Source organism: Ranitomeya variabilis, chromosome 6 (assembly GCF_051348905.1).
Source record: "Ranitomeya variabilis isolate aRanVar5 chromosome 6, aRanVar5.hap1, whole genome shotgun sequence".
NCBI lineage: Eukaryota > Metazoa > Chordata > Amphibia > Anura > Dendrobatidae > Ranitomeya > Ranitomeya variabilis.
Window position 1 is genome coordinate 255,999,790 of NC_135237.1, and position 72,089 is coordinate 256,071,878.

The 72,089-nt window shown below is 44.6% G+C and overlaps 1 protein-coding gene across 1 annotated transcript; it reads left to right on the plus strand.

Moving 5' to 3' along the window:
- The first annotated feature begins 784 nt into the window (after positions 1 to 784).
- NDUFS6 (NADH:ubiquinone oxidoreductase subunit S6) lies at positions 785 to 41,845 on the plus strand. The gene is made up of 4 exons (XM_077269601.1): positions 785 to 1,144; positions 3,011 to 3,064; positions 39,947 to 40,069; positions 41,706 to 41,845. Exons 1-4 carry the CDS (start codon positions 1,010 to 1,012, stop codon positions 41,772 to 41,774), a joined length of 381 nt encoding a protein of 126 aa, XP_077125716.1. The 5' UTR covers positions 785 to 1,009; the 3' UTR covers positions 41,775 to 41,845.
- The last annotated feature ends 30,244 nt before the right edge of the window (positions 41,846 to 72,089 follow it).

Sequence of the window (72,089 nt, forward strand, 5' to 3'; positions counted from 1 at the left end):
CCGCATTCATGCAGTAACTGATGGAAAAGGATCCCTGACCAAGTACTGAGTGCATTTACTGAACATACATTTCAGTAGGCCAACATTTCAGATTTTAAAATCATTTGTTCCAGCTGGTGTTATAAAGTATTCTAATTTACTGAGATAATGACTTTTGGATTTTCATTGGCTGTAAGCCATAATCCTCAACATTAACAGAAATAAACACTTGAAATAGATCACTCTGTAATGACTCTATATAATACATGAGTTTCACTTTTTGTATTGAAGTACTGAAATAAACGCACTTTTTGATGACATTCTAGTGTAGTGAGACGCACCTGTCTATCTAGATGGGGAGCACAAGCCTGGTGACAGATCCCCTTAGGCATCGTGCAGTCATCCGCAGTACTGCATTACCAGCCCCCCTGAGTGTCTGACCATGGGGGCTCCTGTCAGGGGTTACAGCCTCATGTGAGGTCACCTGTCAGCACACAAGGGGTTAGCACGAGGCATCACGGCCGGACACGTGCAGGAGCCTAATAATACTATATATAATACGGGGGAGCGGTGTCCGGCAGCTACAGACCCCACCGCTGCAGCCGGTCACACCACTACAGAGGACACACTAACACAGACTATGACTGTAGCTGAGCTCTCTAGTCAGAAAGCTTTATTGTTCTAGGGGGACACAACATTACATTATTTTCCCAAACAGCAGCGGGCCCACGTGATTAGACCTGGCTTAACCCTTCCGGCTCCGGTCAGTATAAACACTGGTCCCGGGCCGCGCTCAGAACAGCGGGTGGCGGCGTGAGAACGCGGAATACCGACCTCAGGCGTCCGGACCAGCACGGGCATGCGCACTGCAGATTCTCCGCTGCCAGTGACCTGAAGGGTGAATGATACACGTGACGGCCATTCTCTTCTCTCATTGGCTCACTAGAGATGGCGGCTCGGAGATACTTGTAGTTACTCATATTACTTCCGGAGGCGGAGACGACGAGGAAAGCCGGAGGTGACATTCAGCATGGCGGCCTCCTGGGTGGCTCTCGGACGTAGCTGTGTCCGCGGTGTGGTGGGGAAGGGCGTGTGTGGAGCCGTATGTCCCGGGAGACAGCTCGGCAGCGCAGTGTCTGGGGAGAAGGTCACCCACACTGGACAGGTCATTGCTTTTCTGTAGCCTCGCCCTGGTCTGTGAGAGCTGAGCGTGCCCGTCGGTCCCTGCCATGTACTGACCCCGGTACAGGCCGGAGGCCATTGTGCTGCTTCTCTTTCTTTGCTCTGTGCTATAGCTTCTTTTTTTAGCTTCATTGTTTACCTCGTTGCCAAGGCGACCAGCCACTTGCTGTAGTGGCTGAGCATGCGCAGTCATTACAGGACTCTTACACTGTGGTTGGCTGCCCCCTCTCTCTCACAATAATGGGGTTTTCCGCTAGCTGGGTATCCCCTTATTAAATGAAGCAGTCGTCCATGAATTACAAATCCCACGTGTGTCAGTCATGCTGGTGCTGGGTCTTATGGGTTAGAGCGACATTGTGCCATGTGTGCCCTGCAGCCAATCAGCAGATGCTACTGAGCCGCTGCGCTGGCACCTTTCCGCTTGTTTGCCAATAGCGGGCGCTGATGGGCATCACGACCCCCTGCAGACCAGACATGGAAGACGAGTGCTGGTTTAGTTTTACAAGGGGGAGTTACTTTCTTTATAAAGGGGGTGTCCAGGCAATCCACCGCCCCTATATTCACTGTAGACCAGGACCAGGTGTACACATGTAGTCTCTACCCTGCTGCCATTATCAGGGCTTGTACACTGTTCACTGCGCATCAAAGGGAGGATTGTAGCAGCCATGCTAGTATAGCACCCTGTCACGTTCCCAGCACTTCTGATGGGGCAGAGGTGGACAAGGGTGCCTCAGAGAGTGCCATATTCTGAAGATTGTGGCAGAATCCTTAGCTCATACATTGTCCATCCAGTATCTTACATCCATATTTATGAGCCAAAACCAGGCATGGAACAACACCGAAAAACTAAGGTGGAGCGATTTGTACCTCTCCTGTGAGATGGAGCCACTCCTGGTATTGTCTGACCAATACAGAAGAGTCCTTGTGCGACCGCTATCAAATATTACACTTAACCACTTCATTAGCATAGGTCTGTAATAAATGCTGCACATATGTAAGAAACAGCACAGACCTGTATACATGTCTAGTAATCACTATATAGGAATGAACGTCAAAGTGATATGCCTCTTGTAATGTGGTATGAAAAGGCGAGGGCCATATCCGCCCCGCCGTGTGGTGGCTGGTACATCAGTATAGCACAGAAGCAGGTGTGCAATAGTGTAGTAAGCGCTTTTCCATGCAGTGATGCCTAGTGGAAAGTCCTGGACTCTGTATTGCTATCTACGCTGGGACCCTGTGGGTGGGGGAACACTAATGCATTGGAAGCAGGCATCCATTTAATGCATGTCTCTGCAAATGCTCTAAAAGGAGGTTGAAATGTGATTTGAGCTAGGCTTAGAAGCTCGGATGTATTCTTCTTTTTCTTTTTTCTTTTTTAACAATATATCATAATATCCATTTGTTCCTGCAGCTTCGGGAATTTACCTTGTGGCATTTTACCATTTCTTGCTTTGCATAGCCACTATTGTACACTTACATGTCCACACAGAACCACATGAGAATTCATTTATGACAGAAACCGGTGTAATCGTTACTCTGTGCTTGCTCATAGCGGGTGTAGGGTTTAATTCCTATGACCTGGACAGGCAGAGATCACCAGGGCAAGCGCTCACCCCAGCGTTTTGGGGATAAAGACTGGTGTGCGACATGCCAGACTTGCTAAATTGACCAATTGGCATTTTCACTGGATATTTCTTCACTTTCTATTACAAAAACTAGACACAATGTATCAGAGATGTGGCCTTGGTGTATTCATAGTTACTCTGCTGTGACGTCTTTGTGGTTATGTATGTGTGTAAAGTGGGCTATTTATCCAGTACTCACAGTGACATTAGTCTTTATTGTTTAGGTGTTTGATGAAGGCGACTACAGAAGAGTAAGATTTGTCGGAAAGCAGAAAGAGGTAAAGCCTGAGCAAAATGTCTGTTTTTATATAACATCAATGCATGTAGAGTTGTGCGGCCTTCATTTAGAGGGGTTGTCCTGGACTGATCTATTGATGACCTATCTGCATGTGATGTGAAATAACCCTCACCAGTAACAGTTAATTAGAAGTGTTCAACGTGAAATACAAAATGTACGTCAGATACCCAACATATTGGATGAATGAGGGTCGCTTGACTACTGTACTGCAAGGTATTCAGTGACCGCTTATGTTCCGCCTCACAGAACAGAGCACCCCTTTTCTTCTCCCACTTGTGCTCCCAGAAACAGTATATTTGACATGGACCCAAAGCTTCATGGGTGTGTTCACACAAAGGAGCAGATTTGTTAATGGGAACCTATCCTGTCAGCAAACGTTATTAACTTGCATATGTGAAGCGAACCCGCAGATTGATAGAGTTCTAAAGCCATGATGCCGCCAAAACCGAAGGCCTTGCTGTCAGGAGGAAATTAACTGCCAGCAGACCCGGGCTTTCAGTCCTAGAGGTATGGCTGCAGTCACCGCTCAGTACAGTGAGAGGCTTCTTGTAACCTCCACACTCGCTGATGGCCGGCTCTGCAGGGTAAACTCGTATCTGCAGGCTGATAATTAAAATCCAAATAGACTGATCATTTGCAAAGTATGCACTTACCGTATTAATTATATAAAGAATGGTGCCAAGTTCATAGAACCTAGTACTGTATGAAGGTGTCTTGATTTTCTCCAAACACCTGCTGTGGGTGACATTAGCATATTCCGTGCACCGTACTCTTAGTATAATTGGAGTGGTCATTCCTAGCAGCCAATCAGGTCTAGTGCTTTACAAACGTGTCCGATGTAATGGAAATTTAGTTTAGGCTGCTTTTACATGACAGTGACATGAGTTAGTCCAAGTCAGAAGATACAGCGCTCCAGCCGGGTGTAGTAATCAAGTAGAAAAGGTCTTTATTCAGCCATGATAAAGCGACCTTTCGACCACATATTGGTCATTTTCAAGCATACAAAATGGTGTCCTAGGCTGTCTTAAATAGTGTGGATACCACGCAGGGCACCAATCACTATCAAGTCACAGCCCACATTAAAATACCATACAACAATATAGCAAATAACAGACATCAGACACTAGTATATAGGTAAATCTTATATGAACATACCATCACCACATAAATCAATATAGTAATCAAAATACAAATATAAATCAATGCTTTGTTTTATCCTATAATCCACAAATCCACTGGATGCATCTTCGTTCCCATAGAGATCTTCCACCAATAGATCACTTTCAGTTGCAGACTTCCTGTTTAGTTGGAACCAATAGAGACTATCGGCGCCAAAAGGACAGACAACCTATCCACTACCTTCATATAACATGGTGCTACTCTATTAACCAATCCAGCATATTAACTTATCATTAGCATGCTTACATCATCGCCCAGACGTGGCGCGCATCCGCGTCACACAACAACGGTCACATGTGACCGCCACTCAGACCGGTTACCCGGGGGACGCCAGTAAACGACATGGCGCTTCCCCGGTGATCAATCCGATACACCTACTTTCATTAAGCTTGCCCATATCAACATAATGCGTCCATAACCCGGCAGTAGCACTGAACTGCGGATTGCGATGAAGGCCACAGTACATATGAGCAAGCGCATCGCGCTACAGCAGTGCTCCACCTCATGTTACGATGGAAACACACCTAAACGCGACACTAGCCTGCATCACATAACAGTGGCCACCTACGATCCCCTTTCAGACCAGCTGCTCGGGAGGCGCAAATGAGTTACAAATAAAGAACCACAACATTAAAGGGAAGAACTTACAAGAGGGAACATAATAGCTTAAAAAGGAACAAAATCATACAAATCAACAATAGGACAACACAGTGGAAAAAATCACACGTTTAACAAACCTAATGGGACATTCAGAATATAGACAGGAGGCAGCAGATCTAGCATCTCCATGCTTTGTATATGATATATTCCCTGTGCAAATTATACACATGCAAATCTTGAATCCTCCGTCCACCGACTATCACATTCATTGTCCATATCTAATAAAACAAAAACATATATTAAAACACATATAGATACACCCGTGTCATAAAACCAACATAAAAACAATGACGACAACAACCTTAAGAGAGGAATCCTCATATATTAAGGGGTACACATATGTAAATTAAAATCTATATTCAAACCCCTAGGTTGTAATGAGCCCAGTGTATAGATCCATCTCATTTCCTTAGTCTTAAGCATCCGTAATGTATCCCCTCCCCTTCTTAAGGTTGGAACACTATCTATGACTCTAAATTTTAATTGATTTACCGATTGTTTGCTCTCCAGAAAATGTCTGGGGACCGGCAATTCAGTAAGCCCCGTCCTGATGGTACTTTTATGCTTACTGATGCGGGCCCTCACTTCCATAGTGGTCTCTCCAATATATGTAAGGCCACAGGGACAGGTAATCATATAGATGACATAACTTGATGTACAGGTATATCGCTCTTTTAAATAGATCTTCCTCCCAGTATGGGGATGACAAAGAAATCTCCTTTCAACATATTGTTGCAGCAAGCACAACCAAGACATGGGAAATTCCCATTTCTTGGCGCGCTTAAAGTCTGTTGACCTGACACCTTGGATGTACCAAAATCTGATCTAACCAATTTGTCACCCAAATTCCTTCCTCTCCTATAGGACATCATAGGAAATGATCTAAAGCCTGAGACCTGGGGTAAACCACGTTGTAAGAGGGCCCAATGTTTTTTTATGATCCCACTAAGGCTACGTTCACATTTGCGTTGTGCGCCGCAGCGTCGGCGCCGCAGCGCGCAACGCAAACAAAAACGCAGCAAAACGCATGCACAACGCTGCGTTTTGCGCCGCATGCGTCGTTTTTTTCATTGAATTTGGACGCAGCAAAAATGCAACTTGCTGCGTCCTCTGCGACCCGACGCGGGCGCCGCAGCGACGCATGCGGCGCAAAACGCAAGTGCGCCGCATGTCCATGCGCCCCCATGTTAAATATAGGGGCGCATGACGCATGCGGCGCCGCTGCGGCGCCCGACGCTGCGGCGCTGGCCGCAAATGTGAACGTAGCCTAATACGGTTACTGACCGAACTATATGTGGATACAAATGGGATACGTTCACACGAACGTTTCATGGAGGTTTTCTTTCGGACACTATCACGTGAAGAGTTTCGGGCCTTTGTTTTGAACTCATCCACTCCTTTTTTAGGATACCCTCTTACCACAAATTTAGAGCACATGTCTTTTAACCGTTGATCCACCATATTCTCATCAGACACTATCCTACGTACTTTTAATAGTTGACTCCAGGGGAGTGATTCCACCATCCTCCTTGGATGATTACTGTCAAGAAACAACAAACTGTTCCTATCCGTCTCTCTTTTACGAAAATATCGGTCCTCAATCTACCTCCATCCTTGTAAACCAAAGTGTCCAAGAATTGTATTTGGACTGTTGAGTGTGTTAACGTAAACTGTAATTCTGAGTATACTCCATTGAGGCTGTCATGAAAGTCTCCCAATTCTGTCAAGCTGCCATCCCATATCACCAACATATCGTCAATGTAACGCCACCAGGCTCTGACGTGGCGTCAGAGGTTGGATTGGTACACAAACCTGTCCTCAAATACCGCCATGTAGATGTTAGCATAGGTTGGGGCCACATTGGACCCCATGGCGGTACCTCTCAACTGAAGGTAATACTCATCCCCAAAGAGGAAATAATTCCTCCTGAGGATGAGCTCCAACAGTGTGAGGACAAGCTGTGCACACTCTGGGGCCACGTCAGAGCCCGATAGCGCACAACAAACAGCCTCAAGGCCTTTCTCATGTTCAATCGATGTGTACAATGATGTCACATCGAACGATGCCAAAATGGAAGTATCTGAAATTGTCACATCCTCAATTTTATCAAGGAAATAATTTGTGTCTCTAATAAAAGACCGCGCTGACACAGCAAAGGGGCGTAACACTCGATCCAGAAAGATGGCGGTTTTACTGAATAATGAACCCCTCCCCCGAAACGATCGGTCTACCCGGGGGTTGAATAAATCCTTGTGGATTTTAGGTAACACATATAGCACTGGTATAACCGGTGCATCCACAATCAAGAACTCAGACAGCTTGTGGTCAATGAGTCCCATGGCTAGGGAGTCACTGACCACAAGCTGTAATTCCCTTTGAAAACGCAAAGTAGGATTACAAGATAACTTCTCATATACAAGGTGGTCACCCAATTGTCTAAGTATTTCAGCGTTATATTTGGAACTATCGATAATAACCACTGCCCCGCCTTTATCGGCTCTTTTGATGGTTAACGCAGTGTTGTCTGCCAGATTGCTCATGGCTTTCTTTTCAGCCAATGTCATATTTTGATACACTGGAGGTTTATAGGTGTTTTTTAATTTTTCAACTTCACTCTGTATCAATTCAATATACGACTCAATAAAGTGATTTCTAGTAGGTGGCTGAAACATACTCCTATTATATAATCCTAATTCCTTTAAACAAAAACCTTGTGTAGAATTATTACATCCGTATTTATACTATTGGTTTTATCAGAAAAATAGGATGACAATCTCAGCCTCCTAAAAAAAAAAAAGCTTGTAAGTCAATCTCTATTCCAAACCAATCCGGGTTATTTGACGGACAAAAAGACAGTCCCTTAGATAAAATCTTAAGTTCAATCTCTGACAATATAGTAGATGAAATATTTACCACCAGTTCTTTGTTATCTGTCAATTGTTCTTCATATTCCTCGTTTTCATTGTGGCTGTTCTCCCTTGTCTCTGTTCTCTGGGATGTCCTTTGGTTCCTGTGCTTACGGCCGCCTCTCCGACCACGTTTCCTGGGGTAGTTTTGTCCATCCTTTCTGGCTCTAAAAAATGAGCTCCCTTCATTCCTCCCATATTGGAATCATCTATAGAGTCAGATTCAGCTGTGGTAAACCCAAAATTAGAATATTTCCTCTCCTGTGGTTTCCTACGTCTCCTGGACGTCATGGGTTTACCTCTTCTGGTATTATTGGAGAATTGGCCGGGCCCCATGTGCCAGGAGAAAACACGGCCCACCTTGTAATCCTCCATGTCTCTAAACCACTTAGTTCTTTTAGTGGTTTCAACGTCAGTTCTAAATTTAGCCAGATTCTCATCAGTTTTAAGGGAACCCCAATCCTGTGCTGTCAGCTGTGTCTTCAACTGATCTTCCCATTCAGCAATATTTATTTTTATTATGTCCAATTCTTTATTCAAAAACTCAATATTGAGTAACATAATATCAAATGAAAATTTATTTGAGATAGCCTCAAATTTTGTACAGAATTGTGTGTTGTCAGGAAGAAGGGTTGGCCTTAAATATGGCCGCAACCCACGTGGGATCCTTCTAACCTTGAAATATTCTGTCAAGGTCATGGCATGGAGTTCAAATGAAATGAACCTCCTCTTTTCATTCTCCCATTTCCTCCTCAACATATCAGTCGTTGGTTTACTTAAAAATGTAATATCCATTTTAGAGCCAGATAGTATTCGTGTTGCGTCGTCATCAGTATATGAAAAAGTCATGGCAATATCAGTCACCCATCTCTATATTAGTAGTAGCATCCACCATTATGGTTTGGGTGCACGTCAGTCTGGGTTTAGTCCAACATATGCAATAGAAAAGTGTCTGACCGCACTCACTTATTGGGGCTGCCTCCTGTCTATATTCCGACTCCCATTATGTTTGTCAAACGTGTTTTTTTTTTTCCACTTTGTTGTCCTATTGTTGATTTGTATGATTTTGTTCCTTTTTAAGCTATTATGTTCCCCCTTGTAAGTTCTTCCCTTTAATGTTGTGGTTCGTTATTTGTAACTCATTTGCGCCTCCCGAGCAGCTGGTCTGAATGGGGATCGTAGGTGGCCACTGTTATGTGATTGCAGGCTAGTGTCGCGTTTAGGTGTGTTTCCATCGTAACATGAGGTGGAGCACTGCTGTAGCGCGATGCGCCTGCTCATATGCACTGTGGCCTTCATCGCGATCCGCAGTTCAGTGCTACTGCCGGGTTATGGACGCATTATGTTGATATGGGCAAGCTTAATGAAAGTAGGTGTATCGAATTGATCCCCAGGGAAGCGCCATGTCGTTTACTGGCGTCCCCCGGGTAACCGGCAGATGCGCGTCACGTCTGGGCGTGGCTCCATTCCAATCATGTGATGGAGCACGGCGGGGACGTGGTGCTCCTGCGCTCACACACTATGGTCTGTATGATGATCGGCGACTCAGCGGTGATGCCGGTAAGAGAACGCTGGGCGATGATGTAAGCATGCTAATGATAAGTTAATATGCTGGATTGGTTAATAGAGTAGCGCCATGTTATATGAAGGTAGTGGATAGGTTGTCTGTCCTTTTGGCGCCGATAGTCTCTATTGGTTCCAACTAAACAGGAAGTCTGCAACTGAAAGGGATCTATTGGTGGAAGATCTCTATGGGAACGAAGATGCATCCAGTGGATTTGTGGATTATAGGATAAAACAAAGCATTGATTTATATTTGTATTTTGATTACTATATTGATTTATGTGGTGATGGTATGTTCATATAAGATTTACCTATATACTAGTGTCTGATGTCTGTTATTTGCTATATTGTTGTATGGTATTTTAATGTGGGCTGTGACTTGATAGTGATTGGTGCCCTGCGTGGTATCCACACTATTTAAGACAGTATTAATACTATTAGTCCATCAAGGAATAGATTGCCCAAAAGAACACTCAACCAAGAGTAAATCAACTATATCCATGTAGGTGCAATTGCCAAGGATAATGAGTGATATAGGCTAGAACATAGTCATTTTAAAAATTAATTTTTATTACAAGAAAATAATAAATAAAAACTAAATTGTAGAACAGGGCTAAAAATACCTCCTAAGGGAGGTATATACATCTACCACTTGTGTCTGGATCAGTTTCCCTCCCTTAGGAGGTATTTTTAGCCCTGTTCTACAATTTGGTTTTTATTTATTATTTTCTTGTAATAAAAATTAATTTTTAAAATGACTATGTTCTAGCCTATATCACTCATTATCCTTGGCAATTGCACCTACATGGATATAGTTGATTTACTATTTAAGACAGCCTTGGACACCATTTTGTATTCTTGAAAATGACCAATATGTGGTCGAAACGTCGCTTTATCATGGCTGAATAAAGACCTTTTCTACTTGATTACTACACCCGGCTGGAGCACTGTTTCTTCTGACTTGGAGTACCTTGATTGCCCAGGAGGGTTCCCTGGACATGGAACGGGCGCCCCAATAAGTGAGTGCTGTCAGCCACTTTTCTGTTGCATATAGTGACATGAGTTATGTCTAAATGAAACATCGCTGCACCTTTGTCAGTATGGGGAGATCCACTTTAATCTGGAGTCCACATTCTACAGCAAGACCATATTTCCTCTGCATGCTTCCTTTTTAGCCTCGAGATGGTAATTGGCGCCCACACCATGTATGTGAGAATGGGATGATGAAAATGGCTTACAATGTAATTCATGTGAAAACAATCCATGAATATATCTGTGATCAGGGAACTTAATCGCTTCTCCAGTTTCAAGTGCCAGGATTTTCAGCCCCGAGAAAATCCCAGAATATAATATTGACATGTTTGGTATGTCTAGCATGGTTATATGCTCAGAAACATTGCGGTCATATTACTCTATCAGGAGGTTCCTATAGGAAAATGTCTAACATTAATTAGAATTCTGTGCTCCAACCACCTTTCCATGCATACATTTAGCATCCTCCTGACCAGGCGGAGGTGTGAAGGGTCTGAGTGGGACCTTTTCAAAATCTCTACTAAAGAGACTCCAAGGGTCAGACCCAGGAGGTACAGTCAGGATTATATCTGATTATTGCAGTGGCTTCCTCTGCTTAGAAGTCTCACAAATCTAATAAGTAAGCGCCCTCTTTATTTTATCCCCTTTTTGTTTTGAACTGTTTTGCCTTTGTGTGTCCTTTTTATTTCATCATCTTATATTCTGTAAGTTCTGTACCTCTTTGTATAGTAAACCTAAAATTTAGTAAGTTTGTTACTCCTTGCTCTATATGTACCTATGACCTCGAAGAGGGAAAGTATAGGCTGGATGTGTTACCATGTGACCTTCCCAAATCTGAAAGTGTGCCTTTTTGATGCTGGAGATCTCACTATGTATGTGTACTGGCATGTACTGGTCTGTTGGCTAGTGCGGGCGCCTCGCTGCCATAACTAAATGGCCAGTGGTGGCAGCAAGACGTTTAGTGTGTGTCAACTGGTTTTGGGGTGTTCATAGCTAATTTTTAGTATTTTTCTGATTGGATGAGTGAGTGTGAGAATTAGGCCGGGCTCACACATACGCGAGATATGACCGAGTCTCGCAGGTGAAAACCCAGCTCTGGCGCCAGCACTCCGGAGCGGAGCGTGCAGCTCTATGTATTGCTATGCAGCTGCACGCTCCGCTCCAGAGTGCCGGCGCCAGAGCTGGGTTTTCACCTGCGAGACTCGGCCGTATCTCGCGTATGTGTGATCCCGGCCTTAGAGCAACCCTTTACAGTCACATCTGAATTGTGTGCAGTGAGTGGGCGAGACTCGTATCATCCACAACAGCTATAATTTTTACATAATTTTTCCAATGTACTTTAACCATATTTTACTTTAAAGGTTTAACTGTAAGGAGAGAAAAGAGAGCACTTTGCGTAGTTTAGGATAGACGTAGAGGCACAACACTTGGTGGCATAGTTTGGGGGGTAGATGCCAATTGCTCTATTCTGGCTAAGCTGGATAAAGGATCATTTGCCCACTGATGACGCTGAAGCTAGTAGTTTATACAAGATCTGTTTTATTGTGTCCAAAGAATGTGTTTTCAAATCCGGACTTGATTCTTCATCAATACAAAAACAGACAGGGATGTTTGAAATGCATGCACAAACTTATTTAACCCATTCGCTAGTTCATCATATGTTGGGATCTTTGTGCATAGAAAGGTTCAGGAGCTGAAATGAGCTGTGATCAGATAACAGCAGTGGCTGGAAAACACTGCTCTCCCAGCATTTTACTTACCGTAAATGCCACTGTCAATTTTATGCACTGGCATATAATTAGTGCGCTCTTGTGATCTAAGTGGTGGCCATTTTTGTATTCTTGAAAAGCCTAGCACGTGGGTGAACTTTATAGTATAAGAACATTTCTCTGATCGCCCATGACGGCACCACGGAAAGAGGGGATCCGCCCACCAAGGACAGGAAACCTACAGATAAAAAGGTGGTACCACTCTCCTGCATCAGTTGGTTTCCTGTCCTTGATGGGAGACCTACGGACTTACCAGATCGACGTTGGAAATCCGGGGCCAACCAGTCCGACTCAGGCAGCTGGGGTCCCTCTGCCTCGGCTGAGGTGGTGACCCGAAGCACCACCGCTGGGGGCTAGTGGGCCTCTAGGGTGTGCGGGGGAGGTGACAAGGAGTTCGCGGTCACCTCCCCAGGTAAGATGCAGCAGCGGCAACATCCAGGGGGGTCCCTCTGTGGTTGCGGGAGGCGCGGCGCGGGCCTCCCCAAAACAAGCATCAGTCTGCACACTGCACCTCCATCAGGCTTGCAGAGCCGCGCGGAAGGGACTGCATAGGACCGGGGGCGCCGGTCAGCAGCGCCATATCTGCACTCCGGGCGCCATCTTGGAAGTTCGGCGCATGCCCAGGATTATGCTGGTCTCGCGAGGCGCCGGCGGGGTTGCCGCTCGGGCGCTGAGATGATCTGCGCAGGCGCCGCAAAAGCTCGACTGCGCAGGCGCTCCTCGCTGTCGGCCGGGTGCTACTGCGCAGGCGCGGAGCACAGCAAAGCGGCGGGAAGCTTTAAATGGGAGAAGTCACTTCCTCCCAGTGGCTCTGCAATATCGGCAGGAGCCTCAAGAGCTACTAGTCACCGGAGCGCTATCAAGGCACGACCGCAGACCAGCAGCAGTATGAGCGACCTGGCATCTCCCTTGCCAGAATCACCTCCACCTATAGCATCGCCGCCGCAGCAGCAGCAGCAGAAAAGGCGACAACAGAAGGACCAGGACGCCAGCCAAGAACGCCAAAGGTCCCAACACAGTAAGGGGTCCAGTACGGCGTCGGGGAAAAAGCCAGGGACGGAGAATCCCCAACTGGTATTTATGGGTCCTGGAGGTGGTAAGTTGATCTTCGTGAAAGTCAGAGACAGTAAGATTATTATTTGTCTCTTTTAGGGGAGGAAAATCGTAGGTAAAGCAAAGCATAAAATCTGCGCCATCTGTAGAGAAGATCTTCCACCTGCCTGGGAGAAGAGGCTATGTAAAACCTGCATACAGCAGACAGTATCTGAAAGCCTGCCTGGGTTCGCAACCGATCTAAAAAATCTGATTAAGGAGCAAGTGGAAGACACCTTTAAAACCCTAAAAAGAGGAAAAAAACGGAGAAGGACCAGAGACAGGTCTCCGTCTCCGGTCTCAAAATCTGACAGCGATAGTGCGAGTTCAGTATCCTCCGACTCCTCCTCATCTGCATCATCCACTTCTTCCTCGGGGGGGCACAACTGTTTCTCTCTAGAGGACACCGATGGCCTCATAAAGGCAGTGAGAAGTACTATGGGGTTAGTAGACTCCCACCCCAAAAAAACGGTACAAGACATCATGTTTGGGGGCTTAGAACAAAAAAAGAGAAGAGCTTTTCCGCTTAATGACGCAATCGCAGCTTTAATTAAAAAGGAATGGAAAAAACCCATGAAAAAATCTCTTTTAACTCCAAAAAGGAAATACCCCTTCGAGGATGAATCCTATTCCTTTTGGGAGAAAGCCCCCAAATTAGATGTGGCAATTGCTAAAGCATCAAAAAAATTTGCTCTCCCGTTTGAAGACATGGGGGTCCTAAAAGACCCTATGGACAAGAAGGCGGACACCTTCCTCAAAGGCTCTTGGGAGGCAGCGGGAGGAGGCCTAAAACCCGCAGTAGCGGCGGCATGTACATCTCGCTCCCTAATGATTTGGCTGAATCAGCTAGAGGGTCAATTAAAGGGGAAGACTTCCCGAGACTCGATACTGAATACCTTACCAGTGATGAGGGGGGCTGCGGCTTTCCTGGCTGATGCCTCGGCCGACTCAATCAGATTAGCCGCTAGGTCAGCTGTGCTTTCTAACGCGGCCAGGCGCGCCCTCTGGCTTAAAAACTGGCCAGGCGACCTCCAAACAAAAACAAAACTGTGTACTATCCCCTGCGAAGGAGAATTTTTGTTCGGTTCTACCTTAGACGACATTTTGGAAAAAGCAGGGGACAAGAAAAAGTCCTTTCCTTCTCTGGGTCTTCCCTCTTACCGGAAGCCCTTTCGGAACAAGAGGTTTTTCCGCAAAACCCGGGGAGAGGCCAAGGGAAATGGGAGGATAAGAGGAACAAAAATAAGGGGTTTATCTTCAATAAAAACCCCAATGATAACAAGAAACCTCCACAATGAAGGTTTGCCCCAGGTGGGAGGGAGATTATCTCTTTCTCCCAGCCTGGGAAAGGATTACCTCCAGTCAATGGATACTGAACATCATAGAATCAGACTGAGGTTAACATTCAAAAGATACCCTCGTCCCTCTTTTACGATGACATCTACAAGATCTTCGTCAGAAGAGCAGCTGGCACTAGAAAGAGAGGTCATCGGGTTAGTAGAAAAGAGAGTACTCCTGGAGGTTCCCCCTCAAGAAAGAGGACAAGGATACTATTCCCCTCTATTTCTGAGGAGAAAACCAGACTGTTCTTTCAGGACCATTATAAATCTGAAAAACCTAAACGATTACCTAGAGGTTCAGGCATTCAAGATGGAAACGATAAAATCATCTATCAAAATGCTGTTTCCTCAATGCTTCATGGTGGTCCTAGACCTAAAGGACGCATATTATCACGTCCCAATACACAAAGATCACCAAAGATTCCTCAGGATGGCGGTTCACATCAGAGGAGTCCTAAGTCACTTCCAGTTCTCAGCTCTGCCTTTTGGTCTAGCCATAGCCCCGAGGATTTTCACAAAACTGATCGCGGAGGTAATGGCTCACCTCAGGGAAGAAAATACCTTGATTGTACCATATCTGGACGATTTCTTGGTGATAGGCTCCTCCCCGCAGCATTGCGAGAATCAACTGGCAACCCATGGGTAATTCAGATCTCAAAAGTCCTGACTACGGACGCAAGCCCCTCAGGGTGGGGGGCTCATCTGGGCGATCTGGTAGCCCAGGGCATCTGGTCTCCGTCTCTAGCAAACAAATCCTCCAACATGAAGGAACTTCTTGCGGTCAAATTTGCCCTTCAGGAATTCTTAGGGGTCCTTCACTCTCATCACGTAAGAGTGATGTCGGACAACCGGGTGGTAGTATCTTACCTAAATCACCAGGGGGGCACCCGTTCCAAAAATCTAATGGAAGTGACCAACTCAATCCTACGAATAGCCGAGAGCAACCTCCTATCCCTAACAAGCCTGCACATAAAAGGAGTAAACAATTACAAAGCGGACTTCCTCAGTCGGTCCAGCCTAAAACAGGGAGAATGGGAACTGAATCAGGCAATATTTACCCAGATCACGGAAAAATGGGGGGTTCCCAAAATAGATCTCTTTGCGAGCCATGTAAACAAAAAAGTAGCCTCCTTTTGCTCCCTATCTCCTCTGGGGAACCCAGTAGTTGTGGACGCTTTCCTGATGTCTTGGGGTCACCATCTGGTCTACGCCTTTCCTCCTCTTATTCTGATTCCAGCAGTGCTGAGGAAAATTCGGGAGGACGGGGCGCTGGTCATCTTGATTGCCCCGTTCTGGCCGAAGAGACCTTGGTTCTCATGGATAAGGAGGATGTCAATATCCGACCCTTGGGTATTGCCAGACCTCCAGGATCTATTGTCACAGGGCCCAGTCTGTCATCCGCAGGTCAGGAACTTGCACTTGACAGCTTGGTTCTTGAAAGGAAATTATTAGGAAACAGGGTTCTCCCCGGGGCTAATTTCAACTTTATTACAAAGTAGGAAGCCGGTTACAACGAAACAGTACAGCAAAATATGGAAAAAGTTTCTGTCTTCATCAGGTGCAAAAATAGGGAAAGAAATTCCCCTTAATTCCATATTAGAGTTCCTACAAAACGGGTTGGAGATGGGGTTGCCACTAGTACCCTGAAAGTCCACGTGGCAGCATTAGGAGCCCTATTCAATTTTGACTTGGCTTCAAACAGGTGGGTCTCTAGATTCATCAGAGCAGCAGGAAGATCAAGGCCTCTTCCGGTAAAAGTCGTTCCTCAATGGGACTTAAACTTGGTCCTTAAAGCCTTGACTAGCCCACCATTTGAACCGTTACACGAAACTTCAATAAAAAACCTATCTCTCAAAACCGCTCTGTTAGTAGCTCTCACTTCTGCCCGTAGGGTCAGCGACTTGCAGGCTCTCTCAGCTAACCCTCCTTACACACAATTTCTAGAGGATAGGGTCATTTTAAAAACAGACCCAGCATATCTCCCGAAAGTGGCTTCAAAATTTCACAGGTCTCAAGAGATATCTCTCCCCTCCTTCTGTCCCAACCCTATGAATAAGAAGGAACAAACATTACACACGCTAGATGTAAGAAGATGTCTCTTACGTTACCTAGAAGTCACTAGAGAGAGTAGGGAGGATCCCTCTCTGTGTGTTTCCAGGGTCCCCGAAAGGGGAAAAAAGCATCTAAAGCCACCATAGCAAGATGGATCATGGACGCCATCAGTCTTTCATACTCAACAAGTGGGATGTCCGTTCCTGGGAGGTTAAGGCTCACTCAACAAGGGCAGTGGCATCTTCCTGGGCGGAGAAGGCCGGAGTTTCCATCGACCAGATATGTAGAGCTGCTACCTGGTCCTCACCTTCCACATTCTATAGGCACTATAGATTGGACCTAATCTCCTCTTCAGACCTTACCTTCGGTAAAAGGGTTCTGGAAGCGGTGGTCCCTCCCTGAATGTACTATCTATGCAATTCTCTCCGTGGTGCCGTCATGGGCGATCAGAGAAAAATATAGTTCTTACCGATAACGGTATTTCTCTGAGCCCATGACGGCACCCGTACATTCCCTCCCTTCACTTGTGGGTGCTCACATCAAAATAGTGCCATAGTCTATTCATAGTTTTTAAGTCACGCGGTATCTCGTTATGCTAAACAGTTAAAATTAACAAATGTTTTAGTAGTCTCCCATCATTCTCTATGTAAAACAACTGATGCAGGAGAGTGGTACCGCCTTTTTATCTGTAGGTTTCCTGTCCTTGGTGGGCGGATCCCCTCTCTCCGTGGTGCCGTCATGGGCTCAGAGAAATACCGTTATCGGTAAGAACTATATTTTTTGGCCATATACTGCAATAATTATATTGCAGTATATGGAACTGATTATTACAGTTACAAGTCCCCCTAAGGCTTCTTTCACACTTGCGTCGGTATGGGTCCGTCGCTAAGCGTCGACGCGATGTACCGATGCATGTTGTGAAAATTTGGCACAACGTGGGCAGCGGATGCAGTTTTTCAACGCATCCGCTGCCCATTCTAAAGTCCGGGGAGGAGGGGGCGGAGTTCCGGCCGCGCATGCGCGGTAGGAAATGGCGGACCCGACGTATGAAAAAACATTCCCTTGAACATGCCAAAACACCGCATCCAGTGCACGACGGATGCGACTTATGGCCATACGTCGCGATCCGTCGGCAATACAAGTCTATGGGCAAAAAACGCATCCTGTGGGCACATTTGCAGGATCTGTTTTTTCCCCCAAAACAACGCATTGCGACGGATGTCAAACGACGCAAGTGTGAAAGAAGCCTTATAGGACTAAAACATGCAGTAAAAAGATAGTTTGGGAAAATATAAACAACTAAAAAAATTAAGCACATGGTAAAAGTATAATTAATTTACTTGATCGGTAAAGAGGAATAAAAATTGAACCATTAGAAGTGCAATCTTTCGATCGCTCAAAGAAACGAAATAATCAGCAATGAAAATGTAATGTATGGGATCATTCAAGGCTGCAACTCGTCCCACAGAAAACAAGCCCTTATGGGCCTGTATTGTTGGAAAATAAAAACAAGCACAGGAGTTAATCAAGGAGGAGTAGGTGGGTGAGGCTTGGGCGCACGGCTTCATAGTCCCTACCTGTGCTGTTCCATTCAAGTCTTTGTCCCTGATAAAGGACAAAAAGCTGGCCATACACATTAGGTAGTCAAACGATGGTTCAGCGGACTGCTGTCATCTCTTTACACAGAAAGGCTCAGCTCAGCTGGGGGTTTCTCCGTTCTGAGCCTCTTCCACACTCATTGGTTTATCTCCCAGAAAACAAAAGGATTGGCCATTGAAATTCAACAGGCCTCCTCCTTAACCCCATCGCGACCTTCACCGTACTAGTACTGCTCTGCAGGAGGTGCGATTGTGCCCAGAGCTGTACTAGTAGGGCGGCATGATTATGCGGCCTCAGGCTGAGCGTTGCGGCGATCGTATGCAGCTGTCACATACAGCTGACACCCCGCAGCAATGCCCACGATACGTGCTTTAACTGATCGTGGGCATTTAACCCCTCTGATGCCGCTGTCAGTAGTAACAGCGACATAAAGAAGCAGGGAGGGGGCTCCCTTCGCCCTTCCATCAGCACATCGCGATGCGATCGCGATGTCCTGATGGTCTCTATGGACACTGAAAGTACCAAAATGGTCGTGGGGTCCTGCAGGTAAGGTGCTTGTGAGCACCAGCTGAGAGCAGGCAGCGGCATGCCTCCTTCCCTGCCTGTCAGATCGCTGATCTGATATTCTGCAGTGCGGTGTCAGCTCAGCGATCTGACATTATATAGTGATGGTCCCGTACTAGGACAATGTGAAAAAAAATGTATAACGTGTTAAAATATTTTTTTAAATCCCTAAAGGAAAAAATATTTTTCCAATAAATACATTTATGTAAATAAAAAAAAATAAAAGTACACATTTGGTATTGCTGCATCCGTAACAACCTGCTCTATAAAACTGTCCCACTAGTTAATCCCTTCAGTGAGCACAGTAAAAAGAGGCAAAAAACAATGCTTTATCATCATACCGTCGAGCAAAAAGTGCAATAAAACACAATCAAAAAGACGGATGTGAATAAAAATGGTACCTCTGCAAACGTCATCTTGTCCCGCAAAAAACAAACTGCCAAACGGCTCCACCAGCAGAAAAATAAAAAAGTTATAGCTCTCAGAATAAAGCTATCCAAAAATAATGAATTTTTCTATATAACAGTTTTTATGTAAAAGCGCCAAAACATAAAAAAAAAAAAACATATCAATGAGGTATCGCTGTAATCGTACTGACCCAGAAAATAAAGCTGCCTTACCAATTACACCACACACGGAACGGTATAAAAAAAAAAAAAAAAAAAACAAGAAGCAATTCCTGAATTCCTGGTTTTCGTTCATTATGTCTCTCAAAAATCGGAATAGAAAGAGATCAAAAAATGTCATGTGCCAGAAAATGGTACCAATAAAAACATCAGCTCGTCCTGCAAACAAGCCCTATCGGCCGAAATATGACAAAAATTATAGGTCTCAAAATATGGTGATGCAAAAACTAGTTTTTGCAATAAAAAACATCTTTTAGTGTGACAGCAGCCAAACATAAAAATCCACCTGATGAAGGCAGCAGTTCGCTGCCGAAATGCATAGTGGTTCAATAAAAGGTTTGTTTACCACTAATCTATTGCAGTGTGCTCTATAGCCATAGCGCTCCTTAAATTGACCACATTTTTTCCAAAAAAACATAAAAACCCGATATAAATCTGATATCGCTGTAATCGCAACAACCCGATGAATAAAGTCGCCTTATCACTTATACCACACGAGAAATGACATGAAAAATAAATAAAACCAATTCTTCACATGGTGTTGATTTTTTATTTTTTTTCATTCTGCCTCCCAAAGATCCCAGGCACATTTATCCTGTGCTCTGTGCTGAGCGCTTACACTGGGGTTTCCGTGTAAATCTTTGAAATACGTGAATCAGACACCTCTGGCTGAAGATTCGCTATGAGGCAGATGAAGGCACTGTGGACGCCGTCTGACCTGTGCACCCGCTGCGTCCGTCTTTTTAGGATTGCATAAAAGTGCCATCGGCCACAGTTTTGTGCACTTCTGAAAAGGCATCTCGGAACAGAGGCCAGACGGAGTCCAGAGTAACTCTGCTGCCTCACTATAGCGAATGGATCCATCGGGGGTTTCATCTCTAATCACGACACTCAGAAACCACAAAATACGTGCTGTGATCCCAGTTTCTGGAAAACACCCATGGAGTCAAAATTGTCATGATTAAGGCTGTGTGCACACGTTGCGTTTTTTTCGCTATAAAAACGCATAAAAAACGCATACATTATGCATCCCATCATCTAGAATGCATTCTGCAATTTTTGTGCACATGATGATTTTTTTTTCCGCAACAAAAACGCATCGCGGTAAATAACCCATCATGTTCATTAATTTTGCCGATTTTTCACGTTTTTCCCGCTATTTAATGCATTGGGAAGCTCCGGAAAAAAACGCATGCGGATTTCTTGCAGAAAATGTCTGGTTTTGCTCAGGAAATTTCTGCAAGAAATCTTGAACGTGTGCACATAGCCTAAGGGAGCTTAGTCTCCAGAAACGTGTTGAGATTCGTACCCATATGGGTTTGTGCTGAAGTTTGTATCCTCCATATTTAAGTTTGTGAATAAAGAAAACTTTTTTTCACGGATTCGGTGAAGCTGGACATTTTCTTCTTTTGGATTCTACACGCCTGGACACAGCGGGTCCGTGCTCCCGATATTCAGCTTATGCATCACGGGTGAGCTGGTTTATATTCCTTCTCTTCAAAATTGGCACTGTATCTGTAGATAAATTCCCAGAGGGTTATAATTTTCAAAATTGGGTCACTTGAGGGGGGATTTTGCTTTTCTAGCACTTTGAGGATTCCATATAAAGAGCCCCTAACTAGTCTAGGAAAATCTGTGCTCCAGGAGGTAAATGCTAATTATGCAAATTGTCTCTTCAGAGAGGAAGAGAGCTAGAACTCTAGTGCCACCTATTGGAAGGTAGCAATCCTACAAGTCAATGTTGACCCTTTAAAAGGAACCTGTCACCTCCAAAATCAAAGGTGAGCTAAGCCCACCAGCATCAGGGGCTTATCTACAGCATTCTGGAATGCTGTAGATAAGCCCCCGATGTATCCTGAAAGATGAGAAAAAGAGGTTAGATTATACTCACGGGCGTTCCCGCTGCGGTTCTGGTCCGATGGGCGTCGTGGTCCAGTCCGGGGCATTCCTTCCCTCCCGAGTCACTCCGTATGGCAAAGTAGTACTGTACAGCCACATATGGGGTATTTCTACATTCAGCAGAAATTGTGGGACAAATTCTGGTGCCATTTTTACCCATTTCCCAGAGTGAAAATGTAATACTTGGGGCTAACACACAATCTTGGTGGTAAAAATGTAATTTTTTTTTTTCTTCACTGCCCAATGGTATAAAAGTTTGTGACACATTTGGTGTCAATATAATCACTGCACTCCTAGATTAATTCATTGAGAGGTTTAATTAGTAAAATGAGGTCCCTTATCGAGGTCTCTGCATTTCTGGCACCTCAGGGGCTCTGCCAATGTAACATGGCACCCTCAAACAAGTGCAGCAAAATCTGCACTTTAATATGGTGCTACTTCCCTTCTGAGCTTTGCACTGTGCCTCAAAAGTCACAGTGAACTCAGGAGAAACTGCACAATCAACTTTGGGGTCCATTTTCTTTTTTTGCCCTTGTGAGAATACAAAATTCATTGCTAAAAAGATTTTTGTGGGAATATATATAGAGATATATATAGATAGATAGATAGATATAGTTATATAGTGAGGCTGTGGCCTCTGATACAGCTAGGGGGCGCTGTTTGTTCTCCCCAGAATGTGCATGCAGACGGATGAAGTCCATAGGTGTGCATAAGAGTCATGGATTTCCAGTCCGGGTTTTCCAGGTGGCTGAAGGCCACAGGGTTGTGTGTGTTTAAAAGCCCTGCAGTAAAGGGTATGGGGTGTCAGGCCGTGTCAGGTGTCTGGCCAGGTGCACGTCAGTGTCAGTCTGGTGTGTGCTGGTCTGCAGAGTGCATGGAGGCCAGCAGAGCCAGCACCCAGGGCAGCTGAATAGCCTGGCACCCGCAGCGTACACAGAGTAAGTCGTCCATGGTACTGGTCTCGGATGTGGACAGTCCTGTGCCCGGAGGTGGTTGTCCTGTGCCCGTAGGAGTCGGATGTGGACTGTTCTGTGCCCGGAGGTGGATGTCCTGTGCCCGAAAGAGGACTAGCATGTGCAACGATTGCAAACAGGTGGATATGGTGCCCGGCTGCTATCCGGAGGATATCCTGAACTGTGTACGACTGTGTGAGTAAAGAGTCTGTAAGAGACTTTGTCTTATTTGTACCCGGCTGCACTCCAGAGGATAAAGAGTGCAGTGCGCTGAGTGAGTACAGAGACTGTGATACAGCGATGCAGGACACCCACGGGAACTAGTCAGAGGAGGGCTGGCGTGAGTAGTGTCTGCAACATATGAGGCTGTGTGTATGGAGACGTATAGAGACTGAGATGACGTGCGGTCGCCCAGGGAAACTGGACAAGGGAAGTCTGGCCTGTTTAGGGACCGCAAATCTAAAGCCATGTGAAATGTATTGCATTGAACTGGTGTAAACTGATCACTGAAGTTATATGCATTTATGTGTACCCGGCTGCACTCCAGAGGATAAAGAGTGCATTGCGCTGAGTGAGTACAGAGGACTGATACCCTGCGTCTTGGGCTGTCTTATGTGTATCCGGCTGCACTCCAGAGGATAAAGAGTGCAGTGCGCTGAGTGTGTACAGAGACTTGTTACCGGCGTGCGGTCACCCAGGGAAACTGGACAGAGGGAAGTTCGGCCTGTGTATTGACTGCGTCATATAGCCATGCATTATTAATGGACTGTATGAAGAAGCCGTTTACTATATTGACTGTGTGAAGTAACACAATAAAAGAGACTTTTATGTTTGAATTTGTGGGTCACTGCTTCTTCACTGCGTATGAAGCTACTGCAGCTTTACAATATATATATGTATATGTGTGTATATGTATGTATGTATATGTATGTATGTATGTGTGTGTGTGTGTGTGTGTGTGTATATATATATATATATATATATATATATATATATATATATATATATATATATATATATATATATATATATATATATATATATATATATATATATATTCTCTAATATATAAAGCTGAATGTGTGTATGTATGTCCGGGATTGGCATCTGAACCGTCGCAGCTACAGCCACAAAATTTTGCACAGTCACACGTCTGGACCCCGAGAGCGTCATAGGCTATGTTGTGAGGTGAAATTTTAACCCCGCGCTTTCCAATTCACCAAACAATTTTGCCCCTATCTACATAATGGGGGAAAAAATGAAAGGAAAAGTGTTGGAGGCAAATTAACAGCTGCCAGATGTGAACAATTGGGACTTAAAGAATGAGAGCGATGGCGCCAAAGAGTATATACTGTACAGTTGCTAAGGTGGGGCCCCGACATGGGATAATCACCACACCACCACGGGGATATGAACACACACACAAAATGCGCCACACACTACCACGTGGTCGAACACATATACCACCCTCAGCACACATTTCACCACACATACACCAACCTCGCCACATAAAAGTCGAAACACAAAAGTCGCCGCTCAAAACTCGCCACGCGCAAAACTCACCTCATGGAAAACTCGCCACACGCAAAACTTGCACATGCGGAAAAATTGCCACATGCACAAAAGTTGCAACACATGCAAAAGTTGCCTCACACAAAACTTGCACATACTCAAAAGGCACCACACATAAAACTCGCCACGCGCAAAACTCGCCATGCGCAAAACTTGCTGCACACAACTTGCTACACTAACCTGTCACATGCAACTCGACACACAAAAAGTTGCTACACGCATGTCGCCACACAAAACTCATCTCACAAAAGTCGCTACATGCATGTCGCCACACGCAACTCAACACACACAACTTGACACACGAAACTCGCCCTAAAACACACACAAGTCTGGTATTATCCTTCAAAAATAAAAATCTGATTAATAAGCAGACAAACTACAAGAGCAACAAATGTACCATATAGGAATCCGGCAACTGTCAGTCACATGACCAGTCTATTATGTGTATGTGTGAGCTAATATATACTGCCAGGGGGTGGGCTTACTGTTGGCTGGGGATTTATCAGGCTGCCAATTTAGCTTACAAATACTGTGGTAAAAATACTGACCAAATAACGTGTGAACGAGGTCTAATACAGGAGGAGATGACATACAGATATATACTATATACAGGAGGAGATGACACACGTATATACTATTTACAGGGGAGATGACACACAGGTATATACTATATGCAGGAGGAGATGACACACAGATATATACTATATACAGGAGAGATGACACACAGGTATATACTATATAGAGGAGGAGATGACATACAGGTACATACTACATACAGCAGGAGATGACATACAGGTATATACTATATACAGAAGAAGATGACACACAGGTATATAGTATATACAGGAGATGACATACAGGTATATGCTATGTATAGGAGGAGATGACATACAGGTATATACTATATACAGGAGGAGATGACACACAGATATATACTATATATAGGTGAGATGACACACAGGTATATACTATATACAGGAGGAGATTACATACAGGTATGTACTATAGGAGGAGATGACATACAGGTATATACTATATACAGGGGAGATGACACACAGCAGGTATACACTATATACAGGGGAGATGACATACAGGTATATACTATATACCGGAAATGACATACAGGTGTATACTATATATAAGGGAGATGACAAACATGTATATACTGAGGTGAAAATGAAAAGGTGTGAGTGCAAAATGAGAGGAGTGAGGGAAAATAGTGGAGTGATCGGAAAATGACAGATGTGAGGTCGAAATGACAAGTGTTAGGGGGGAATGAGAGGAGTGAGGGGGAAAATGAGAGGTGTGAGGGAGAAAATGAGAGATGTGATGGGGAAAATGAGAGGCGTGATGGGAAAATAAGAGAAGTGAGGTGCTATAACTAACCACAGATATTTACTATGCCCAGGCAACGCTGGGCTCTTCAGCTAGCTTAGATTTACAATCTCCATGCTTTTCTCATGGTCAACTTTATGTGGCCTGTTCAAGAGTTGGAACAGCCAAAAATCTGTTTGTCTTTGCACCTGAAGGAAAAACTAAGAATGTCGTTTATCAAAAGGCTCTCGAATAAGTAGTAGAAGATTACTTCACATTACTTGGCCAATTTAGTTAAATCTGTGTGGAATATCTCTGGTGTTGAAATATATGTTGTAAAATGCTTCTATTGGCTTAGTTTTTGCCTTTTAATAATTACATTTCTATGTATTTGTTTTGTGGGTTTTTTTGTGCAGAATACATTTTTAACACATTCTATTTTGCTAACAGCAGTTATTACCCCGGGCGAAGCCAGGCAGTACAGCTAGTGTGTGTGTGTGTGTGTGTGTGTGTGTGTGTGTGTGTATATACATACATACATCCACATCCACACATCCACACACACACACACACACACTAGCTGTACTGCCTGGCTTCGCCCGGGGTAATAACTGCTGTTAGCAAAATAGAATGTGTTATCAAAAATTTATTCTGCACACAAAAACCACAAAACAAATAGATAGAAATGTAATTATTAAAAGGCAAAAACTAAGCTAATAGAAGCATTTCTTAACATATATTAGCTTTGTTATACTGAGAATGTCTTTGTTGCCTATATTAACCAATCAGAGCTCAGATTAATTAACTGTAGCAAAATAGAAGCTGAGCTGTGATTGGTTGCTATTGGCAGCCTGATAAATCCCCAGCCAACAGGAAGCCCTCCCCCCTGGCAGTATATATTAGCTCACACATACACATAATAGACAGGTCATGTGACTGACAGCTGCCGTATTTCCTATATGGTACATTTGTTGCTCTTGTAGTTTGTCTGCTTATTAATCAGATTTTTATTTTTGAAGGATAATACCAGACTTCTGTGTGTTTTAGGGCGAGTTTCATGTGTTGAGTTGCGTGTGGTGACATGCGTGTAGCGACTTTTGTGAGATGAGTTTTGTGTGGTGACATGCGTGTAGCAACTTTTTGTGTGTCGAGTTGCATGTGACAGGTTAGTGTAGCAAGTTGTGTGCAGCAAGATTTGTGCATGGCGAGTTCTGCGCGTGGCGAGTTTTATGTGTGGTGCGTTTTGAGTATGTGCAAGTTTTGTGTGAGGCAACTTTAGCATGTGTTGCAACTTTTGTACATGTGGCAATTTTTCTGTGTGTGCAAGTTTTCCATGAGGTGAGTTTTGCACGTGTGGCGAGTTTTGCGTGAGCCTAGTTTTGCATATGGCGAGTTTTGCATGTAGCGAGTTTTGCGCGTGGCGAGTTTTGAGTGGTGACTTTTGTGTTTCGACTTTTATGTGGCGAGGTTGGTGTGTGTGTGGTGAAATGTGTGCTGAGGGTCGTATATGTGTTCAAGCACGTGGTAGTGTGTGGCGCATTTTGTGTTTGTGTTCATATCCCCGTGTGTGGTGAGTATCCCATGTCGGGGCCCCACCTTAGCAACTGTACTGTATATACTCTTTGGTGCCATCGCTCTCATTCTTTAAGTCCCCATTGTTCACATCTGGCAGCTGTCAATTTTCCTCCAACACTTTTCCCTTCACTTTTTCCCCATTATGTAGATAGGGGCAAAATTGTTTGGTGAATTGGAACGCGCGGGGTTAAAATTTCACCTCACAACATAGCCTATGACGCTCTCGGGGTCCAGACGTGTGACTGTGCAAAATTTTGTGGCTGTAGCTGCGACGGTGCAGATGCCAATCCCGGACATACACACATACATACACACATTCAGCTTTATATATTAGATATACCTGTATGTAATCTCCTGTATATAGTATATACCTGTGTGTCATCTCACCTATATATAGTATATATCTGTGTGTCATCTCCTCCTGTATATAGTATATACCTGTATGTCATCTCCTCCTATACATAGCATATACCTGTATGTCATCTCCTCCTGTATATACTATATACCTGTAGGTAATCTGTTCCTGTATATAGTATATACCTGTGTCTCATCTCCTCCTGTATATAGTATATACCTGTATGTCATCTCCTGTATGTACCTGTATGTCATCTCCTCCTCTATATAGTATATACCTGTGTCATCTCTCCTGTATATAGTATATATCTGTGTCATCTCCTCCTGTATATAGTATATACCTGTGTGTCATCTCCCCTGTAAATAGTATATGCCTGTGTGTCATCTCCCCTGTATATAGTATATATCTGTGTCATCTCCTCCTGTATATAGTATATACCTGTGTCATCTCCTCCTGTATATAGTATATACCTGTATGTCATCTCCTCCTATACATAGCATATACCTGTATGTCATCTCCTGTATATACTATATACCTGTATGTCATCTCCTCCTGTATATACTTTTTACGTGTGTCATCTCTCCTGTATATAGTATATGCCTGTGTGTCATCTCCCCTGTATATAGTATATACGTGTGTCATCTCTCCTGTATATAGTATATATCTGTGTGTCATCTCCTCCTGTATATAGTATATACCTGTGTGTCATCTCCTCCTGTATATAGTATATACCTGTATGTCATCTCCTCCTGTATATAGTATATATCTGTATGTCATCTCCTCCTGTATTAGACCTCGTTCACACGTTATTTGGTCAGTATTTTTACCTCAGTATTTGTAAGCTAAATTGGCAGCCTGATAAATCCCCAGCCTACAGGAAGCGCACCCACTGGCAGTATATATTAGCTCACACATACACATAATAGACTGGTCATGTGACTGACAGCTGCCAGATTCCTATATGGTACATTTGTTGCTCTTGTAGTTTGTCTGCTTATTAATCAGATTTTTATTTTTGAAGGATAATACCAGACTTGTGTGTGTTTTAGGGCGAGTTTCGTGTGTCAAGTTGTGTGTGTTGAGTTGCGTGTGGCGACATGCATGTAGCGACTTTTGTGAGATGAGTTTTGTGTGGCGACATGCGTGTAGCAACTTTTTGTGTGTCGAGTTGCATGTGACAGGTTAGTGTAGCAAGTTGTGTGCAGCAAGTTTTGCGCGTGGCGAGTTTTATGTGTGGTGCCTTCTGAGTATGTGCAAGTTTTGTGTGAGGCAACTTTTGCATGTGTTGCAACTTTTGTGCATGTGGCAATTTTTCCGCGTGTGCAAGTTTTCCATGAGGTGAGTTTTGCACGTGTGGCGAGTTTTGCATGTGGAGAGTTTTGCGCGTGGCGAGTTTTGAGCGGCGACTTTTGTGTTTCGACTTTTATGTGGCGAGGTTGGTGTATGTGTGGGGAAATGTGCGCTGACGGTGGTATATGTGTTGGAGCACGTGGTAGTGTGTGGCACATTTTGTGTGTGTGTTCATATCCCCGTGGTGGTGTGGTGATTATCCCATGTCGGGGCCCCACCTTAGCAACTGTACAGTATATACTCTTTGGCGCCATCGCTCTCATTCTTTAAGTCCCCCTTGTTCACATCTGGCAGCTGTTAATTTGCCTCCAACACTTTTCCTTTCATTTTTTCCCCATTATGTAGATAGGGGCATAATTGTTTGGTGAATTGGAAAGCGCGGGGTTAAAATTTCACCTCACAACATAGCCTATGACGCTCTCGGGTTCCAGACGTGTGACTGTGCAAAATGTTGTGCCTGTAGCTGCGACGGTTCAGATGCCAATCCCGGACATACATACACACACACACATACATACATACATACACACAAACACACATTCAGCTTTATATATCTAATCTATAAAGCTGTATGTATGTATGTATGTATGTATGTGTGTGTGTATGTCCGGGATTGTCATCTGAACCGTCGCAGCTACAGCCACAAAATTTTGCAGTGTCACACGTCTGGACCCCGAGAGCGTCATAGGCTATGTTGTGAGGCGAAATTTTAACCCCGCGCGTTCCAATTCACCAAACAATTGTGCCCCTATCTACATAATGGGGAAAAAATGAAAGGAAAAGTGTTGGAGGCAAATTAACAGCTGCCAGATGTGAACAATTGGGACTTAAAGAATGAGAGCGATGGCGCCAAAGAGTATATACTGTACAGTTGCTAAGGTGGGGCCCCGACATGGGATAATCACCACACCACCACGGGGATATGAACACACACACAAAATGCGCCACACGCTACCACGTGCTCGAACACATATATCACCCTCAGCACACATTTCACCACACATACACCAACCTCGCCACATAAAAGACGAAACACAAAAGTCGCCGCTCAAAACTCGCCACGCGCAAAACTCGCTACATGCAAAACTCGCCATATGCAAAACTAGGCTCACGCAAAACTCGCCACACGTGCAAAACTCACCTCATGCAAAACTTGCACACACAGAAAAATTGCCACATGTACAAAAGTTGCAACACATGCTAAAGTTGCCTCACACAAAACTTGCACATACTCAAAACGCACCACACATAAAACTCGCCACGCGCAAAACTCGCCATGCACAAATCTTGCTGCACACAACTTGCTACACTAACCTGTCACATGCAACTCGACACACAAAATGTTGCTACACGCATGTCACCACACAACTCATCTCACAAAAGTCGCTACATGCATGTCGCCACACGCAACTCAACACACACAACTTGACACATGAAACTCGCCCTAAAACACACACAAGTCTGGTATTATCCTTCAAAAATAAAAATCTGATTTAATAAGCTGACAAACTACAAGAGCAACAAATGTACCATATAGGAAATACGGCAGCTGTCAGTCACATGACCTGTCTATTATGTGTATGTGTGAGCTAATATATACTGCCAGGGGGTGGGCTTCCTGTTGGCTGGGGATTTTTCAGGCTGCCAATAGCAACCAATCACAGCTCAGCTTCTATTTTGCTACAGTTAATTAATCTGAGCTCTGATTGGTTAATATAGGCAACAAAGACATTCTCAGTATAACAAAGCTAATATATGTTGTGAAATGCTTCTATTAGCTTAGTTTTTGCCTTTTAATAATTACATTTCTATCTATTTGTTTTGTGGTTTTTGCGTGCAGAATAAATTTTTGTTAACACATTCTATTTTGCTAACAGCAGTCATTAACCCGGGCGAAGCCGGGTAGTACAGCTAGTTAGATATATATATATTCCCGTCTTAATGTTACACACTTCTATGAAGCACCTGTGGGTTCAAGGTGCTCAATATACATCTACGTAAGGTCCCAAAGGGGTCTAGTTTCCAAAATGGGGTCACGTGGGTAGTTTCCACTGTTTAGGCACATCAGGGGCTCTCCAAATGCGACATGGTGTCCGCTAATCCATCAAATTTTGCATACAAAAAGTCAAATTTCTCCTTCCCTTCCAAGCCCTGCTGTGCGCCCAAACAGTTGTTTTCCTCCACATATTGATATCTGCGTATTCAGGAGAAATTACACAACAAATTGTATGGAGCAATTTCTCCTTATGTAAATGAAAAATTTGGAGCTAAAAAGATTTATTTGGGAAAAATGTGATATATATATTTTTTATTTCCATGACTCTACGTTATAAACTTCTGTGAAGCACCTGTGGGTTCAAGGTGCTCAACACACATCTACTGTAGATAAGTTCCCTAAGGGGTTTAGTTTCCAAAATGGTGTCACTTGTTGGGGATTTCCTCTGTTAGGCACATCAGGGGCTCTCCAAACATGACATGACATCCGCTAATAATTCCAGTATATATTGAGTTCAAAAAAGTCAAATGGCACTCCTTCCCTTCTGAGCCTGCTGTGTGCCCAAACAGTAATATTCCCCCACATATGGGGCATAGGCATACTCAGGAGAAATTGTACAACAAAATGTATGGTCCATTTTCTCCTGTTACCCTTGTGAAAGTAAAAAAAAATAGATCTAATTTAAAGTTAAGTCTGTTCAATCTAGCTCCCTGTTTGTAATTTCGCATTGGTGGGTGTCACGGATACACAGCCAGCGGGGTGGGCGGGCATGCAGAATCCACCACTGTTACCACTTTGTCACAGATGACACCGGAGAGATTGCACAGATCCCACTGCTGCCACCAGTTGTCAATGGAACGCAACTCAGCTGCCTCCAATCATCAGGACAATTACAGATTTGGCAGACAAGTGATGGATGAGTCTGCGGCTGCTTCCTCTGCTAGGCTGGCAATTGGGGAACTAACAGTGAGCCTATGGTATATACACCTCTGATTCCAATGTATGGGGTGTATGTATGGTGTAAGTACATACACCCCATACTGTCATCGCCAGCTCCACAATAATAAAGGAACTACTATCTGCCACCACCAATTGTTTATACAGGCCAATTGGACACCTGTTAGACGTAACATGGCTTCAAAGTGCAGTTTACATAGCAAAAGGAACAGAGCTATTAAATTTTATATATTTAGTCTGGATAGGTATATATACAATTGCATGAAATAAAACAGAAATAACTTTAGAAAACTACTAAATCTGGTCATGAAAATGGCTCAGAGCTTAGTGGTTGGAAGCACTCCGATTGGGAAAATTGACAGGACCCTGTGTGAATTATGTCTTCCAAGGACTAACAAATGACCTAGACCAAATACTGCTTCTATGATTCTATGATTTTATTAGCTCAAAGTTACACCTACATACCTACCCTTGATGAGCTCATGTTGGTGCGGATTGTGGAATGTATTGGGTCTGTTACCATTTTATGGGATCCACAACTTATTGATAGATATTGACGTCATATTTCTTATCATGATTTTACTGTTATTTAGAGATCAAACATGGCCTGGTTCGCATCATCTATAGGCCCGATAAGTTGGAGGGGTTCTAGTGGCCCCGTGGTGATTGTGAGTGAATGCGTCATGTCCGTCCCTTCACTTGACACCAACAATGTATATCCCAAAAATATCAGATTGATGTAAACCCCAATATTCATATCTGGACACTGGCATTGGCTGGTGTGCCACAGATTCTTTCACGAGAAGTTTCTGCCTGGGGATGCAGTTTTCTCCTTTGTGTAAACAACTGTCCATTTTGGTATTTGGTTCCCAGAGTAAATTTTCCTGTCTTAATTACCTGGCCACTGCAGGATCCCCCTGCTTCAAAGGAGATGAGGTGTTTGCTCCCTTGCTCATCTTCCTTGTTTTATTTAGTCTCTCTGTTCCTACTTCAAAGAGGCTGAAGTGTTAGCTCTTCTCCAGTTATAATTAGTTTTCTATCGTTCCCATATGTTTAATGTGAGAGGGATATGTCACGTCCCTGGAGATATGTTAGGGATTTCAATTTTATTTTCCTCTGACAGTGGGGGTGCATGGTGTTGGACCCCACTGATCTCATATTGTTATATATTTATATAGCACCATTGATTCCATGGTGCTGTACATGAGAAGGCGTTACATACAAATTACAGATATCACTTACAGTAAGCAAACTAACACTGACAGACTGATACAGAGGGGTGACGACTCTGCCCTTGCGGGCTTACATTCTACATGATGGTGGGGATGGAGACAATAGGTTGAGGGTTCCAGGAACTCTGGTGTTGGTGAGGCTGTAGCTCCGGTAGTGGTGAGGAGGCAGCGGGGTCAGTGCAGGCTGTAGGCTTTCCTGAAGAGATGGGTTTTCAGGTTCTGTCTGAAGGATCCGAATGTGGTTGATAGTAGGACGTGTTGGGGCAAAGAATTCCAGAGGATGGGGGATGTTCAGGAAAAGTCTTGGAGGCGGTTGGGTGAGGAGCGAATAAGTGTGGAGGAGAGAAGGAGGTCTTGGGAGGACTGGAGATTACGTGAGGGAAGATATCGGGAGATGAGTTCAGAGTTATATGGAGGAGACAGGTTATGGATGGCTTTGTAGGTCAGTATTAGTAATTTGAACTGGATACGCTGAGGGAATGGGAGCCAGTGAAGCGATTTGCAGGGGGGAGAAGCAGAGGAGTAGCGAGGAGGGAGATGAATTAGTCGGGCAGCAGAGTTAAGGATGGACTGGAGAGGGGCAAGGGTGTTAGCAGGGAGGCCACAGAAAAGAATGTTGCAGTAGTCGAGGTGGGAGATGATGAGGACATGCACAAGAATTTTAGTAGATTGACTGTTGAGGAAAGGACGGATTCTGGAAGGTGGAAAGAGCTTGGATGTGCGGTTTGAAGGACAGGGCAGAGTCAGGGGTTACTCCAAGGCAACGAACTTCCGGTACAGGGCAGATATTGTTGACCTATCCTATTGATGGGGCATCATTTCTTCCTAGACAACCCTTTTAACTGCTAATACTTGATCAAGCTTATTGTAGCATGTATATTAGTAGCAGGTTATCAGAAATCAAATCCTTTTTAAAAATGTGATAAAATTAATATTGGCCTTAATTAATTTTGGCCTATTGGTGTTGGGTTCTCATGTGTTCAGTCATATACTACCTAGCAGTCGTGTGCAGACTCAGCTGAGCTATCTATAGTGCCAGTTTTCCTGTAAATATATTTGTCATGTATTTATCACTGTGCTAGCACTGATGACCAATCCAGTCCTAACTGAAAGACGAAAAAAAGGGAAAACCTTTACAAAGGACGTCTGCATGCATTAGAAACGCTCTGCGCTGTGGATTCATGTTTTAACATTTTTATTTTTTTTTTAATAAACACTTGAATTTTAATTTTCCCTTTTTTTTTCTCCTGTTTGCACAAGTGTGGTTACACGGTCTCCCTGCTCCTGCACGACTAGGACAGAGTAGGGGCAGCACGGTGGCTCAGTGGTTAGCACTGCAGCCTTGCAGCGCTGGAGTCCTGGGTTCAAGTCCCACCATGGACAACATCTGCAAGGAGTTTGTATGTTCTCCCCATGTTTGCGTTGGTTTCCTCCGGGTACTCCGGTTTCCTGCCAAATTCCAAAGACATACTGATAGGGAATTTAGATTGTGAGCCCCATAGGGGACAGCAGTGTGCAAACTGCAAAGCGCTGTGGAACATGTTAGCACTATGTAAAAATAAAGATTATTATTAGGTGAGCTGGTTTCTGAACCTCTTTCTTTCTCTTTCTGTCTAATTCAATGACGCATTTTTTTAACACTGTAAAAGATCTGTTGTATACACCACTAGACTCGATGTCATCAGTAGGTGAGCACATCAAATGCTTGTGACACTATTCCTTCCTACATTTACAATATAAAGGATTGCACTGGAAAGCCACCATAAAAGAAGGCATGCCTACCAGAGGAATCTGCTCTCCAGTGCTGCTGCTCCCACAGTTGCCGCTGAGCTCTAAGCAGTGATGTCCTAACTACCAGTGGCCTGAACCTGGAGCAAAGTGGCCATGCCGGTGCTTTTTCTTTCACCAGGTTGGCTTGTTATTGTCATCTTTGAAAGAGCTTTACCAGATCTACTGACATTTAACAATTTTCTGATCACAAATCAGGGTGTAACAGTCACTGAGCTTTCGTCACATCTGAACATAGCCTAAGGCTATGTGCACACGTCCGGATTTCTTGCAGAAATTTGCTGAACAAAACCGATACAGGAAAGATATATATCTTGGTACCATCTTCTTTTAGTCTTTGCCTGATGAAGAGACCTGTGTATTCTCGAAAACTTGCAATTTGTTACCATCTTTTCAGTTAGCAATTAAAATGTATCAACCTCTAAGGACTCTCAATTCTAAATATCTTTCTGAACAAAACCGGACATTTTCTCCAAGAAATCCGCATGCGTTTTTCTTGCTTTTTTGTGCGGATTTTTTGCGTTTTTTTCTGGAGGTTCCCAATGCAATACTATAGTGGGAAATCTGCAAAAATCCACAAAATTAATGATCATTCTGCATTTTTTACCGCAATGCGTTTTTTTGGTGGGAAAAAAACGCAACATATGCACAAAAAAAAGCGGAATGCATTCTAAATGATGGGATGCATATGTATGTGTATTTTATGCGTTTTTATCGCGTTTTTATAGCGAAAAACCGCGAAAAATCCGCAACGTGTGCACACAGCCTTATTGCTTACTGGCGTTGGCGGCTGCGGTGGAGCAGGGTCCCAGGGTCGCTACTGGAGGGGTCAAGTGTGGAGCGTTGCCGCATGCTGGGAGGAGGGGGTGTTCTAATGTGCGCCGCTGCTGGTATTCAGTTGTTTCGGGAGCTCTGCCGACATTTTGTGAAAGCCCAGAGCCCCTGCACTTACATGGTTTACTGTGCAGTGGACTCCAGGAAAATGGCTGTCGGGGGTGGCGCAGATGGAGACCTCGGCACCAAGATCTCGGGAGATGAGATACTGTGCCCCTCTGCCTACTTTTTATATGGATTGTTAGCTGTTCTCCTATGAACATTTCTACTTTGGTGAGTAAGCTCTAGAACAGCGATGTACGACACACCGAAGATACCATAGTACAGAGCAGCACGGAGATAGGGTGCCTCTGTAAAGTCACCTGCACATAACATCTGTAATAGAACTACTTTAGGCATCATTGTTGTGTATGTGTCAGAAATATATCTCCCATTATACATACATATTCAGCTCATGTATACTAGAGCTGAATGTGTATGCATAATGAGAATACAGTTCATGGTCAGCTGGCAGCTCTACAAATGGCTACCATCGACAGTGTTGGTGCTAACCATTCCATTGATCACACACCAGGGGTTGCCTTGGCCTTTAACCTCTGTACAGAGATCTGGGCTTATACAAGGACACCTGGGTTGGGCCACAGAATAGCTGCTGACAGTGCAAGCTGGAAGGAGTCTTCAAGGATCTGGGTCAGAACCAGGAGGACAGACAAGGCACAAAATCACAAGACATAAGAATCAAAATTAAAACAGGAATAACAGGCTAAATGGGCTCGACAAGAGACGTAAACCAGGGCTAGTAAAAGCAGAGCTCTCAGCTCCCAGCAGTAAGCTTGGAGAATTTGTAGAGTGAGTTTATTGTGCCAGCTACACAGCGCACACACCTATACTGTCAGACTAGACTGCACTACAGGTACCAGCCACCCTAGTGTCAGTGGCTGAACAGAGCCTGCACCGATCAGAGCTTCTGATCCTGACTTTTACTCCATCACCAGTGACGCCCACAGAATGAATACAGCAGGACCTGGTGATGGAAGCGGGCGTCACAGGGGCAGGTCCCAGAGGAGATGTGCAGGTTGCCTCTTTTTATAAACGAATTAAATAAACTCATTGTCCTGTTAAAGGAACCCTCGAAATTTCCCTATGTAAAATTGATATTGCCTTGTTTTTATGAACAATTTTGTTTTTACCATCCTTACTGCTGCATCCGTCAGTTTGGCATACCTTATAAAAAGATCTGGGTGGTATGCTATTGAGCACTGAGCAGTCCACTAGTCATCTCCAGGCAATGTTCAGCTCCCGATATGTGGCTCCTAAAGGCCCCGTCTCACACAGCGACGCTGCAGCGATACAGACAACGATGCTGATCGCTGCAGCGTCGCTGTGTGGTCGCTGTGTGGTCGCTGGGGAGCTGTCACACAGACAGCTCTCTCCAGCGACCAACGATCAGGGGAACGACTTCGGCATCGTTGAAACTGTCTTCAACGATGCCGAAGTCCCCCTGCAGCACCCGGGTAACCAGGGTAAACATCGGGTTACTAAGCGCAGGGCCGCGCTTAGTAACCCGATGTTTACCCTGGTTACCAGCGTAAATGTAAAAAAAACAAACAGTACATACTCACCATCTGTTGCCCGTCAGGTCCCTTGCCGTCCGCTTCCCGCTCTGACTGTGTGCCGCCGTACAGTGAGAGCAGAGCGCAGCGGTGACGTCACTGCTGTGCTCTCACTTTACGGCAGTCAGTCAGAGCAGGAAGCAGACGCCAAGGGACCTGACGGGCAACAGATGGTGAGTATGTACTGTTTGTTTTTTTTACATTTACGCTGGTAACCAGGGTAAACATCGGGTTACTAAGCGCGGCCCTGCGCTTAGTAACCCGATGTTTACCCTGGTTACCAGTGAAGACATCGCTGGATCGGTGTCACACACACCGATTCAGCGATGTCAGCGGGACCTCAACGACCAAAAAAAGGTCCAGGCCATTCCGACACGACCAGCGATCTCACAGCAGGGGCCTGATCGCTGCTACGTGTCAAACATAGCGAGATCGCTACTGAGGTCGCTGTTGCGTCACAAAACTTGTGACTCAGCAGCGATCTCGCTAGCGATCTCGCTATGTGAGACGGGGCCTTAACATTGCCATGCTGCCTTTCATTAATATGCATGGCCCCAGACAGCCTTGTAAATGTCATGCTTTCCTGCTAATTGGAAGATTGGTGCATCTCACTTTCCTGATAATTCTCAGCTGGTACCTTCACACTGAGCGACTTAACAACGATAACGATAGCGATCCGTGACGTTGCAGTGTCCTGGATAGCGATATCGTTGTGTTTGACACGTAGCAGCGATCTGGATCCTGCTGTTATATCGCTGGTCGTTCCTGAAAGTCAAGAACTTTATTTGGTCGTCAGATCGGCGTGTATCGTCGTGTTTGACAGCAAAAGCAACGATACCAGCAATGTTTTACAATGGTAACCAGGGTAAATATCGGGTTACTAAGCGCAGGGCCGCGCTTAGTAACCCGATATTTACCCTGGTTACAATTGTAAAAGTAAAAAAAAAAACACTACATACTCACCCTCTGATGTCTGTCACGTCCCCCGGCGTCCGCGCTGCTGCTCAGAGCTTCCTGCACTGACTGTGTCAGTGCCGGCCGTAAAGCAAAGCACAGCGGTGACGTCACTGCTGTGCTTTAGGGCCGGCGCTTACACAGTGCAGGGAAGCTGAAGGCGAGGGACGCAACAGACACGGCAATGTAAGTATGTAGTGTTTGTTGTTTTTTTTTTTACATTTACACTGGTAACCAGGGTAAACATCGGGTTACTAAGCGCGGCCCTGCGCTTAGTAACCCGATGTTTACCCTGGTTACCCGGGGACTTCGGCATCGTTGGTCGCTGGAGAGCTGTCTGTGTGACAGCTCTCCAGCGACCACACAGCGATGCTGCAGCGATCGGCATCGTTGTCGATATCGCTGCAGCGTCGCTTAATGTGACGGTACCTTAAAACTCACAGAGGTCTTCTCTGCCCAATGACTGTGCACCTCCTCCAAACAAGCCTTTGTAGAAACCTAAGAAACCTCTGTTTGGGGCTTCAGGTGTTTCAACTGGAGTGGACATCTCTCCTAGCATTTCCTACATGAATGAGAAGGAATCAATTTTAAAAAAAAAGTTAAAAATTGAGAGCATATGTTATCTTAATTAAGATGAAATTCTTAAAGTTTGATGACAAGTTGGTTGGTTTTTCATTTATTAGTGAAGAACATGAAATTGCATCTGAAATGACCTGTAGGCTGTGAGCCCTCGTGGGCAGGGTCCTCTCCCCTTCTGTACTTGGGTATGCCTTGTTTTGCTCATGCTTATTGTGCTTGTCTATGTCTGCCCCTTTCACATGTAAAGCTCCACGGAATAAATGGCGCTATAAAAATGTATAATAATAATACTCAGATCATTTGCTGATTGGCACTACTTCTAGATCTGCGAGGCTTGAATTGGGGTGTCAAACACTTCTGGTAAAGTCAGAGGGACAGTGTTATCTGGCAGACATCAGGTGTTGGTCGTGGTATGGCCACTGGACCTATCAGCAAACAGTCTGAGGGATCTTGGTAATATGTATGGCAGGCCATGTGGGTGCAGTAGACCATTTGGTAGAAAACAAATTTGATGCATAAACAGAAGGTGGTGCCAGTATTAGATGGTGAAATGGTCAGCTTCCATTTACCATGGTGTTCTCTAGAGTATGTTTAGCAGAGACGTGTTAAGTACTTGTCATTAATTTACTCTGTAGCCCTCACGTAATAGTGTGAAGTATGTTACCCATTACCAGCCTTAAACCTAAATTGAAGTCAGCAGACAGGAACTGATAACCGAAATCTCGCTGTTTTATCAGATGAAGGTGATTGACAATGCGGAGCATGTTCTGTACTATTTGTTGACCACTTTGTTCTTTTCTTCGAGCACAGCAAATATTTTATTTTCCATCCCTGCTCATTTATCTGCTAGAAAGGATGCGTGCGGATTTCTCCAGTAGGATTGATTTTCAGAGACCAAGCATTAATAATAAGGTCATCCATGCCTTGAGAGCCGTGCATTAAGTGACAGTAGTATGGCCCTTTTGTCATTCAGAAGTGTCAAGGCATCGCATGGCCGTCCCACAAAGTAGGTAGATGGGGTCTTTCAGCTGCCACAGTCGGTGCCTTGATGTCTGCCAGAGTAACCTGGAAGGTATTTGTGTTGTCAGTCACTGAGACATCACATTACTTTAAACTGTAACACAGCCTATGTGCGGTTAGCCGTCTTATCCATCAGCGGGAGCAGATGGAAACAGTACATCATTTTAATGCACCTATTAAGCATCCCCCTGTAAGGAGACACAGAGACTTATGCTCAGCAGACACAACTACTTAGGACTCCAGCTCAATGCAAAGAAATAGGAAAAAAAGATTGTGGTTTTTAACGAGTTTATTTTTCATTATCCAATTTATCCAATTTAATTATTGAGATATTTTGCGCCTAAGAAATGTGTGCTAAAAGCAGAGCATGTTTACAGGGTGCAGGAATGGGCAGGTAGTCAATAGTGTTTAGACAATGCATTAGTGTCGGTGCTTAGGAGGAAAAACTTGTGTGTTTTTATTTTATTATTGACAGCACTGTTTTTGCAGGTAAATGAGAAGTTTGCGATTAACTTGATTGCTGAGCAACCCGTAAATGAAGCAGAAAACAGAATAGTATCCTGTGATGGTGGAGGTGGAGCTTTAGGCCATCCCAAAGTGTATATCAACTTGGTGAGTTCACACCTACCCAATGGACACTGTGATAAATGGGTTAATGCAGATGTAGTGGGCAGCAGGGTGGCTCAGTCCTTAGCACTGTTGCTTTGCAGCGCTGGGGTACTGAGCTCAAATCCCACCAGGGACAACATCTACAAGGGATTTGTTTGTTCTCCCCGTGTTTGTTTGGGTTTCCTATCACACTCCAAAGACATACTGATAGGGAATTGTCCCAGTGCGGACAGTATCGATAATGTCGGTACAGCGTTGTGGCATTAATGGCAGTATAGAAGTGAGTAAAATAAATGACATTTCCTGGTTAGGGTGCCACCATACATGTAGCAATAATGCCAGCTTCTCCTGCAGTTTACTATTAATTGCTTCAGTTCTTAGATTGCATTTTTTGGGAGGTGTTAACACCAGGGTGCATGATAATGAGTATATGTGAGCATTTTTTTTATTATTCTAAATGTAAATTATCCTTTTCATGAGCTAACAGAGGAATTGAATATTTAAAGGGAATGTGCCACCAGTTTTCTTATAGTTTTTTTTTTTTTTTTTTGTGTGTGTGAAATTAAGCTTAAAATGGTAATTAAAATGTATTAATGCAATGTTTGCACTGTTTGCAAAACTTTCTATATAAGAAATATTATATATTTTTTCTTACAAATATATTTACCACTAGGGGGAGCATTTTCCATTTTAGACCTCATGCAGCTATAGTAAGACTCACCAGCTTTACTGTTAGCAGCAAAATTGGGGCAGTAAACCATTTCCCTCCCCTTTTGGGTAGTCTAGTATCCCTGGGGCAGAATGAAGAGTAGCATCATTTTGTGGGTGACTGCCCTGTAATCTATCACCAGCAGTTACTATTTCTCTCTCCCCCATCAGTCTCTCTCACCCAGATAACATGATTCTCTAACCGCCCTCCTGGGCCCTCGACAATGTCTGGCCATTCACTGCAGACCTCCCCTCCCCGCCACCCCGGAAGCTCCTTATCTTACCTTATGAAGGGATAACTCACAGCTCCTGCCCTGCTACAATAATGCTAATGGTACACTGTTCCTCTCTGCTATTCTGCCCCTACTTTTCTGCTGAATTTTACTCCCATCAGCCGTCAATCTAGGATCTGTTCTGCTGGAAGCAGTACTGCTTATGTTAGCAGATCTGAGGGCTCCATGAATATGGCAGCAGAATACTCACACTACTGTGAACTGTGCAGCCCACAGAGGCATACCCAGTTCACAGCAGTGACAGTTCCATTACAATAGATAGGGTTGGAGTCCGTCTGTTATCTCCTGTGACCATGGGGTGCCGTACTATGACACTGATAGTGTTGTGCTACTACTCTGAATGCAAGATGTCAGCCCGCAGTGCCTTCTTTAAACTCCTATAACATACGAAATATGTTTCAAATTCATTCAAAACTTGTTTAAAACAGCATGTTATGCTACATTACATTGATTTATTAATGATCTACAAACGCCGTACCTTCCCTTTAATAACCGGAGAAGTCCATTAAGTTTTCACTGTTGAGTTCTTGCTTTATAAACATATTACACATTGAATATATAACTCTTTGGCCTTATTCATAGTAGTGCTTGCGCTAATGAAGAATTAACGATGGGTTCTTTCTTTTTCCTCCCAACAGGACAAAGAAACAAAAACTGGAACATGTGGATACTGTGGACTTCAGTTTAAACAGAAGCATCATCATTAGTCGTCAAACATTAGTTTAATTGTATATCGCATTTGTCAAATCTTTAACTATTAAATCTATCTGTTTAAAATAAGACTTTGCATATTCTTTTTTTTAATTCCACTTCGGTTTTTATTTCAGCCGTCTTAAAATTACAATTGTATCACATGGTAGATGTTGCACAAATAAATTTGAGAATGAAATGTTCCCATATCAATAAAATAGTTGGTTGTAATGCCACAAGCCAAATGTGTGGCATTCAGTGCCAGGAGTTTATTTTTGTGTACAATCAGCTCTAGTGTTAATTTTGCAGTCTTGAAAGAAGAGCGTACTTTAAGGCTAAGTGCACACGTTGCAATTCTGCAACTCCTGCCGCGGGTATATCGCATGCGGATTTGGCATGCATATTCCCGCTAAAAACTAGCGTTTTGCAAGCATAATTAGCTTGCAGAATGCTAGCGTTTTCCAAGCGATCTGTAGCATCGCTTGGAAAACTGATTGACAGGTTGGTCATACTTGTCAAACAGTGTTTGACAAGTGTGACCAACTTTTTACTATTTACTATGCAGCATCAATAGTAAAAGATAGAATGTTAAAAATAATAAAAAAATGAAAAAATGGTTATTCTCACCTTCTGATGGCCCCCGATCTCCTCAGCGGCTTCCGTTCCTATAGATGCTTTGTGTGCAGGACCTTCGATGACGTCGCGGTCATGTGACCGCGACGTCATCGCAGGTCCTTCACACACAGCATCTATAGGAACGGAAGCGGCCACGTGCACCGCTGAGAGGCGAGACGACTTCGGGGCCATCAGAAGGTGAGTATATAGTATATCACTATTTTTTATTTTAATTCTTTTTTTTTTTTTTACAATTATATGGTGCCCAGTCCGTGGAGGAAAGTCTCCTCTCCTCCACCCTGGGTACCAACCGCACATGATCTGCTTACTTCCCGCATGGTGGGCATAGCCCCATGCGGGAAGTAAGCAGATCAATGCATTCCTAGGTTTGCGGAATCCCCGCGATTCCGCAAATTTAATGAACATGCTGCGTTTTTTTCTGGAATGCGATTCCGCTCAGGAAAACAACGCAGCATGTGCACAAAAAATGCGGATTGCATTCTATTAAATAGGATGCTTAATGTGAGCGTTTTTTTTGCGGTTTTATAGCGTTTTTATAGCGAAAAAAGCGCGAAAAATCTGCTACGTGTGCACACAGCCTAAAGGGTATACTCAAGTTTGGAAATGATCCTCTGTCCACAGTATAGAGGAGAACTTCCCAATTAATGGGTAGTCTTACTGCTGATACTCCCACAGAACCTGACCATGTGCGCTGCTTCATTCATTAATTCATTCATTCTTTCATTCTTATGAGACTGCTGAAGAGCCGCTGATTCGGTGATCCCGTTAAGAATAAATGGAGCATCAGTGCACATGGTCAGGATCTATGTACTACATAGATGGCATTGATCTGAATAGCTATCCTAATACCTTGATCACAGCCGTTTAGTTGTGCTCATGACCCGTAACTGGATTTCCAATGTGGGCTTCCCCTGTAAGCATATTGGCACCCCTGATAGGCTGCCATGGCAGCTGGTGGCCTGATGGTGTTTAACCCCTTAACACCTAATGACGGACATAGTACGTTATGAGCGGGTGTCAGTTCCCGCACCATGACATGCTATGTCTGTCATGACTTTAAACTGTCACTGCGTGTAAACGCGCAGTGATGGTTCAGTGACAGCTGAGTGGCCCTGAAAGAGGTCTCCGCACTCGGGTCTCTGTAGTCAAGTTGATCTGACTGATCGACCACAGCATGGTCGCGCAGGAGGTGCTGAAATATCAATATAGGATGTTTCCACATTACTCGTAGTACATTGGCTCTGGAAAAGCGCTATGTCCCCCCCCACCCAAAAAAAAAAAATCCAGTGAATTCTGCACTCCCAGATTCAGATGCCTCCCTTCTGAGCCCTAGTGTGCCTGAACCACATTTAGCATCCACATGTTTGGCAGTGGTATAATTTCCACAATGATGTCACTAGAGTCTGCAATCTAGTCTAGGAAAATCTGCACTCCACGCGCAAATAGCGCTCTGTCCCTCCCGAGTCTCACCATATGGCTTTGCAGTACTGTACAGCCACATATTGGGTATTTCTCCATTCCACAGAAATTTTGTGACAAATTTTGGTACAATTTTTACCTATTTCCCCATATGAAAATGTAAAATCTGGGGCTTAAACAACATTTTGGCTGTAAAAATGTAATTAGTTTTTCTTAACCCCCAATGTTATACATTTCTGTGACACACCTGTGGTGTCAATATGCTCACTGCACCCCTAGATGAATTCATTGAGAAGTGTAGTTTGTCACATGGGGGGTTTCTGCTGTTCTGGCACCTCGGGACCTGCCAATGTGACATGGCACCATCAAACCATTCCAGCAAAATCTGGACTAATATAGCGCTTCTTCCCTTCTGACCTTTGCACTGTGCCTCAAAAGTAGTTTTCTTCCACATATGGGGTATTGGTGCACTGAGGTGAAATTGTACAAAAGATTGAACGGTGCATTCTCTCCAGTTACACTTGTGAAAATAAATTTGGGGCTAATAGAACATTTTTGTGGGAAAAATGTGATTTCCCCCTCCCCTGCTCTACGCTATAAGCTTCTGTGAAGCACCTGGGAGTTCAAGTAGTTGTATTTTGATCACATGATACTTTTTATACATGTAGTCCTACTCCAAGCTGTTCAGGCTTGAGAGCCGACTGCCATTTAAGTAAATCAGGTGATGTGCATCTCTGTAATGAGGAGGGGTGTTGTCTAATGGCATCAAAACCCTATGTAAGGTGTGCTTAATTATTAGGCAACTTCCTTTCCTTTGGCAAAATGGGTCAGAAGAGAGATTTGACGGGCTCTGAAACGTCCAAAATTGTGAGATGATGTCTTGCAGAGGGATGCAGCAGTCTTGAAATTGTCAAACCTTTGAAGCGTGATCACCGAACAATCAAGTGTTTAATGGCAAATAGCCAGCAGGGTCGCGTGTTGGGCAAAAAAGGCGCAAAATAACTGCCCATGAAGTGAGCAAAATCAAGCGTGAAGCTGCCAAGATGCCATTTGCCACAAGTATTGCCATATTTCAGAGCTGGAACGTTACTGGAGTAACAAAAAGCACAAGGTGTGCATTACTCAGAGACATGGCCAACGTAAGAAAGGCTGAAAAACGACCACCTTTGAGCAAGAAACATAAGATAAAACGTCAAGACTGGGCCAAGAAATATCTTAAGACTGACTCTACAAAGTTTTTATGGACTGATGAAATGAGAGTGACTCTTGATGGGCCAGAGGCTGGATCAGTAAAGGGCAGAGAGCTCCACTCCAACTCAGATGCCAGCAAGGTGGAGGTGGGGTACTGGTATGGGCTGGTTTCATCAAAGATGAACCTGTGGGACATTTTCGGGTTGAGGATGGAGTGAAGCTCAACTCCCAGACCTACTTCTTCAAGCAGTGGTACAGGAAGAAGTCGGTATCGTTCAAGAAAAACATGATTTTCATGCAGGACAATGCTCCATCACATGCCTCCAACTACTCCACAGCGTGGCTGGCAATTAAAGGTCTCAAAGAAGAAAAAATAATTACATGGCCCCCTTGTTCACCTGATCTGAACCCCATAGAGAACCTGTGGTCCCTCATAAAATGTGAGATCTACAGAGAGGGAAAACAGTACACCTCTCGGAACAGTGTCTGGGAGGCTGTGGTGGCTGCTGCACGCAATGTTGATCGTAAACAGATCAAGCAACTAACAGAATCTATGGATGAAGGCTGTTGAATGTCATCATAAAGAAAGGTGGCCATATTGGTCACTAATTTTGGGGGGGTTTGTTTTTGCATGTAAGAAATGTTTATTTCTAAATTTTGTGCAGTTATATTTGTTTACTTGGTGACAATAAACAAGTGAGATGGGAATATATTTGGTTTTTATTAAGTTGCCTAATAATTCTGCACAGTAATAGTTACCTGCACAAACAGATATCCTCCTAAGATAGCCAAATCTAAAAAAACCCACCCCAACTTCCAAAAATATTAAGCTTTGATATTTGAGTCTTTTGGGTTGATTGAAAACATAGCTGTTGATCAATAATAAAAAAATAATCCTCTAAAATACAACTTGCCTAATAATTCTGCACACAGTGTATATGCATTCCTTGAAGGGTCTAGTTCCAAAATGGGGGTCACCTGTGGGGGTTTCCATTGCTTCAGTACATCAAGGGCTTTCCAAACGCAAAATTTGTTCTCGATTAAAACCATTTTTTTGCGTTCAAAACGTCAAACCATGCTCCTTCCTTTCCAAGCCCTGCCATGCACCAAAATAGTAATTTACCCCACATATGTATTGTCATACTCAGGGAAAAATTGCACAACCAATTTTGAGGTTCAATTTCTCGAGAACTGTTACCCTTGTGAAAATAGAAAATGTGAGGCTAATGTAAAATTTTTGTGAAAAAAAGGAAAATGTTGTTGTTTTTTTTTTCTCCTTTGTTGCATTATTTCCTGTGAACCTACAAAGTGGCTCAGTCCTTAAGGAATTAAAAAGGAAAACCAAAAATATAAACATTGTAGAAGGAAAAAAAATCTCTGTATTATTGTAGAAAATAGAAGAAAAATACTTAACTGGTATGTCTGCACTCATAACAACCTGTGTAATAAAATGCTCATTACATTTATTCTGCATAGTCAAGGCCAAAACAAAGGCTGTTTGTTCATTGACCCTCCTAAAAAGATGCAAAAAAAGTAATATCCAAATTGCCTCTTCAGAGAGGAAGAGGACTTGAACTCTAAAGCCACTTATTAAAAGTAGCAATCCTAAAAGTCAATATCGACCCTTTAACGTGCCTTGCCATATGTCTTGGGATAAAAAGCCAAACCAGAATCTCAATTTGTAGACACGCTGCTTTAGGTTTTTGTCCCTCGTCAGTGCAAAGTATGAGATCTGATAATGCTTCTTAGTGTAATCTAAGAGTTATCGTTTCTCCTTCCCACTATAAAGCCTCTCACCTAGCTCAAATCAGATCTCATACTTTGCATTGATGATACGCAATATGCCGAAACAGTGTCTGCAAATTGAGATTCTGGTTTGGCTTTTATTGTAAGTACCGTATATACTCGAGTATTAGCCGACCCCCCTAATTTTGCCACAAAAAAACTGGGAAAACTTAATGACTCCAGTATAAGCCTAGGGTGGAAAATGCAGCAGCTACTGGTAAATTTCAAAAATAAAAATAGATACCAATAAAAGTAAAATTAATTGAGACAGCAGTAGGTTGTGTTTTTGAATATCCATATTGAATCAGAAGCCCCATATAATGCTCCATAAAGTTTATGATGGGCTCCATAAGATGCTCCATATTAAAATATGCCCCATATAATGCTGCACAAATGTTGATTATGACCCTATAAGATGCTCCATACAGAGATTTGCCCCTTACAGTGCTGCACAAATGCTGATTATGGCCCCATAAGATGCTCCATAGACACATTTGCCCTGTATAATGCTCCACAAATGTGGACTATGGCCCCATAAGATGCTCCATAGAGATATTTGCCCCATATAATGCTGCACATGGCCCCATAAGATGCTCCATACAGATATTTGCCCCACATAATGCTGCACATGGCCCCATAAGATGCTCCATACAGATATTTGTCCCATATAATGCTGCACGTGGCCCCATACAGATATTTGTCCTATAAGATGCCCATACAGATATTTGCCCCATATAATGCTGCACATGGCCCCATAAGATGCCCCATACAGATAATTGCCCCATATAATGCTGCACATGGCCCCATAAGATGCTCCATTACAGATAATTGCCCCATATAATGCTGCACATGGCCCCATAAGATGCTCCATACAGATATTTACCCCATATAATGCTGCACATGGCCCCATAAGATGCTTCATACAGATAATGGCCCCATAAGATGCTCCATACAGATAATTGCCCCATATAATGCTGCACATGGCCCCATAAGATGCTCCATTACAGATAATTGCCCCCATATAATGCTGCACATGTCCTATAAGATGCTCCATACAGATAATTGCCCCATATAATGCTGCACATGGCCCCATAAGATGCTCCATACAGATGATTGCCCCATATAATGCTGCACATGGCCCCATAAGATGCTCCATACAGATAATTGCCCCATATAATGCTGCACATGGCCCCGTAAGATGCTCCATACAGATAATTGCCCCATATAACGCTGCACATGGCCCCATAAGATGCTCCATACAAATATTTGCCCCATATAATGCTGCACATGGCCCCATAAGATGCTCCATACAGATAATTGCCCCATATAATGCTGCACATGGCCCGATAAGATGCTCCATACAGATAATTGCCCCATATAATGCTGCACATGGCCCCATAAGATGCTCTATACAGATATTTACCCCATATAACGCTGCACATGGCCCCATAAGATGCTCCATACAGACATTTGCCCCATATGCTGTTGCTGCGATTAAAAAAATAAAAAATCACATACCTCTCAGGCCCCCTGCACTTGCTATATTCACCTGCTCCGCGTTCCACCACCGACCGCCGCTGTCTTGCACTAATCGCAACATCGCACCCTCTGACCTGAGCGTCACTGCAGAGGACGCGGAAGATGCACCGGCACCGATGGTGGAACGGGGAGCAGGTGAATACGCCCTTGTTATACTCACCTGACACTGGCGCGGTCCCTGCACATCTGTTCCCCGGCTCTGGCAGCTTCTTCCTGTAGTGAGCGGTCACATGGTACCGCTCGTTACAGTAATGAATATGCGCCTCCACCCCTATGGGAGTCGGGTCCATATTCATTACTGTAATGAGCAGTACCATGTGACCGCTCACTACAGGAAGAAGCTGCCGGGGAAAAGACGTGCAAGGACCACGCCAGGAGCAGGTGAGTATTATTACACAGCTCTGCTCCTCCTCCCCTGCCGACCCCTGGGTATGACTCAAGTATAAGCCGAGAGGGTTACTTTCAGCCCAAAAAAGTGGGCTGAAAATCTCGGCTTATACTCGAGTATGTACAGTAATATGGCAAGGCTCGATAAAGGGTCGATGGTGACTTTTAGGATTTCTTCCAATAGATGGCACTAGAGTTTAAGTAATCTTCCTGTCTAAAGAGGCAATTTGCATACTTAATTTCACAGAGGAGCATTGCAAGTCTTATAAGCCTCCTCACATTGGCATGCCAGGCATTACAATCTCCACAAGAAGAAATGTTACCCCTGAGATCCCCAAAAACGCTATTAGTCCTAAGAAACTAAGCTCATATAGAGCATTGGCAACAGACAAAAAAAACAATGGAGCTTGTGAAATTGGTAAAAATTTCCATTTTTTTCTTTTTTGCAAAACCTAAAAAAAAATATTCTGTAATGCTAATGACTCGTAGGATAAAGTTAATGTTTCAATGATATCACATGGCAATGACAATAGTGGGATGGCTGGTTTTCATTTCTGAAATTAGCTTCCTTTTTCACCTGCAGGTGCATGAGTGATATGTTACTTATATATATGAAACAATAAAATGCTTCATACACCCTCTTCAATAATTGACAGTCTACTGGAGTTTTGTTTTTACAATTGACCCCACCCCCCAAAAAAAAAAAATAATAATAATAAAAGAAAAAGCTCCTGAGAACTTCTGGAGATGTGTCTTGAGATAAGAAATGGCTGTGCACAGTGACTTGATGGTGTGCATGCACAGCCAATGGAAGTCATACTGGCAGCTCATCAATACAAACCCCATGATACCAAGTAAAGTGTTTCATGTATCATTCATAGCAGCAGGTAGAGCATTGCTTAAATGTAGTACACTTAAGCCGTATATTCCTCGCGGACCCTTTGTTGAAGTGACTTAATGGCTTATCCATAATGCTCTATTCTTTTATCGAGAGATTTCTTAACAAAGGTGATCACAAAATAATTGTAATATGCCCTGGCAGCAGGTCACTTGTGAAAAATTTGTTTTCACGAGAATTAGGAATGACAGTCATTCAATGTATAGGATTATTTACATTTCATGAAATGTTTTCTCCTTAACTTTATATCTTCTGATACTCTAAACCCAGATGCCAAGCGAGGACCAGATATTGCTGTTTTACTTTTACTGTATCTTTGTGGCACTGTCTTGTAATGCAGGACATCATGTAAAACACTCCTCTGATAAGTAAGAGAAACTTCACATGCTGAGATCCTTCTCCGACACAAGAAACACCACAATCCAATTCACTCTGTTCCCTAATTACTACTTTCCAGCTCCTGTTGATACACATAACTCAATTTCAGTTGCAGACAGACAACAGTGATAACTGAAAGTTCTGCTGACAAACTGATACATTGCTTGGTTTCCTATGAATATAAAATGTCTGTGCTCTGATCATCATTTTCATAAAGCAATTGCTTTGCATTGTACATGGAAGTATGATAAATGGAGAGTACTATTTATGTAAGTAGCTGGTTATATAGTTCCAGCACCTTCCCTCCTACTTGTTTTCTATCTCTTCCCCCTCCTAGTAAGCTTTTACTTTAACCCCTTAGTGACAGAGCCAATTCGGTACTTAAAGCCAGCGGGTAAGAAAAGGGTGAATCAAACACTCGAAAACCCCGCCCATATGACCGCAAACCTGTCCCACCAAATTCAGATGACCGGTTCCTTTTAATGACCAAGCCAATTCTTACAATTCTGACCACTGTCGCTTTATGAAGTTATAGCTTTGGAATGCTTCAATGGATCCCACTGATTCTGAGATTTTTTTTTTCGTGACATATTGTACTTCATGTTAGTGGTAAAATTTCTTCAATATAACTTGCATTTATTTATGCAAAAATTGAAAATTTGGCACAAGTTTTGAAAATTTTACAACTTTAATTTTTCTACCCTTAAATCAGAGAGTGGTGTCACACAAAATAGTTAATAAATAACATTTCCCACATGTCAACTTTACATCAGCACAATTTTGGAAACAATTTTTTTGTTAGAACTAGTGATGAGCGAGTGTACTCATTGCTCGGGTTTTCCCAAGCACACTCAGGTGATCTCCAAGTATTTGTTAGTGTTTGGAGATTTAGATTTCCTGGTTGCTAGGGAATCCTCACATGTAATCAAGCAGGCTAGTAGCTGTAAATCATTCAGCTTCCTGCGATGAAAACTAAATCTCCCCTCGCTCCTCAGTTGGTTTCCTGTTCCTAGAATTAAACCGATGGAGAGAAGAGGATGCCTGGGCTGGATTGCCGCCTGTGCAGTTTCGTTAAGGGCGGCAGGGGCTACAGCGCCAGAGGCAGCATTGGAGATTCTGTTACAGCTCCCCCCTCGTCTGATATGCGTTAGGCCAGAATCCGGGTATGGCCGTCCTGGCTCACGCAAGGACACATGGTGCTGCCGGAGGATACTTCCAAGGGGCACAGTCCTCCCCTTGACCAAGGTAGGAGCCAGGAAAAAGCCACCAGGACTCGCAGGGGAGACACAGCACAGTGGCCGCCCTACCTGAGCAAGGTCTGTGAGGGTCCAACTGGTCAGAGCGCTGCCACAAGCAGCGCGTCGGTGAGCCTAGCACTGGTCGGCACGCGGCCGTCAGCAGGCCGGTGCGCGCATGCACGATCAGCAGCGTTCCCCGGAAGTAGCTGGGAATACTTCCAGGGGTGTCAGGGAGCGGCATGCGAGAGAAGCGCAGCGTTGCGATATACAGAAGATGAGAAGAGTCACTTAGGGGAAGCTGCATAAAAACACTGGCCTGACAGCATGCTGGTGCGCAGCAATGTCATCCCCAAGTGACCCTGTTTCGCGCCCACTGGAAGAGCTAGTGGTGCCTTCACGCAACAGCAGAAAGTGTGGTGGTGGACACTAAGCAGAGTAGTTCCATGGAGAAGACTGGAAAGGACAAGACGTTAACTCGTTCCATGTCTCAGCCTGTGCCTTCGTCTCCACAGCCGGTATCTTGCTGACAAGCTTCATTTCTTGTTATTAATCACACCTATCACACTGATGCCCCCTTTCCAGGACGTCCCTCCTGACAGCACCATGGAGGATGTCCTCCTCCTTCTTGCTGGGACAGGAAACACACGAGAGTTCAAAAGGACATGTCCCACCCCCAATCCTCAGTGTTTTTCCTGTCCCTGCATGGAGGGACGCACGAGAGAAGCTGTGCAGGCTTACCAGAGCTCAGGAGGATCGTGCAGCTCGCCAATACCCTTCCCCCTGTCAAGCGGTTCAGAGCAGAAACTCTCTGGGCGGGGAGTCCCTCTCCTCCAAAGACCAGGAGCGGGATGAGGCTCCTGGTGGCAGCCTTTCCTCCCGGAGGGAGGCTCGGCTGGGGACGCGGTTCCATGAGGCAGGGAGTCGCGGCATCCAGAGCGGCATCGTCCTGCTTGGCGCTTCCGGAACTCCGAGGGAACCGCGTCACTTCCGGTATTGCGGCATCAGGCAGCTGTCACTTCCGGTGAGGGGGTAAAGGTGGAGATGTGCGGGTGCTCCACGTCTGGAATGCCTAGCAGCAAGGCAACAGGGACGCTCCTATCCAGCGTCCAGAATCGCGGACCTTCTACCTCTGTAAGGGGCCATGGAAGACATACCAGGCGAGGACAGGATAAGTGCGCAAAGCGCAGACTTCCCGCACTACACGTTTAAGCAGGCCTACCCTATTTTACTCCCTATCTTATGTCGTTTAAGGATAAGGGAACCCCCACTGTCCCACCCGCTCCAGCTAAGAAACCCAGCAAGGTCTCTACAAAGTCCAACAGGTGCCCTATATGCCACGTGAAACTCCCGGACTCCCATGGCAAGACCTTGTGTGCAGCTTGCACATCTAAGGTTATGAGGGACAAACAATCTTCATTTTTGTCAGAGATGAGGTCCCTAATCCGGGAAGAAGTCCAGGCTTCCTTGTCCAATATTTCAGGGCAGTCCAGCCCCATTCCTGGCCGCAAGAGAGCCAGACGGGAGCGAGACCTGAGAGAGCCGGAGTTTAGTTCTGAGGACATGTCCAACTCAGAGGACTCAGTCTCAGAAGAGGAGGGGGAGCTCCCCTCAGGGAGCCAGGGCCACCTCCGGAAATACCTTTTCCAGGCGGAGGAGACGAATGAACTTGTGCAGGCAGTGCGAAGCACGAGGCAAATAGAAGAGACATCTAAGCCGCAGTCCAGACAGGACCTGATGTTCGGGGGACTTATGTTACGTCAACAAACAGTCTTCCCCGTTAGTGAACATATAAAAGCTATGATAATGGAAGAGTGGAAGGAGGCTGAATGTCGGCTGGTACTGTCTTGTGACTTTAAGGCTCGCTTACCATTCCAGCCTGAGGAAGTCAAGCTATGGGAAGGGATACCCAAAATAGACATTCCAGTGGCAAAAGTTGCCAAAAAGATAGCCATACCCTTCGAGGACTCATCCAATTTGCGTGATCCCATGGACAGAAAGGCTGATATACTTCTTAAAAGGGCCTGGGAGTCATCTGTGGCCCTAATTAAGACTAACATAGCAGCCACTTTGGTGGCCCGATCTATGTACCTATGGATGGGGCAATTGGAAGAACATCTCTCCAATGAAACCCCGAGGTTGGACATTTTGAGCTCTCTCCCTATTATGAAATCAGCCATGGCTTTTCTGTCCGATATGACAGCAGAGTCGGTTAGATTTTCAGCTAGAAGCGGCTCGTTATCTAACGCGGCTAGAAGGGCGATTTGGCTAAGATCCTGGTCAGGAGATAATGCCTCTAAGACCAAGCTCTGCTCAATCCCCTTTTCAGGGTCAAGAGTATTTGGTCCTTCTCTAGATACTATTCTTGAATCTGCCTCTGATAAAAAGAAAGGTTTTCCGGAGGACAAACCTAAAAGGTCTCAGTCCTTTCGGAAAGGATTCCCCTTCAGGAGGCAGTATGATTTCAGAGGGGGTAGATCCAGTAGAGGATCTTATAGGGGTTCCCGCAGCAAGGGCAATAAGAACAAGAGTTTCTTCTTCAGCCCCTCCTCTAAGCCCAAAACACAATGACGCCACATACATCGGAGGAAGGCTCCTCCACTTTGCAGAAAATTGGGCCCGAATCACTCAGAATCAGTGGCAGAGGGATACAGCATCGAGCTCTATTCTCCTCCTCCAGACAGATACATTGCGCCTACGGTGGTCGCACAAAACTCTGCCATGTTGATAGATTTGCAGGACATGCTCTCTTCACAAGTCATAATTCCGGTCCCGCCACTAGAGGTAGGCCAGGGACACTACTCTTCCCTATTCTCCATCACAAAACCATTGGGCGACTCCTGCCCGATAATAAATCTAAAACCTTTGAATGCCTGGGTCAGGTACAAAAGGTTCTGTATGGAATCCATACGATCAACAATTCACCTCATAGACCAGGATGCTGTGATGTGCACTTTCGACCTGAAGAGTGCATATTATCAGGTCCCCGTCCACCCCTCATCTCAGAGGCTTCTGAGGTTTGCTGTAGCTCTGCCGTCCCGGACCTGTCACTACCAGTTTCAATGCCTTCCCTTCGGGCTTGCCTCGGCACCTCGTATATTCACAAAGCTAGTGTCGAGATCGTCGCCTTCCTGAGAAACTAATGGGTCATAATAGTTCCATATCTCGACGACTTTCTATTTGTAGCAAGATCGCCAGAGACCCTATTAGCCCACAGGAGCCAGACCATATCGGTAATGGAACAATTAAGATGGGTCATAAACTGGCAGAAGTCTGACCTAACCCCGGAATACAGAAAGACCTTCTTGGGAGTGTGTCTAGACTCCAAAAACAGAATATCTCTACTGCCCGAGAGCAAGCTAGAGGCAATCCAGACTCAGATCAGGCTCCTATTAGAGAACAGAGCCTCAATAAGGACGGCCATGAGAGTACTGGGCCTAATGACGGCCTGCATACCATGTGTCAGATGGGCACAGTCTCACTCAAGACCTTTGCAGAGATTAATTCTCTCCAGATGGGACCATCGCTGGTTTTCACTGGACAGTATTCTGAAACTAACGGTTCCAGTACGAAGGTCTCCCCTCTGGTGGACACAGCCGGAGAACCTAAGAGTCGGAGTACTATGGTCTACCTCCCCCTACGTAGTAGCCACTACAGACGCCAGCACATGGGGATGGAGAGCCCATCTAAAGGGCAAGATCCTACAAGGAAGGTGGCCAGCAGATGTAATTCACAGTTCCTCCAACTTCAAAGAGCTGTATGCTGTTTGGGAGGCTTTGAGAAGAAATCGACACACTCTTACAAATTGCCATGTAAGGATACTATCCGACAATGTGACAACGGTCTCTTTCCTGAAACATCAGGGGGGCCCAAGACACCATCTGCTCCAGGATCTAGCGGGCAGAATATTTCGCTGGGCAGAGAATTCGGTCCTATCCATTTCTGCAATTCACCTAGAGGGCTCTCAGAACATGATAGCAGGCTATCTGAGCAGAAGATGGGTGTTTCCAACTGAGTGGGAACTCAACCAGGATATCTTCCAGGAGTTATGCCTTCGTTGGGGAACTCCCAGTATAGACCTGTTTGCAAACAGAAGAAACTCGAAGGTCTCAAGATTCTTTTCTCTGAACCCACGGGACCTCCCGGAGGGGGTAGACGCCCTGAGCCAGGGTTGGACGGAACCTCTCTCATACGCATTTCCACCGTTGGAACTGATCCCAGCCGTTCTCCGAAAGATCAAGGTGGATCAAGCCCAGGTTATCCTGATCGCTCCATATTGGCCAAGAAGGAGCTGGTTCTCTCTGCTAGCGGACTTGGCGATCGAGAACCCAATAGAGCTTCCTCTCAGGGAGGATGTAATCCACCAAGGTCCAGTTTATCACCCAAATCCAGAGAAACTCCATCTCTCAGCATGGATCCTGAAAGGGACATCCTGAAGGCAAGGGGCTTATCAGACCAAGTGATAGCCACTATTAAATTCAGCCGGAAGCCAGTCCCTTCGGCAATCTATTTAAAGATCTGGAAGTGTTTCTGTCTGGAAGGTGGCAGGTCTGAGGTTGCGGCAGACACTCCTGACATACCTAGAATCCTAAACTTCTTGCAGGCTGGGTTCAACAAGGGTCTTAGACCAAGCACCTTGAAAGTGCAGATCTCGGCACTTAGCTCTTTTTTTGACTATCCCCTAGCATCTCACCCGTGGGTGGTCAGATTTATCCGAGCTACTCAGAGGTTGCGTCCCACCATTAGGCAATTAACGCCCCCTTGGGACCTCAACTTGGTCCTCAGATTCCTATGTAAAGACGCATACGCCTCGGCTGATAATATGCCCATATCAATCCTCACACGTAAAACAGCATTCTTAGTGGCAGTCACCACGGCCAAGAGGGTGGGGGAAATTCAAGCCCTGTGTACTAGGGACCCGTACCTACAGATTAGAGAGGATAGTTTAATCCTTAAACTAGATCCCTCATTTATTCCGAAAGTAGCATCTGCAAAGAACAGAAATCAGGAGATTGTGTTACCTACATTTTGTAATAACCCTGCTAACGCAAAAGAAAAAGCCCTTCATTCCCTCGACGTCAGACAGGCAGTCTTAGATTACCTAGCAGCCACTAGCTCATGGCGGATTGACCCAAATTTGTTCATTTTGTTTGGGGGAAAGAATAAGAAAAAGAAGGCCTCTAATGCCTCTATCACTCGATGGATCACCTCCGTGATCTCTGAGGCCTACCAGTCTGAAGGGGTCCCACCTCCGGAGGGTCTTCATGCACACTCTACATGAGGGATATCTGCCTCCTGGGCTGAGAGGGCAGGCGTCTCTCTGGAGCAGATTTGTAAGGCAGCAACATGGGCTAGTGCCAATACCTTTTGTAAACATTATAAACTTGATGTTTTGTCTGGTCAACATACTGCATTTGGGAGGAAAGTTCTCCAAGCGGTAATCCCACCCTAAGGAGGTGCTTTAGTACTCTCCATGGTGCTGTCAGGAGGGACGTCCTGGAAAATAGGCATTAGACCTACCGGAAATTATGTTTCCAGGAGTCCATCCTGACAGCACTGGTTGTTCCCTCCCTGAGTTGATATTTATATGCATGATGTAATATGTTCCTGGCATATGATGTAATATGTTCCTAGCATATGATATACAGTGGGGCAAAAAAGTATTTAGTCATTCAGCAATAGTGCAAGTTCCACCACTTAAAAAGATGAGAGGCGTCTGTAATTTACATCATAGGTAGACCTCAACTATGGGAGACAAACTGAGACAAAAAAATCCAGAAAATCACATTGTCTGTTTTTTTATCATTTTATTTGCATATTATGGTGGAAAATAAGTATTTGGTCAGAAACAAACAATCAAGATTTCTGGCTCTCGCAGACCTGTAACTTCTTCTTTAAGAGTCTCCTCTTTCCTCCACTCATTACCTGTAGTAATGGCACCTGTTTAAACTTGTTATCAGTATAAAAAGACACCTGTGCACACCCTCAAACAGTCTGACTCCAAACTCCACTATGGTGAAGACCAAAGAGCTGTCAAAGGACACCAGAAACCAAATTGTAGCCCTGCACCAGGCTGGGAAGACTGAATCTGCAATAGCCAACCAGCTTGGAGTGAAGAAATCAACAGTGGGAGCAATAATTAGAAAATGGAAGACATACAAGACCACTGATAATCTCCCTCGATCTGGGGCTCCACGCAAAATCCCACCCCGTGGGGTCAGAATGATCACAAGAACGGTGAGCAAAAATCCCAGAACCACGCGGGGGGACCTAGTGAATGAACTGCAGAGAGCTGGGACCAATGTAACAAGGCCTACCATAAGTAACACACTACGCCACCATGGACTCAGATCCTGCAGTGCCAGATGTGTCCCACTGCTTAAGCCAGTACATGTCCGCTCCCGTCTGAAGTTTGCTAGAGAGCATTTGGATGATCCAGAGGAGTTTTGGGAGAATGTCCTATGGTCTGATGAAACCAAACTGGAACTGTTTGGTAGAAACACAACTTGTCGTGTTTGGAGGAAAAAGAATACTGAGTTGCATCCATCAAACACCATACCTACTGTAAAGCATGGTGGTGGAAACATCATGCTTTGGGGCTGTTTCTCTGCAAAGGGGCCAGGATGACTGATCCGGGTACATGAAAGAATGAATGGGGCCATGTATTGTGAGATTTTGAGTGCAAACCTCCTTCCATCAGCAAGGGCATTGAAGATGAAACGTGGCTGGGTCTTTCAACATGACAATGATCCAAAGCACACCGCCAGGGCAACAAAGGAGTGGCTTTGTAAGAAGCATTTCAAGGTCCTGGAGTGGCCTAGCCAGTCTCCAGATCTCAACCCTATAGAAAACCTTTGGAGGGAGTTGAAAGTTGGTGTTGCCAAGCGAAAAGCCAAAAACATCACTGCTCTAGAGGAGATCTGCATGGAGGAATGGGCCAACATACCAACAACAGTGTGTGGCAACCTTGTGAAGACTTACAGAAAACGTTTGACCTCTGTCATTGCCAACAAAGGATATATTACAAAGTATTGAGATGAAATTTTGTTTCTGACCAAATACTTATTTTCCACCATAATATGCAAATAAAATGATAAAAAAACAGACAATGTGATTTTCTGGATTTTTTTGTCTCAGTTTGTCTCCCATAGTTGAGGTCTACCTATGATGTAAATTACAGACGCCTCTCATCTTTTTAAGTGGTGGAACTTGCACTATTGCTGAATGACTAAATACTTTTTTGCCCCACTGTATGTTCTATTTATCATTAAAGATCTTTTGCATTTCCATGAGGCGGTTCTTGTTACAACACTGAGGATTGGGGGTGGGACATGTCCTTTTCAACTCTCGTGTGTTTCCTGTCCCAGCAAGGAGGAGGAGGACGTCCTCCATGGTGCTGTCAGGATGGACTCCTGGAAACATAATTACCGGTAGGTCTAATGCCTATTTTCTGGATATCCTTAGCCTAAAAAGAATGAAAAATCCAAACATAAGGAATGTGCCCTATGCTCCCATGCCCTTCCAGACACTTATCCTAAGATATTATGTCAAATTTGCATCGGGCATACCCTACAGGAGGAAGGTTCAGTAAGAACGGATGACATCCAGTTAATGATTAGAGAAGAACTACAGTCCCTGGGGGGTTCTAGTAGTATCATGGGGAGAAAACCCATCAGAAAGTTCAATTCGCCCAGGGCCGAGTCTCCTTTGGACAGAGGGGAGCTTAATTCGGATACATCCCAAGAGTCCTTATCCTCTGAAGAGGAGGAGCACACGTGCTTTCCGATCTACAGTATTAACAATTTGGTCAAGTCGGTACGAAACACGATGGGGTTTTCAGAGGCTAAGGAACCCCAAACTCCTCAGGAGATTATGTTTGCAGGTCTCTCCCAGCGGAAAGGCCAAGCTTTTCTGGTAATCCCAGCAATAAAAGAGCTGGTGAAAAAGGAATTGGAAAAACAGGGACAAAGAGGTTTCATGCCCGCAGCATCCAAGCGGCGATATCCATTCGATGATAAAGATCTGGCCTCGGGCTGAAGCCCCCAAGGTAGATGCAACAGTTGCCTCTACCTCCCGTCAGTCCTCCCTGCCGGTGGAGGATGCTGGGATATTAACTGATCCCATGGATCATAAGTCAGATGACCTTAAAAGACCCTGGGAGTCTTGCATAGGAGCATTCAAACCAGCAATATCGGCCACATGTACTGGGAGGTCCATGCTGGTATGGTTAGACCAGCTAGAGCAGAATATAAAGAATGGTATGTCCAGAGTCAAATCATGTTTCTCCATCCCCTTAATTAGAGGCGCGGCAGCCTTCTTATCAGATGCTTCAGTTGACTCTCTCCGCCTAGCTGCCGGGAGGGCGGGTCTAACCAATGAAGCCCGCAGGGCTTTGTGGTTGAAGGGATGGAAAGGTGATGCTCAAACCAGATCCAATCTCTGCTCTATACCCTGTTAGGGTGAGTACCTGTTTGGGGCAGTGTTGGATGAGATCCTGACCAAAGCAGTAGAAAGAAAAAAGGGTTTCCTAATCCATACGTTCGCTTTTACAGGAGGGCATTCAGGAAGCCGTCATTTGGCAGGAAAAAAAGATTATAAGGACCACTGGAATAATAGAGAATTCAAGCAAAAGGGTAACCTGTTTAACAGACGTCCCTTCAAGTCTGGAGATAAGTCCAGATAACCCCACCCTACCGATGGGGGGCAGACTACTCTATTTCAATGGAGAACGATCACGGCTAACTCCTGGGCTATTAACATCATATCATCTGGCTTAAGATTAGAATTTGTTCGGAATCCTCTGGACTCTTTTCTATTGACTTCTCTAAAGTCCCAGGCTCAGCAAGAGGCGTTAGAGTTGGAAATTAGAGACCTATTATCCAAACAAGTACTAGTGGAGGTTCCGGCAGACCAAAAGGGGGAAGGTTTTTACTCCCCCTTATTTCTGGTCTCTAAGCCAGATGGTTCTTTTAGAACCATAATTAATTTAAAAAAGCTAAATTCCTTTTTAAGATCTCGAACCTTCAAAGTGGAATCTATTCGATCAGCCATAAAACTTTTATTTCCCAGATGCTACCTGGCTGTCCTGGATCTCAAAGATGCGCACTACCATCTCCCAATACACATCTCGCTTCAACATTTCCTCCGAGTAGCAGTCACATTAGAGGGCCAGATCGGTCATCTACAGCTCGCAGCAATGCCCTTCGGGTTGTCTATGGCACCCCACGTCTTTCGTCTTCACCAAACTGATGCTGGAGGTGATGTCACATTTACGAGTAAAGGACACCTTGGTAGTCCCGTACCTAGATGATCTCCTGATAGTGGGAAATTCTACCGTCCAATGTGAACAAAGGCTAGCTGATGTAATCTCCTCTTTACAGGATTTAGATTGGGTGATCAACTGGAAAAAATCCAGACTATGCCCTGTAACCTATCAAATGTTCCTGGGCCTTCATCTGGACTCAGTAAGTCAAAAATGTTTACTGCCAGAAACCAAGAGGTTAACTATAATTAATAAAATAGGTCTAGCAACTGACAGCCCAAGAATGTCCTTGAGGCCGCAATATTGGATTCTCCTTGAACTTATGTATCCCTGCAGTTCAGTGGGCCCAGCTTCATACTAGAAAGTTAAGAAAATCATCTTACAAGAGGAACAAAGACTGCAGGGTCGATTAGAGGGCATAATATTCCTACCGTCAGAAGTAATCAGTTCCCTAACTTGTTGGCTGGATCCAAACAAACTCTCGGGAGTAGTCCCTTGTATTGTGGTCCCCTCAGATATAGTTAATACGGACGCTAGCCCCTTTGGGTGGGGGGTGCATTTAGAGGAAAATATCATTTAGGGATGATGGTCTAGGGCAGAAGCTGATGACTCATCAATAGTGTTGAGCGATACCTTCCGATACTTGAAAGTATCGGTATCGGATAGTATCGGCCTATACCCAAAAAATATCGGATATCGCCGATACCGATACATGATACCAATACAAGTCAATGGGACACAAGTATCGGAAGCTATCCTGGATGGTTCCCAGGGTCTGAAGGAGAGGAAACTCTCCATCAGGCCCTGGGATCCATATTCATGTAAAAAATAAAGAATTAAAATAAAAAATATGGATATACTCACCGGTCCGGTGGCCCCTGGACCTTACCGATTGTAACCGGCAGCCTCCGTTCCTAAGAATGAGGAGTTTAGGACCCTCGATGACGTCGTGGCTTGTGATTGGTCGCGTGCCGCTCATGTGACCGCTCACGCGACCAATCACAAGCTGCGACGTCATCGAGGGTCCTAAACTCCTCATTCTTAGGAACGGAGGCTGCCGGTTACAATCGGTAAGGTCCAGGGGCCGCCGGACGGGTGAGTATATCCATATTTTTTATTTTAATTCTTTATTTTTTACATGAATATGGATCCCAGGGCCTGAAGGAGAGTCTCCTCTCCTCCAGACCCTGGGAACCATACACTGGGAACTTCCGATTCCGATTTCCGATATCACAAAAATATCGGAACTCGGTATCGGAATTCCGATATCGCAAGTATCGGCCGATACCCGATACTTGCGGTATCGGAATGCTCAACACTACTCATCAAATATGAGGGAGCTAAAGGCTATATATCACACCCTATCTAACTTTCTTCTGCAGCTACAAGGATCTTATACGAGAATTCAGTCGGACAACATAACCTCAGTAGCATATCTAAACTACTAAGGAGGTACGCGATCAGAGACTCTCATGTCTATCGCAGAGGAGATTCCAAAACTGGTCGAAAAACATCTCCTGTCCCTGACAGCCCTGCATGTCAGAGGGATAGACAACTTCAGAGCAGATTTTCTCAGCCGCTATACCCTGCATCAAGGGGAATGGGTGCTCAGCTGTCGATTCTTCAGGATGATAATGGTCATGTGGGGCATGCCACAGATAGACTTGTTCGCCACAAGGGACAACAGGCAGGTTGAAAGATTTGCTTCACTATACAAGACAGACAATCCAGATATACTCGACGCCTTGCAAACCCCATGGACATTTCACCAGGCTTATGCCTTTCCACCAATGATACTATATAAAGATAAGGGAGGAAGGAGCGAGAGTGCTCTTAATAGCCCCGTTTTGGCTCAAGAGGCCGTGGTTCTCATGGCTGAGAGCCATGTCAATCTCCAACCCATGGATTCTCCCTTTGGACTGGGACCTGCTCTCACACGAACCCTTTGACACACCCTCAGGTCAAAGACTTACGCCTCACGGCATGGAATTTGAGAGGCAGCTACTGAAACTTAGAGGATTCTCTGATAATTTAATTGATACCCTCTTAAAAAGCAGGAAAGAGGCCACAACCAAAATTTACGCCAGGGTCTGGAAAAAAATTTAAAATTTCCATTCATCAGACTTTTCCAGTGGGGTTCCTATGTCTGCTATCTTGGAGTTCCTGCAGAAAGGACGTGAGTTAGGACTGTCAGTTAATACTCTAAAAGTTCAAGTTTCAGCTCTGGGAGCTTTGTATAGTTTATGACGTCGCGGGCAATAAATGGGTAGCTTATCTCAGCGTGTCAGCGTACAGACCAGGTGCACATACCACAGGTACCACCTTTGGACCTGAACTTAGTCTTAGATGCCTTGACAGAGGCCCTGTTCGAGCCCTTCCTTTCGGCCACAATGAAGTGTATCTCATTAAAGACTGTTTTATTAGTAGCTTTGGTATCGGCTAGGAGAGTGAGCGATCTCCAGGCCCTGTCAATTGATCCTCCCTTCTTGTCAGTATTTTCTGACAGAATAGTGTTAAAAAATTGACCCGTCCTATCTCCCCAAAATGGCTACTAAATTCCATAGATCCCAAGAAATCTACCTTCCCACCTTTTATGATAACCCCACATCACCAGAGGAAGAAAGATTTCACGCCTTGGATGTAAAAAGGGCCATCCTAGCCTATTTAGATAGGACTAGACCCTGGAGACAGAGCAGGGCTCTCTTTGTCTTTTCAGGGTAACAAGAAGGGATCCAGGGTCACTAAGGGCACGCTGTCTTGATGGATCAGAGACGCGATAGCACTGGCATATGTGGCAAAAGGTAGGAATCCACCACAAAGCGTGGGGGCTCAATCCGCAATGGCCATATCTTCCTCCTGGGCTGAAAAAGCGGATGTCCCGATAGACCTCATATGTAAGGCCACAACCTGGTCTTTGCCTTCTACCTTTTATAGGCACTATAGGCTAGACTTATCTTCTTCAACTGACTTAGTCTTTAGTAGATCAGTTCTTGACACGATGGTCCCCCCCCAGGTGATTGTCTCTGAAAATCTCTCGGTAGGTGCTGTTGTGGCAAAAAGAAAAAAAAACAGATTACTTACCGGTAATGCTCTTTTATAGAGCCCACGACAGCACCCACTCACTAATTGTATATAGTTGACTGTATATAGCTTAAGAATGTGAATATGTAGATATACTTTAAACGCATTACGGGGCAGACTAACTAAACCCCGGTGGGGGTTCCTTTCTGTAACCCAACTGAGGAGCGAGGGGGGCTGCCCCTTTTTATCTCTCTGTAGGTTTCCTGCTCCTAGGGGCGCATCCCCTCTCTCGGTGGGTGCTGTCGTAGGCTCCATAAAAGAGCATTACCGGTAAGTAATCCGTTTTTTTTCACCGACAGTGTGTCAATGCAAATCTCAAGGAGACATATCAACTTGTGCGCTTGGCCTCAAACATTGAAAAGGATATGAGAAGTTTTGTAATTTAATAATGTGTGGAAAAACACTGATGCAAAACACCGATGAGACTGTATCATGTATAGCTTGCAGCTGGGCAGGTACTGGATGGAGTGCATATGTCATCAAGGTGCCTAGTTTTGGCGCTGTGAAACCCAGAGAGAAAGCTCCAGCACGATAGGTGCTGAGTAGTGATGAGCGAATATACTCATTGCTCGGGTTTTCCCAAGCACTCTCGGGTAATCTCTGAGTATTTATGACTGCTCGGAGATTTAGTTTTTTTTATTCAGCTGCTTGATTTACAGCTATTAGCCAGCCTGAGTACATGTGGAGGTTGCCTGGTGGCTAGGGAAACCCCACATGTAATCAAGCTGTCTAGTAGTCGCAAATCATCTAGCTGCGGCAAGGAAAACGAAATCTCCGAACACTAACAAATACTCGGAGACCACCCGGATATGCTCAGGGAAACCCGAACAATGAGTATATTCACTCATCAGTAGTGCTGAGCGGTTTGTTACTGGGCCTGGAATTTGGTGTCCAGGTTTTTAGAATGACTGGTTGAGCAGGGCGGGACTGGTCGTTCCAATCCTCCAATCCAGGAGGTGCAACTGAACTGCTCCACAGGTGTCTGGAGTAGAGATGAAAACACCTAAGACACTTGGTACTTAGTGTGAAGATGAAAGACCTGCGGAATACTGGTAAGACTCTGCCACTTGCTAACTTGTACTTTTGACTGGGCATGCCAACTCTGTGAAGCCATAAATGCTATATGGACTGTTTATTTTTTGTAAAGGAAAAGGCTGTTTTGTATGTTTGGAAAGTTTATTAGCTCTACTAAACATTCAAATTTGCACCAAGAAGCTTTGTGCATATGGTAATGCTTCCAGCTAGGGTTGAGCGACTTTCATTTTTTTAAGATCGAGTCGGGTTTTGCGAAACCCGACTTTGTCCAAAGTCGAGTCGAGTGCAGTCGGCCGATTTTTGCGAAAAGTCGGGGATCGACCGAAACACGAAACCCAATGCAAGTCAATGGGGAAGCATAGTCGGCAGTGAGTGGAGGCCAGGAAAACACCTACAGTGCCCATTTTAATGCCAAAAACATCTATTCTTGTTACTTAAGCTTGTCAATCTTAATTTACCTTACAATAATAGGTAGCCATTGAAAATTGGGGGGTCATTTGGCTAAAGTTGTGGGGGGTAGGGCTGGTTCAAGTTTTCAGTGGGCCCAGGAAACGTGGAGTATGTCACGGCGGTGGAGCAGTTAGAGGTAAGTATTGCAATGTTGGAAGTGCTGTGATCCTGAGCAAGCAGGGGGTCCCACTCGTTCGCATTGGCACTGGCACAGGGCCCCTCACAGTACGGCGGTGTGTTTGCACGGTGGGGGCGCCTCCCACCGGCAGCGACACTTTGCGTACTATGAGGGGCCCTGTGCGAGTGACGTCGCCAACGAGTGTGCCCCCCCACCTGATGAAGGAACCTGCACTTTCACCTGCACCTTCCTCTTTGTCCCCGTGTAAGGTGGAATGGTATGCGGGAAGAGGAACCTGACTTTCAGCAGGGTCAGATTCAGGCTGTGTAGAGTGCAAGGGGAATGTAGTGGTCTGGGTCAATGTACCAGCGGGCTAATCTAGCAGTGGCTGGGCAATGGGCAGGATGAGGAGGAAACACAGATCTAGGCCCAAATCATAGAGTGGCCTAAATGCAGTTCAAAATTGGTAACAGGACTAACCAGGCGGCATTGCTTTGTTCAGTGGAGGACCACTGTAATGAGAGGCTGAGAGAGTGAGTAGGGCCAAATAAGTAACTAGGCTAAATGCAGTTCTAAATTGCTAACAGTAGGAAACAGGCGGCACTGCTTTGTTCAGTGGAGGAGAACACCAAGGAGCGGCAGACCCCGTTACTAGGCCCCAACCCAAGTAGTATGGCAACTGTAGTGTTACATTTAAAAATACTTAATGAGAGCCGGAAGATTGAAGCTCAGACAAGGAAACCCGGAGGAGAACACCAAGGAGGAGGAGAACACCAAGGAGCGGCAGACCCCGTTACTAGGCCCCAACCCAAGTAGTATGGCAACTGTAGTGTTACATTTAAAAATACTTAATGAGAGCCGGAAGATTGAAGCTCAGACAAGGAAACCCGGAGGAGAACACCAAGGAGGAGGAGAACACCAAGGAGCGGCTGACACCGTTAGTAGGCCCCAACCACCAAACTTTTTTTTTTAAAAAAAAAGCACTTAATGAGAGCCAGAAGGTTGAAGCTCAGATTTATACAGTGGAGGACAACACCAGGGAGCGGCAGACACCGTTAGTATGCCCCAACCACCAAATTTTTGTTAAAAAGCACTTAATGAGAGCCAGAAGGTTGAAGCTCAGATTTATACAGTGGAGGACAACACCAGGGAGCGGCAGACACCGTTAGTATGCCCCAACCACCAAATTTTTGTTAAAAAGCACTTAATGAGAGCCAGAAGGTTGAAGCTCAGATTTATACAGTGGAGGACAACACCAGGGAGCGGCAGACACCGTTAGTAGGCCCCAACCACCAAATTTTTGTTAAAAAGCACTTAATGAGAGCCAGAAGGTTGAAGCTCAGATTTATACAGTGGAGGACAACACCAGGGAGCGGCAGACACCGTTAATAGGCCCCAACCACCAAATTTTTGTTAAAAAGCACTTAATGAGAGCCAGAAGGTTGAAGCTCAGAATTATACAGTGGAGGACAACACCAGGGAGCGGCAGACACCGTTAGTAGGCCCCAACCACCAAATTTTTTAAAAAAAGCACTTAATGAGAGCCAGAAGGTTGAAGCTCAGATTTATACAGTGGAGGACAACACCAGGGAGCGTCAGACACCGTTAGTATGCCCCAACCACCAAATTTTTGTTAAAAAGCACTTAATGAGAGCCAGAAGGTTGAAGCTCAGATTTATACAGTGGAGGACAACACCAGGGAGCGGCAGACACCGTTAATAGGCCCCAACCACCAAATTTTTATTAAAAAGCACTTAATGAGAGCCAGAAGGTTGAAGCTCAGAATTATACAGTGGAGGACAACACCAAGGAGCGGCAGACACCGTTAGTAGGCCCCAACCACCAAATTTTTTAAAAAAAGCACTTAATGAGAGCCAGAAGGTTGAAGCTCAGATTTATACAGTGGAGGACAACACCAGGGAGCGGCAGACACCGTTAGTAGGCCCCAACCACCAAATATCTAAAAAACAGCACTTAATGAGAGCCAGAAGGTTGAAGCTCAGATTTATACAGTGGAGGACAACAGCAGGGAGCGGCAGACACCGTTAGTGTGCCCCAACCACCAAATTTTTGTTAAAAAGCACTTAATGAGAGCCAGAAGGTTGAAGCTCAGATTTATACAGTGGAGGACAACACCACGGAGTGGCAGACACCGTTAGTAGGCCCCAACCACCAAATTTTTAAAAAACAGCACTTAATGAGAGCCAGAAGGTTAAAGCTCAGATTTATACAGTGGAGGACAACACCAGGGAGCGGCAGACATTGTTAGTAGGCCCCAACCACCAAACTTTTTTAAAAAAGCACTTAATGAGAGCCAGAAGGTTGGAGCTCAGATTTATACAGTGGAGGACAACACCAGGGAGCGGCAGACACCGTTAGTAGGCCCCAACCACCAAATTTTTAAAAAACAGCACTTAATGAGAGCCAGAAGGTTGAAGCTCAGATTTATACAGTGGAGGACAACACCAGGGAGCGGCAGACACCGTTAGTAGGCCCCAACCACCAAATTTTTAAAAAACAGCACTTAATTAAAGCCAGAAGGTTGAAGTTCAGATTTATACAGTGGAGGACAACACCAGGGAGCGGCAGACACCGTTAGTAGGCCCCAACCACCAAATTTTTAAAAAACAGCACTTAATTAAAGCCAGAAGGTTGAAGCTCAGATTTATACAGTGGAGGACAACACCAGGGAGCGGCAGACACCGTTAGTAGGCCCCAACCACCAAATTTTTAACAAACAGCACTTAATGAGAGCCAGAAGGTTGAAGCTCAGATTTATACAGTGGAGGACAACACCAGGGAGCGGCAGACACCGTTAGTAGGCCCCAACCACCAAATTTTTGTTGAAAAGCACTTAATGAGAGCCAGAAGGTTGAAGCTCAGATTTATACAGTGAAGGACAACACCAGGGAACGGCAGACACCGTTAGTAGGCCCCAACCACCAAATTTTTAAAAAACAGCACTTAATGAGAGCCAGAAGGTTAAAGCTCAGATTTATACAGTGGAGGACAACACCAGGGAGCGGCAGACACTGTTAGTAGACCCCAACCACCAAATTTTTAAAAAACAGCACTTAATGAGAGCCAGAAGGTTGAAGCTCAGATTTATACAGTGGAGGACAACACCAGGGAGCGGCAGACACTGTTAGTAGGCCCCAACCACCAAATTTTTAAAAAACAGCACTTAATGAGAGCCAGAAGGTTGGAGCTCAGATTTATACAGTGGAGGACAACACCAGGGAGCGGCAGACACCGTTAGTAGGCCCCAACCACCAAATTTTTAAAAAACAGCACTTAATGAGAGCCAGAAGGTTGAAGCTCAGATTTATACAGTGGAGGACAACACCAGGGAGCGGCAGACACCGTTAGTAGGCCCCAACCACCAAATTTTTAAAAAACAGCACTTAATGAGAGCCAGAAGGTTGAAGCTCAGATTTATACAGTGGAGGACAACACCAGGGAGCGGCAGACACCGTTAGTAGGCCCCAACCACCAAACTTTTTTAAAAAAGCACTTAATGAGAGCCAGAAGGTTGAAGCTCCTATTTATACAGTGGAGGACAACACCGGGGAGCGGCAGACACCATTAGTAAGCCCCAACCACCAAATTTTTAAAAAACAGCACTTAATGAGAGCCAGAAGGTTGAAGCTCAGATTTATACAGTGGAGGACAACACCAGGGAGCGGCAGACACCGTTAGTAGGCCCCAACCACCAAATTTTAAAAAAACAGCACTTAATGAGAGCCAGAAGGTTGAAGCTCAGATTTATACAGTGGAGGACAACACCAGGGAGCGGCAGACACCGTTAGTAGGCCCCAACCATCAAACTTTTTTTAAAAAAGCACTTAATGAGAGCCAGAAGGTTGAAGCACAGATTTATTCAGTGGAGGACAACACCAGGGAGCGGCAGACACCGTTATTAGGCCCCAACCACCAAATTTTTAAAAAACAGCACTTAATGAGAGCCAGAAGGTTGAAGCTCAGATTTATACAGTGGAGGACAACACCAGGGAGCGGCAGACACCGTTAGTATGCCCCAACCACCAAATTTTTAAAAAACAGCACTTAATGAGAGCCAGAAGGTTGAAGCTCAGATTTATACAGTGGAGGACAACACCAGGGAGCGGCAGACACCGTTAGTAGGCCCCAACCACCAAACTTTTTTAAAACAGCACTTAATGAGAGCCAGAAGGTTAAAGCTCAGATTTATACAGTGGAGGACAACACCAGGGAGTGGCAGACACCGTTAGTAGGCCCCAACCACCAAATTTTTAACAAACAGCACTTAATGAGAGCCAGAAGGTCGAAGCTCAGATTTATACAGTGGAGGACAACACCAGGGAGCGGCAGACACCGTTAGTAGGCCCCAACCACCAGATTTTTGTTAAAAAGCACTTAATGAGAGCCAGAAGGTTGAAGCTCAGATTTATACAGTGGAGGACAACACCAGGGAGTGGCAGACACCGTTAGTAGGCCCCAACCACCAAATTTTTAAAAAACAGCACTTAATGAGAGCCAGAAGGTTGAAGCTCAGATTTATACAGTGGAGGACAACACCAGGGAGCGGCAGACACCGTTAGTATGCCCCAACCACCAAATTTTTAAAAAACAGCACTTAATGAGAGCCAGAAGGTTGAAGCTCAGATTTATACAGTGGAGGACAACACCAGGGAGCGGCAGACACCGTTAGTAGGCCCCAACCACCAAACTTTTTTTAAATAGCACTTAATGAGAGCCAGAATGTTGAAGCTCAGATTTATACAGTGGAGGACAACACCAGGGAGCAGCATACACCGTTAGTAGGCTCCAACCACCAAACTTTTAAAAAAAAGCACTTAATGAGAGCCAGAAGGTTGAAGCTCAGATTTATACAGTGGAGGACAACACCAGGGAGCGGCAGACACCGTTAGTAGGCCCCAACCACCAATTTTTTGTTAAAAAGTACTTAATGAGAGCCAGAAGGTTGAAGCTCAGATTTATACAGTGGAGGACAACACCAGGGAGCGGCAGACACCGTTAGTAGGCCCCAACCACCAAATTTTTGTTAAAAAGTACTTAATGAGAGCCAGAAGGTTGAAGCTCAGATTTATACAGTGGAGGACAACACCAGGGAGCGGCAGACACCGTTAGTAGGCCCCAACCACCAAATTTTTGTCAAAAAGTACTTAATGAGAGCCAGAAGGTTGAAGCTCAGATTTATACAGTGGAGGACAACACCAGGGAGCGGCAGACATCGTTAGTAGGCCCCAACCACCAAATTTTTAAAAAACAGCACTTAATGAGAGCCAGAAGGTTGAAGCTCAGATTTAGAAATTGAGGAAAACAACCGCACTCAATTTGTATATTTGCATCATGAATGTGAAGAGTCTTTTAATAGGAACACCACAGTGATACAGATAGTAGCTGAGGTAACGTTTCGACCTTATAGGCCTTTGTCAAACCTCACTGAAAAAATGCAAAAAGACAAAATATTAGAAATCATGTATAACAAAGCAAAATTGTACATGTATAGTTACAATATACTGAATAAACATCACAATCAGATATATACAATATATACAAGATTTACAAAAACAACCAAAATATCTACAAAAATTCTACAGAGATGTACAAAAATGTACAAAAATGTCTTACAAAACTTGCCCTAAAACAGGGTATCAAGGATCGTGATGTACCGCTGTGGACCAAGGAGGCGAGGGCAAAAGAGGATAAATGTCAATCTTATATCAGGCATATGACCAAAAAATGATACTGTACCCATATGTGAAACAGCACATGGAGCGATAAATAATAGTAAACACACATAGCATGCAAAGTGTATAACAAAACTGACCTTAAAGAAGAAAAGAAGAGTGAGCGAACGTCTTCACAAGATTCTTCACAAATACCAAATCCTCAAAATCCTGGATTCCAAAACCTGTCTTTTCCTCACCAATCCACATCCGGTTACTCCAGTCCTTTATACATTACCAAAAATTCATAAATCACTCCTCAACCCACCTGGTCGACCCATAGTCGCTTCAACCGATTCCATACTGGCCCCCATCTCCATCTATTTGGAGAAAATCCTTACTCCCCTCACTAAAAAGATGAGATCCTTCATTCTCGATACCGGTCACTTCCTCCAAATCCTAAAAGAATTTGCCATTACCCCGTCCGAATGTCTCCTCGTCACGCTTGACGTCAAAAGCCTCTATACCTCTATTAGGCATGATCTAGGTTTAGTAGCAGTTGGGGACCTCCTTGAGCAATCTTCATTTTCACACCACTCCAAACAGCTATGTCTTGATCTTCTGTCTCTGGTCCTTTACAATAATTTTTTTCTTTTTGGCGATCAGTTTTACCTCCAAACCCAGGGCACTGCTATGGGTGCCAACGTAGCCCCAGCATACGCCAACACCTATATGGATGCTTTTGAACAAAACTACGTCTACAATAATTCTCTGTTTCAGTCCTACAATCTCTGTTGGCTTCGCTACATAGATGATGTGTTTTGTCTATGGACAGGCCCACAGGATTCTCTCATCGCCTTCACTGATCATCTCAATTCTGTTCGTACTGAGCTCCAATTCACACTGAACTTCATTACATCCCAAATCTCTTTTCTGGACACCCTTGTCATTAGAAACCCAGATGGAGGCCTCAGCACTGACCTCTTCTCCAAACCCACCGATACCAACAGTCTTTTGCACTATCACAGTTGTCATCCGATTTCTACTAAGAATAGCCTGCCCTGGTCGCAATTTAAACGGGTGTCACGAATTGTCTCTAATCCTGAACTACTGACCACGCGTTTTGATGACATGTCGCGGAAATTCATAGCAAGACAATACCCCAGCAATTTACTTGCCAAAGAGAGGACGCTGGCTCTTAGTCCATCTCCTAACCCCACATCAACAACCAAACCGGAACGGGTTC

Bases quoted from the DNA above. Each gene is read 5' to 3' on its own strand.
- NDUFS6 (XM_077269601.1), top strand. From the start codon at position 1,010: ATGGCGGCCTCCTGGGTGGCTCTCGGACGTAGCTGTGTCCGCGGTGTG. The intron at 3,065-39,946 runs GTAAAGCCTGAG...CTGTTTTTGCAG, and splicing joins TTGTCGGAAAGCAGAAAGAG to GTAAATGAGAAGTTTGCGAT. The intron at 40,070-41,705 runs GTGAGTTCACAC...TCCTCCCAACAG, and splicing joins CCAAAGTGTATATCAACTTG to GACAAAGAAACAAAAACTGG.